General features: G+C 45.6%; 4 protein-coding genes and 1 pseudogene across 11 annotated transcripts; 1 reads left to right on the top strand and 4 right to left on the bottom strand.

Moving 5' to 3' along the window:
* Positions 1-7334: 7334 nt before the first annotated feature.
* LOC129351030 (transmembrane protein 116-like) lies at positions 7335-15316 on the bottom strand. Its single transcript, XM_055019803.1, is given in 14 exon segments — positions 7335-7490; positions 8270-8349; positions 8430-8574; positions 9266-9357; positions 9360-9400; positions 9470-9512; positions 9515-9552; positions 9628-9649; positions 9652-9676; positions 11072-11176; positions 12851-12982; positions 13067-13127; positions 13659-13705; positions 14733-15316. Coding segments are annotated over 14 exon segments (1062 nt in total). The 5' UTR covers positions 14808-15316.
* A 704-nt stretch (positions 15317-16020) lies between these two features.
* LOC129351029 (zinc finger protein ZFP2-like) lies at positions 16021-23668 on the bottom strand. Of its 8 annotated transcripts, none has more exons than XM_055019802.1 (10): positions 23428-23668; positions 22903-22966; positions 22737-22816; positions 21531-22171; positions 20612-20920; positions 20103-20184; positions 19763-20001; positions 19252-19338; positions 19003-19168; positions 16021-16780 (listed from the first exon to the last, which is right to left on the bottom strand). In XM_055019802.1, exons 3-10 carry the CDS (start codon positions 22768-22770, stop codon positions 16179-16181), a joined length of 2160 nt encoding a protein of 719 aa, XP_054875777.1. In that variant the 5' UTR covers positions 22771-22816; positions 22903-22966; positions 23428-23668; the 3' UTR covers positions 16021-16178. The 8 variants fall into 8 exon arrangements, with proteins under 8 accessions (XP_054875777.1, XP_054875776.1, XP_054875771.1 ...); XM_055019801.1 differs by having other exon boundaries at positions 21531-22216; positions 22460-22816; XM_055019796.1 differs by lacking the exon at positions 22737-22816 and having other exon boundaries at positions 21531-22216; positions 22903-22986; positions 23449-23668.
* A 1203-nt stretch (positions 23669-24871) lies between these two features.
* On the bottom strand, positions 24872-26096 carry LOC129351026 (28S ribosomal protein S12, mitochondrial-like). Its single transcript, XM_055019789.1, has 3 exons — positions 25952-26096; positions 25448-25498; positions 24872-25321 (listed from the first exon to the last, which is right to left on the bottom strand). Exons 2-3 carry the CDS (start codon positions 25494-25496, stop codon positions 24939-24941), a joined length of 432 nt encoding a protein of 143 aa, XP_054875764.1. The 5' UTR covers positions 25497-25498; positions 25952-26096; the 3' UTR covers positions 24872-24938.
* A 510-nt stretch (positions 26097-26606) lies between these two features.
* LOC129351025 (ectonucleotide pyrophosphatase/phosphodiesterase family member 7-like) lies at positions 26607-31406 on the top strand (annotated as a pseudogene).
* Positions 31407-33603: 2197 nt separating this feature from the next.
* Positions 33604-56943, bottom strand: LOC129380021 (sodium bicarbonate cotransporter 3-like). Its single transcript, XM_055060982.1, is given in 29 exon segments — positions 33604-34351; positions 34471-34578; positions 34662-34741; positions 34822-34871; positions 34874-34949; positions 35030-35203; positions 35500-35568; positions 35693-35944; positions 36021-36182; positions 36718-36831; positions 36911-37072; positions 37231-37336; positions 37696-37750; positions 37753-37940; positions 38238-38371; positions 38783-38957; positions 39084-39187; positions 40691-40708; positions 40710-40838; positions 40926-41013; positions 41130-41287; positions 45813-45919; positions 50001-50066; positions 50069-50185; positions 52208-52368; positions 54128-54266; positions 54340-54480; positions 55261-55342; positions 56125-56943. Coding segments are annotated over 29 exon segments (3351 nt in total). The 5' UTR covers positions 56179-56943; the 3' UTR covers positions 33604-34269.
* Between the last annotated feature and the right edge of the window lie 15146 nt (positions 56944-72089).

Raw genomic sequence — 72089 nt, forward strand, 5'->3', positions numbered from 1 at the left:
CCAGAGCAGAACCAGAACAGAACCAGAACAGAACCAGAACAGAACCGGAGCAGAACCAGAACAGAACCGGAACAGAACCAGAACAGAACCGGAGCAGAACCAGAACAGAACCGGAACAGAACCAGAACAGAACCGGAGCAGAACCAGAACAGAACCGGAGCAGAACCAGAACAGAACCGGAACAGAACCAGAACAGAAGCGAAGCAGAACCAGAACAGAACCGGAACAGAACCAGAACAGAACCAGAGCAGAACCAGAACAGAACCAGAACAGAACCAGAACAGAACCGGAGCAGAACCAGAACAGAACCGGAACAGAACCAGAACAGAACCGGAGCAGAACCAGAACAGAACCGGAGCAGAACCAGAACAGAACCGGAACAGAACCAGAACAGAACCGGAGCAGAACCAGAACAGAACCGGAACAGAACCAGAACAGAACCGGAGCAGAACCAGAATACAACCAGAACAGAACCGGAGCAAAACCAGAACAGAACCAGAACAGAACCGGAGCAGAACCAGAATAGAACCGGAACAGAACCAGAACAGAACCGGAGCAGAACCAGAACAGAACCGGAGCAAAACCAGAACAGAACCGGAACAGAACCAGAACAGAACCGGAGCAGAAGCGAAGCAGAACCAGAACAGAACCGGAACAGAACCAGAACAGAACCGGAGCAGAACCAGAACAGAACCGGAGCAGAACCAGAACAGAACCGAAGCAGAACCAGAACAGAACCGGAATACAACCAGAACAGAACCAGAACAGAACCGGAGCAAAACCAGAACAGAACCAGAATACAACCAGAACAGAACCAGAACAGAACCGGAGCAGAACCAGAACAGAACCGGAGCAAAACCAGAACAGAACCGGAACAGAACCAGAACAGAACCGGAGCAGAACCAGAACAGAACCGGAACAGAACCAGAACAGAACCGGAGCAGAACCAGAATACAACCAGAACAGAACCGGAGCAAAACCAGAACAGAACCAGAACAGAACCGGAGCAGAACCAGAATAGAACCGGAACAGAACCAGAACAGAACCGGAGCAGAACCAGAACAGAACCGGAGCAAAACCAGAACAGAACCGGTGCAGAACCAGAACAGAACCAGAACAGAACCGGAACAGAACCAGAACAGAACCGGAGCAAAACCAGAACAGAACCAGAACAGAACCGGAGCAGAACCAGAACAGAACCAGAACAGAACCGGAACAGAACCAGAACAGAACCAGAACAGAACCGGAGCAAAACCAGAACAGAACCGGTGCAGAACCAGAACAGAACCAGAACAGAACCGGAACAGAACCAGAACAGAACCGGAGCAGAACCAGAACAGAACCGGAGCAGAACCAGAACAGAACCAGAACAGAACCGGAGCAGAACCGAAGCAGAACCAGAACAGAACCAGAATACAACCAGAACAGAACCGGAGCAAAACCAGAACAGAACCGGAACAGAACCAGAACAGAACCGGAACAGAACCAGAACAGAACCGGAGCAGAACCAGAACAGAACCGGTGCAGAACCAGAACAGAACCAGAACAGAAACAGAATACAACCGGAACAGAACCAGAACAGAACCGGAACAGAACCAGAACAGAACCGGAACAGAACCGGAGCAGAACCAGAATACAACCGGAACAGAACCAGAACAGAACCAGAACAAAACCGGAGCAGAACCAGAACCAGAACAGGTATCAGATATCATCGCTCAGCTGAGGAGTATAAACACATTTTACGTTTCTTTAACAGCAGAGAGGAGAAATCATCAAAAGACAAAATGAAGGTAAATTATGTGAGTGAGTCCCTCTAGCGGACAGGAGTGGAACTGCAACCCAAATTTATAGCAGATTTATGCTAAGCTAGTTGAAAATGAATAGAAATAATCTGGGTTATTCAGCCTGATATGACAGAAAGACAGAGAGGTTCATGTAATTCATTCATTTATAAATATGAATTTAAAACTAAATAAGTGTTTCATATACAAATCAAATTTTGCTAAAATATTGGCTAAATATTTCACTCCATACTAAATGTTTAGTTTGCTAACTAAGTAGTTAGCTAGTAAGAAGCTCAATATTTAGCCAAAAGCTAAAGTTAAGAAGCTAGATCTTGTAGCTAATAACTTAGCTCCTAACCAAATATTTAGTTTGTAAATAAAATGTAGTTAAGATGCTGCATATTTAGCTTAACTGAATTCTTAGTTAGCATGCTAAATATTTATTTTCCAATCAAATATTCAATTCACAAGATAAATATTTTAGCTAATCAGTTAGCTCTAAATATTTAATGTAAAGAGAAAAACGTTGTTTGGAAAATAAAATTATATTTAGCTTGTAGCTAAAAACAGTTTTAGACACAAACTAGTTTTCAAACTAAAAAATTATTTTGAACCCGACATTAATAAATGACTGAATAACATGAACCTGAAAGATCCAACAAGCTGCAGTTTGTTCCTTAGAGGTGGTTCTGCAGAACCAGCTCGTGTTTTTCTGCCTGTTGGACTTTCAGCCTCTGCTGCTGTTATGAAATCTGCAGTAGAAAAGCCCAGTGAGCGCCGAGTGGGAGGAGGTTCTGGACTCTTTATTAGCTGGGCCGGACCTCCGGCCACAGACCTGTCCACCATGATGTTCTGCAGAGTTCTGCTGTGTTCAGCCGCTCTGGTTCTGCTGGTCGGTTCTGTGGAGTCGTCGTCTGGAGGTGAGGCGCCTTCAGAACCGCTCCGCGGTTTGCAGCCCGACTGACTGTTTTCCAACAGGATCCACCGGCCCCCTCAGCTACGACCTGTCCGGTTCCGACCTGACCGACCTCTACAACAAGCGGGTTCACCTGGCGGAGGCGATGCGGCGGCCGCTGGGAAACCTTCCTTTTACATGTGGAGTCATCAGCCACTGCAGCGTTCGGTCAGTGAAACTGAAACCTCCTGATAAATGTAAAGTTTAGCAAAGATCCTGGAGAACCGATGGAGCTGGAGCTCAACTCAGCAGCCAGGAAACATCCAGTCATCAACTACGGAACCAGAACTTATCAAAGTGCCATCAAAATCAACATGTTGCTCAACGCTCCACTGATCATGGTTCTGTTGCTCCAACCAGACGGTTCGAGCCTTAAGGGAACTCAGTGTTTCGGCTGCTCTGCAGTTTTCTGGAAGTTTGTTCCAGATCTGTGGAGCATAGAAGCTGAATGCTTCTATGCAGAACCAGAACCAGGAGACCTGGAAGGTTGATCCAGCAGTAGCAGATCTTTAAAATGTTCTTCAGCTGATGGAAGACCGACTTTGGAACCTTCTTTATGTGGCTTTGAAGGTCAGAGGTCAGCCTAAGTTCTAGTTTCCAGCCGGACGAGCTGAATATGACTCCAGATTTATAACTCTAGATTCATAACTCTAGATCTATGACTCTAGATTGTTCCTCTTTAGGTCCAAAGACTGGACCTTCAGTTTTGTTTCTTTCCATCCACACATTTCTGTCCTCAGGTGGGTTCGAAGGTCAGCTGGTGACGTTGTAATTTAGGGATGAGTATCATCTGTGTTGTCATGGTAACTGATCCTGAGAGCTCCTGGTTCCTTTCTCAGATCTATAATTTAAACCCGGTTTGAGTTGTTGGATCCGGTTCTGATCTGTTTGGGTCAGAACTGATCAGCTGTGATCAGAACAGCTTCAAATCCGGTTTTCTCTCTGGAGTCTTTTTTCAGGAGTTAAAGGGCCAGTATTGAGTAAGTATCGCCATCTTGTGGTGAGGTTAGTTATAGCAATCAGAGGTAAATTTCACATCACTTCAAGATGGCGGCTCTGTGACCTTCAAGATGGCGGCTCTGAAACCTTCAAGATGGGGGCTCTGTAACCCTCAAGATGGCGGCTCTGAAACCTTCAAGATGGCGGCTCTGTAACCTTCAAGATGGCGGCTCTGTAACCTTGTGGTTTCTCTGCAGAGTGACTCTGGCTGACCAATCTCAGTGGTTGATCCATAAAGGAGGCGGATACGGGATTTTCTCTCAGACGGTGGTGACCGATGCTTGACACATGAGCTCCAGGTGGGAGGTGAGCAGCAAACATACCAAACATCTGAGGTACAACAGCGCCACCAAGTGTTAGTGGTCAGGACTGGTTGATGTTGTTTTGACTGGTTGGGTTTCTGGGATCCAACTGTTAGCTGACATTGAGAAAATTCGAGAAGCCGGACTTTCCCCAGTCCAGAACCAGTTTGGACTGGTTTTTGAGACCAGTGACTGTGGGAAAGCTGCATGTTTGTTCTGACTATAAGACATTTATGGGACATCACGAGAATACTTAAATTATACAACTTTCTCCTCCATATGTTTTTACCATCTCATTTGATCTTACTAAACACCAGTTTGTTTCTGTGAAAAAGTCGCCCATTTTTCCACATTAGTTTGTTTCCAGCGTTCCTTTTTCTCCACCTGCTCTTTTGTTTCAAACGCCGCTGATCAACAGGGTGAGTTTCTGGAGAAAAGTCTCTGTTTCCAGATGCTTGTAGCATCTGGAAAGGCTGCTGTAGCAGGCTACAAAACAAGGCTGAGACGAAGCAGACGGAGCAGCATCACCTCCAACCTGCTTATTCCTCTGAGGTTCCTGATGGAAACGTCCAGGTCCGTTAAATAAAAATGTGATTTTTGCAGATTTATACTGATTGCAAGTCGTCAAGCTGCTGAATTTGGAACAGCGCATGGCAGCCACTTTAGTTTTGGACAAATGAACCCATCAACTGGCTTAACAACAGTCCAACGTTACGGACTGAAGATTTTTACTAAAAGTTGTCAAAAGTCCACATCAGCAACATATGATATGATGAAAACAAGAAATTAATACATGTTTCAAAGACAATAAATGTAATTTACATGCAAAACGGTGTTGGAAGGTTGAACTTGATGATCTATGGATTGAAATAATCAAATATAGGTAAGACATTTAAATCCTAACATTTAAATCTTCACAGTGGGAGCAGGAAGAGCCTGCAGTGATGTCACTTCCGGGTTGTTCAGGAAATTGGACTGAACCATTATTTATAAAAAAAGAGGGATTGGTTTGTTGTTACTGGGTTAAACAAAACTGGAGGGACGTGATTAAAAAGTTCTGTTTTATAAATAATTCATGTGTTTTATCCTAATTCTTTTTTTGTGTTAAAGTATAATAAAAATGTTTATGTTATTATAAATAACTTTCAGTTTCTGGCTATTTGTATTTGTTTTATATTCAGTGAAGAGTTAACAGTGGGAACATGGCTGACCTCCACAACACATAAAAACTATCAAAACATCATTTTTAAAATATGTTTGCATGTTGCATTACCAGGACACATGGATATCACCAGTGCTTGATTTTCTCAAATAATGTTTTTTGCATTACATGGAAATCTATGAGATAAAGACACAAAAAGCACCAAATTCAGTAAAGGACCCGGATGTCATTCATCTTCTTCTGAACTGATACTAAACTAGAAAAACCAACAATGAATCGATATATTTACCAATACTGAGGCGATGTCCGAGGCAAGCGGGACCAGGCGACCCAGTTAGCATTAGCATTAGCGTTAGCATTAGCTAGGAAGGAAAATGCTTCTCTGGACCAACGTGGCCTTCAACCATCGTGAAGTTTGTCCTCACTGAGCTTCTGTACCTGAGAATCTTGAACCGAAGCTCCAGAGACGTCATTACGCTCCAACATTACGCTATTCAGATGTCGCCATTCTGTCGGCGCTGTTTGTCCGAACATCCGGGAAACCGTGACGTCATGTGCGAGCAGCGCCACAGAAGCTCTTTGGCAGCTTCCCAAAAAAAATAAATAAATAAATAAAAAATCTTTGGCAACTTCCTTCCGGAAATTGTTTCATGATGGACCCACTTCCTGTCTGCAGGTCTACAAGTTCAAGGACTTCCGGGGAACCAAGACGGTCTCGGACCTTGTTGGAGCCGGAGGCCCGACTACCGGCTGATCGGGGACAACTGCCACAATGCCTGTGACAACATCATGAATCACTGAATTTTCCATCATTTCTGATAATAAACATGAAGCCTGAACGTGTTGTGTCATTTTTATTCCACTAGAGGGCGCAAAGCAACAGAAATTGATCACCTGCCGGTTAAGAACCAAAACATGTTCCGGTTCTGAACACCTTATATTCTGGAGACTACTTAGTACCTGGTCCGAGAGGGGACCACCGGGGCCAACTGGGACCAGCAGGGATGAACTGGGACCAACAAGGGGAGGAACTCTGGTTCCGGTCGGCCGGGTCCAGACGGACAGAACCAACAGAGATCAGTTAGTTTGAGAAGCTGCGGGTCTCTGAAGTTCCGGTTTCATGATTTTGGTCAAACTGTGCAAGTTTTGCTCCCAGGAGGAGAGCAGAGGAAGAGCTGCTGCTCTGATGGAAACAGGCTGGGGAGGGGCAGCAAAACACCGTACAGAAATTAAAAACTGAAAGAAACTCATCAAAAATTTCAGTTTTCCAAAACTTAAGCATCTGAACTCTGCTTGTCATCTTTAACAAACGACCAGTTTGACTTTTTACTGTTCATTTTATTTTTTTTATGTTTTCCATCAATAATCTTTGACACTTTTATTAGTTCTGAAACATAAAAATGCTGAGATGCAAAGAAAAGGTGAAAAATAAATGCAACAATTAAGTTCAAACTTTTCTTCAAATTACAAAAATAAAGTAATATTATTATAAACAGTCAGAATGAGAAAATAAAGTTAAAAAAAATAACACGAGAAAGTCGGAACAGTAAAATAAAATAAGTTGTAAAAACAAGAATAAAATTGTAACAAGTTGAAAGAGTTGAAAAATAAAAATGTGAATAAATTTTACATTCAGTTGATTGTTGGGATTTTAAAATTTCGAATAATTCAATGTTTTCCAGTTCACATTTCTTTTCTCGTGTTAATTTTTAAAAACTTAATAGTCAGTTTTATTTATTCTGCCAACTTTCAGAAAGAAAATCCACAAAATAAATGAAACAACTAAAAATCTAAATTAAACCAGTTTGTAAAAACCTTTCAGGTAATTTCTGGTCACTGAAGCAATTTTATAAGCTGAAAAACTTCAAAATAAAAGCATGTCAGTCCAAACTGATGATTTCACTTCCTGAGGTCAGAGGTCGCTGACAGCGCTCCGACTGAGCGACCTTTCTCAACCCCCTTCTCTCTTCCTCTTTTCTCGCCTCGGTGGTTCAGGACCAGAGGTGGAAGATGCAGCCGCGGAGTTTTTCCTCCGGTGGAAAGCGAAAGTTAACGCCTCGAGTCTTTGTGGCAGAAAGCAGCAGAAAAGCCCCCACCCCCACCCGCTGCTGAGCCGCTCACCCCTGACCCCCTCAGGTGAGATAGTTCCTGGTCTGCTGGGAGCGCAGCAGCGGCGTCTGCGTGTCCAGGTCTCTGGAGAAGAAGGACAGGCCAGCGCGGCGGAGGTGTAGGCGCGTCCAGCCGTACACCAGGCAGTTGAGGAAACCCTGAGAGGCCGAAGTGAAGGCCTAGAAAATACACACTGTCACTTTAAGAACAGAAACAGGAACAAAAACAACACAAAGTGACCTGAAAGAGGCAGCATCAGGTGTTTTCACTTTCTGACTATGTTACCTTCAGGTGCTATAAAAATTACTTCTTGAAACTGGATCTCTGTCCCTTTAAGAAGGTCCAGCTGAAAACTTTCAGTTTTCTGTTCCAATCATTATTTACAGTGTAGGTGTTTCTTGTTGTTGTTTTTTTAAACTTCTCTCACAAAATAAAACTTCCTCAACCAAACATCTGGATTTTACCAACAATTCATTTACACTTTGCAGTTGTAAAAGAAATTCTATTAAATATGACTTTAAGGAAAATTTACTTCCTGACTTAGCACCTTGAAATTGTGCCTCTGTCTCTTTAAGAAGCTCCGCCTCCAGGAAGTCGTCCCAATATGGCTCTCTTTAACCCTTTAATGTTTTTACCAGCACTGCTTTGAGCAGCAGCTCCTATAACAAGCTCAGCAGTTGTTTGCTAATTGTTGCTGGCTAGTCTGAAGGAGCAGAGTGGGGAGGCGGGGCTAGGTCTACCCAGGTGTTTCAACAGCTGAATGGTCGCCATGGAGATCAGAGAACTAACGGTACATTTCTGTTATATTTATGAACAATAAATGTGACATGATGGAAAATCTGACACTGGCCCTTTAAAAATCACCAAAACATCTCTTGATTAAAACGTGAAGCCTGATCAGTTGGAGCTCCAGGTATCGGCCCGGAGCAACCCGATCGGCGCCGAGTGCAGCGCTGACCTCAGATATGTAGAGGCAGACGCCCGCCACACCGTGACCCGTCGACGGCTTCGCCACCCGCAGGAACGCCAACGCCACGGCTGAAACAGAACGCACAGGGTAAACGAGACACCGTCGCCCCGCTGAGCGGCGGGTGTCACGGATCAGAACCGGAACACACCTGGACCCCAGCAGAACACGAACACTAGTGGGTACAGCAGCATCCGCACGTCCATCACCCGGAACAAGGCTCGCTGCTCATTGCCGAGGTAACCGCTGGACGTCACCGCCCGCCGGTAAACGCACCGCGCCTTGACCACCAGAACCTGGAACCAGAACCACAGAACCTCATCGTACAGAACCACAACGAAACTGCATCATAAGACCTGAGTGGACGGGTCAGGAACCGGGTCAGAGGTCAGGGTAAATGAAGCCTTGACACCCAGGGCTTTACCCCTCTACCTACACACAGGGCTTTACCCCTCTACATACACCCGGGGTTTTACCCCTCTACATACACCCGGGGTTTTACCCCTCTACATACACCCGGGGTTTTACCCCTCTACATACACCCGGGGTTTTACCCCTCTACATACACCCGGGGTTTTACCCCTCTACATACACCCGGGGTTTTACCCCTCTACATACACCCAGGGCTTTACCCCTCTACATACACCCAGGGCTTTACCCCTCTACATACACCCAGGGCTTTACCCCTCTACATACACCCAGGGCTTTACCCCTCTACATACACCCAGGGCTTTACCCTTCTACATACACCCAGGGCTTTACCCCTCTACATACACCCAGGGCTTTACCCCTCTACAAACACCCAGGGTTTTACCCCTCTACATACACCGGGGTTTTACCCCTCTACATACACCCGGGGTTTTACCCCTCTACATACCCGGGGTTTTACCCCTCTACATACACCCAGGGCTTTACCCCTCTACCTACACCCAGGGCTTTACCCCTCTACATACAGCCAGGGCTTTACCCCTCTACCCCTCAGCTCACCGTGATGCCCAGCAGGGTGAGGAGGAAGCTGCTGAGGAAGACTCCGATCTGGTAGGTGTGCAGGAAGCTGCAGCTGCGGCTGAGCTGCTGCCGCCCGGCTGCAGGAACAGCGCTCCGGTGTGCATCAGCAGACACCTGCAACACAGACACAGCATCAGCTCCGGACAGCGCCGCCGCGCTAACCTGTCTCAGACGAGTCCTCACCTGTACGGCTCACTAAAGTTGACCTGGCAGTGGCTGACGTTCCTTGTACGAAGACCGGGACCATGAGCAGCGCCGGAACCAGACTGAAACGGGAGAAACGGGTCAGCGGGGGGAGAACGGTCCAGGTTCACCTGCTGCTGGTTGCAGCCTGCACTCACCTTGACAACACGGCAATCATTTCGCTTTCAGCGACATGGTGTTGGAAAACTGAGGAAAGAAAAGATGCCAAGAATCAGAACCTCATCCAGGAACCAACAGATGTTTAACGCTCACCTGGTTTTATGGCAAAATATGGACATAAACATTTTAAAGACTGTTTGCTTCTTTAATAATAATAATACTTTTATGAACATTTTAGCTTTAGATTTCCTCTTCCTAAAGGCTAAACCAAGCTAACATTTACAACCTTTCAATATTATTTAAGAAATAGAAAGACAACTTTACATAAAGCTACTCTATGTCAACATGAATGAGTTGACAGAGCAAAGCTAACATAATGTTTAGATAAAGCATGTTAAACTGTTATGAGATTATCCAGTGTCTCATAGTTACAACTTTAAAACTTCAAATTATGACTTCCTGTTTGGCTCTTATTTTTGTCTTTTGGCAGAAATGGCCTTCCATAGAAAGCAGATAGCTTTAATGTCACTTCAAACAGAAGAAGACAAAAACGATAAAATAAAAGTTATGTTGAATCTGATTAAAGCTTCTGCTGCTTAATGGATCTTTAATATGGCTCTGTGGAGCTATATTCAACATGGCTACCGTTCAACATGGCTACTATTCAACATGGCTACCGTTCAAACATGGCTACTATTCAACATGGCTACCGTTCAACATGGCTACCGTTCAACATGGCTACTGTTCAACATGGCTACCGTTCAACATGGCTACTATTCAACATGGCTACTGTTCAACATGGCTACTGTTCAACATGGCTACCGTTCAAACATGGCTACTATTCAACATGGCTACTGTTCAACATGGCTACTGTTCAACATGGCTACTGTTCAACATGGCTACTATTCAACATGGCTACCGTTCAACATGGCTACTATTCAACATGGCTACCGTTCAACATGGCTACTATTCAACATGGCTACTGTTCAACATGGCTACTGTTCAACATGGCTACCGTTCAAACATGGCTACTATTCAACATGGCTACTGTTCAACATGGCTACTGTTCAACATGGCTACTGTTCAACATGGCTACCGTTCAACATGGCTACCGTTCAACATGGCTACTATTCAACATGGCTACTGTTCAACATGGCTACTGTTCAACATGGCTACTGTTCAACATGGCTACCGTTCAACATGGCTACCGTTCAAACATGGCTACTATTCAACATGGCTACTGTTCAACATGGCTACTGTTCAACATGGCTACTGTTCAACATGGCTACCGTTCAACATGGCTACCGTTCAACATGGCTACTGTTCACATGGCTACCGTTCAAACATGGCTACTATTCAACATGGCTACTGTTCAACATGGCTACCGTTCAAACATGGCTACTATTCAACATGGCTACTATTCAACATGGCTACTATTCAACATGGCTACTATTCAACATGGCTACCATTCAATATGGCTACCTGTATGGAGTAGCCGCTGAAGCAGCTGTTGAACTTCTCTCTGGTCAGCGTGTAAAGGTTCCACACGTAGTTCAGCGTGAAGAAGAAGGAGGCCATGTACAGAATCTGAAACAGAACAAAACGGTCCGTCTGGTTCCGACAGTAACGAGTTAAACCAGCAGCGGCGGACAATAGATGTAGGTCAGGCGTGTTTCTGCGTCCTGGTCCTGCTGCTCCATTTCCTCCTCAGTGACCAGTTCAGGACAGGTTCTGGTTGTTTGAGCCAAACGGGCCGGAACCTGCTGATCCCGCCTGCTTCCCGTCCTCGAGGTCCAGTTTAGGTTCTGTTGTCCTGCTTACTTTCTAACTTGGAATGCGTCACGTAAAGTGAAAATGACGTCATGGCTTTGAAAGAGCTCTGGGTTTCACATCCAAACCCAAACCGCCAAATACCGGAGCGAAAGAGGAACCGCCGGGCCCGGACTGGAATCCGACCCGGTTTCACCACCGAGCAACGACTCAGGACAAAATGGAGGAACAAGCCAACAAATAAAATGGACTCAACTGTATTTATATATTAAAAATCATCCACTTTTGTCTTCTTCCGGCTGCAGTATTTACTTTTATTCACGTTTTAAGTTTAAGGGTTAGAAATGGGAGAAAACTCCTTATCGAGCTAGCTTTGCGGCACTTAGCGCCTGTTTACGCATGCGCAGTGACCTAAGAATTTTTCGTTGTAATGCAAGTGAAGGAACATTACCGCCCCCAACTGGTGAGGCCAGCCTCTGCATCAACCAAGTGACGACACTTTATTTTGATATGAGGGGTTGATGTGTTTTTTATGGCATGTGATCTATATCATATTTCATGTTATGTGATTGACCTCTGTGGCTGACTGTTGACCCCACAGGATTTATCTGCCAAATGTAAAACTCAAAGCTGCTGGGGGAAAACCCCAGACAGCAGCTTCCAGTTCAGCTCCTGGTGTCAAAAATAAACCTGAAAACAGAAAACACTAAACTCTACTTTCAGAGGAACTTTCTAAAGCTAAAAACAAAATGTTTATGCTTTAATCTCAGAAAAACAAAATGTTCTCCAGCCTCTAAATTCTCACAAACTTAACCTGAATCAATTTTATTCACTTTAAACTTTATTTTTACACCTGGCTGAACTGATCTTTTCTCATTCTGCTACTTTCTCCTACTACTCTCCGATTTGCATCATTTGCTGTTGTTCAACTTAGGGATGAGAATCTGTCGTACCATTTATAACATATTTTGTTATAAATGATCAGTTTTGATCTACTGTAGGATAATTTTCAGTTACTGATGATAAATAATAAATCTGTGTTATTTTTACAGTTTGAACAAATTTAGTTTGTTCAATAAATTTCATCTTAGTTCAGTGAAAAAAAATCACACTTTTTATTTTTATCTTCAGGATCCTGTTTCATATGGAAATGTTTTTCAATATTCATGTTTGTGGTTCAGTTACCTAAAAAATAAGTAATATCGTTTGTTTTTTTTATCTTAATCATTATCATAATAGTCATCTTTCATTGAAACCAAACAGGATTTTTGAGTTGAATCCACTGAAATGTTTCAGTGGGAACCAGCAGCTCAGCCTGCAGCTGCTTCTGACGGGTCCAGGCTGCGGTTTCTGTTTGAGGAAGCTGAGATTTTCTAACAGTGAAGGCTTTGAGGAGGAAAAAGGAGCCACTTCCCGATAAAACTCATAGAAATCCCTCAAAGTTCCCCAGAAATCCCGCCAGACTCCCCGGAGCGGCGGCGCGGCCGTTACCTGCTCCACGGTGTGCAGGTTGTAGCAGAGCAGGCTCAGGCGGTCGCAGCGCTGAGAGTAGAGGACGGCGCCGACCAGCCAGCAGGCGGCGAGCAGCAGGTCGGCCACGCTCAGCTGGAACAGAGGCTGCAGCTGCAAACAGGACAGCGGCAGTCAGACACCGGACCTCTGACCCCTCAGGTCAAAGGTCAGCCGGACGACCTCGAAGGCACTGACCTCGGGCGTCTGGCTGAGTCTGGGAATAATCAGGGAGATGATGGAGCCAGAGCCAACAATGCTGCAAATATTCAGAGAAAATGTTTAAAAGTGATATTAAAACACATTGAATGTTTCTGAACCAGGATGAAACACAAATCAAGGAGAAACTACTGCAAGCGAAGCTGAAATGAAAGAAATGAGCAAAAATCTCAACATCCTTTCAAATATTTTCTCAGGTAAATTACAAACTAACATAAGTTTAGCTAAATTAAATGAAACTATCGTAGCTCTGCACAAACAGGAACTTTGTCTGTCTGTCTGTCATTTACACATTTTGTCCTTTTTAAAGAAATTTACTATAAACTTTCAATAAAATATATGAAATATAAAAACAAATGTAACTTTTATTTCAAAATCTTTTAAAGACCTTTGCTTCTCATCTACCTCTGCATCGCCATGGAAACGTCACCTTGACGTCCAGAACCAGAACCGGCAGAACCAGAACCGGACCAAGACGTCCAGAACAGCTAAAATTAGCCTAAAATCTGTTCCTTCCTGAAATGTTTTCACTGCAGAAACAAATAAATGTCATTTAATCCGAGGAACCGACCTGAACGACGCCATGATGAGCTGGATCCACCGGACCGCTTCGTACACCTGCAGGGGAAAACAGCACGTTCAGAACCCTGCAGAACCGACCAGAACCCAGCAGAACCGACCAGAACCCAGCAGAACCGACCAGAACCCAGCAGAACCGACCAGAACCCAGCAGAACCCTGCAGAACCGACCAGAACCCAGCAGAACCGACCAGAACCCATCAGAACCGACCAGAACCCAGCAGAACCGACCAGAACCCTGCAGAACCGACCAGAACCCAGCAGAACCGACCAGAACCCAGCAGAACCGACCAGAACCCATCAGAACCGATGCTGATACGGATCTTCTCTTTACCTCCCAAAGCGTTCGTCTCACTCAAATATTAAGTTGAACATAAAGGAAAATTTATCAATCAAAATATTTAAATCGAGCTAAAAAACTTTATTAAGATAAACTTTAGTTACATATTTAATTCGATAATTAAACTATATTTATCTTAATAACTAAAGTGAAATATTTACAAAGCATGGTGTTCACTTTTACACTAAATATGCAGTTAGCAAATGAAATACATAAACCTGCTATTAAATTTAGTCTTTGCTCATTTTAGGATTTTTGTTTTTGGGTAAAATATTCCAGAACATTTCTAAATGAAGGAATAACTTGGTGAAAATCTGAGGTTTAATAATCCAGATTACTGCTGTTAATCCCAATTACTGGATCCAACAGGAAAGTGAACTATTGAGGGATCAATGAGGAGAATCTGCTGCGGCGGAACCGGTTCGGCTCCCTGGACCCAGAGCCTGTCAGTCTGTGCGGAGGGAATAATGACCCACAGCGTTAAAACTAAAATAAACGGAAAGAAATAAAGAACCAGAAACACTTCATTACATGTTTATAGTTTCTATACCAATGAAAGAAGTCCACTTTTTTTTTTTTTACTGAAGTTTCAAAAGTTTAAATTTGATGTTCCAATAATTAAATGGAAAAACTTCCTTTCTCCAGATGAAATAATGAGGGTTTTGCTGCTTTTCCAGATAATTTGGCAGCTTTTAGAGCAGAATCAGAGACATGTCCCGAACTCACCTGGGTCCAGTCCAAGGCCGCCGTGGTGTTGGCCTCCGGGCTGCGGGGCAGGCTGAGCATCAGCGGGGGAAACATGCTGGGGCAGGAGAGCTCTCTGGAGGAGCAGAACCAGGAACTGGCTTTTATCCTGCGGGGGGCGGGGCTTACCGCGTTAACCCCGCCCACCTGGCGGAGCTGCGGGTTTGTCTCTCAGGAGGTAGATTCTGGTTTCCTTATCGACTCTCTGATTGGATCAGAGCCGAGCTTCAGCTCCCATCCGGAGGTTCTGACCTCTTCTGGAACCCGAACCACAGAGTTACTGAGAATGTCTGCTGGCGCCCCCTGCTGGAGGAGATCCCGACCAGCTTCTGCCCCCATCAGTTCCTGTCAGTGGATCTGAGTTCAGCCTGGTTTCCATTGCAGTCCTTCCTTCCTCATATTCATCACATTAGGACTTAAAATGAGTTTCCAGTCTGGAAAGAACAGAAACTAGTGAAGCTTGGAGAGAAACTAAACGTTTCAGAGACTTTAGCTGCTTTTCTGCCAGGAGGTTAAATATGGAGAATAATGAGATCCAAGCAAACGTGACCAGATCTGAAATCAGCCACCATCTGACATCATTTTGAGACAATTAATAATAATTTAGGACATCTTCCCCTCCTGTTGGTCCAGTTCTATTGGAATCAGAACTACAACCTGTTCCCCTCCTGGCCTATGGGGGCGCTGCATAAAGAACCACTGAAGGAAACGACACAAAAACCTCTGTAGACACTGAGAGCAACTTCCTGCTTCACCCGATGGAAACAAGATGGAGGCGTCAAGATTTCTCTTTAGTCTTTGACTGAAGACCAGAAGCGCTAGGCTAGCATGTTAGCTTTGGCTGTACTTACCCAGAATGCCCTGTGCTGTAGTCCACTTCCTGCTTTTGGAGCGCTCTCTGATCCGCTTGGCGTTCAGATTCAAACCGAATCAGAGTTCACTTCAACCGAACCCAGACCGAGGTTTGGAGGACCAGAGGTCAGAGGTCGGTTAGTGTTCACACCTCACAACCCAATCAAAGCAAATCAGACTGGAAACCAGATTTGGGTTGAACTGGGAGAGAAGTTCCCACCTTCAGGAAACTGGAAATGGTAATAATAAGAGAATCTAGCACGGCGCCACCTGGTGGACGCCTCAGTACAACAGAACCAGCCTGGTGGAACCAGCAGGGAAGAACTTTTACACCCCAATCTGGAAGTTATTGGTAATTAAATGACCTCTGACCTCTGGATCAATGAGATTCAAACTCTTCATCAGAAACTTTCATTTGGATCAAATTTTTATTGTGGAGAATCTGACTATTTCGTCTTGGCCGGTCTCTCACCGTGCCCTTGAGCAAGGCATCGACCCATCAGACCGGAGTCTCTGCTTTGTTTGGCCCTTCTGAGCTCCTGTAGGAAGTTTAGCAGTGAATCTGTCGAGGTGACCTCATTGGGTTTTGGTGGACTGTGCCGCCGCCGGGTCGAGCTTTGGCTTGTCGGATTCGTGCTTCCTCATGTGCTTCCTGAAGATGCGGGCGCCGCTCAGGTTCTTCTTGCAGACGCTGCAGTAGTAGGGTTGCGCGTCAGAGTGCACGTCGATGTGGTAGGTGAGCTCCAGCGCGCGGCTGAAGCTCTTGCTGCACAGCGGGCATTGGTAGCGGACGCCCGAGTGCGTCAGCTGGTGGTTCTTCAGAACGCACAGCTGCTTGAAGGTCTTGGGGCAGAGGGCGCAGCGGAAGGGCCGGGCGTCGGTGTGGACGCGCTGGTGGCGGCGCAGGGCGCTGGAGAAGGTGAAGCTCTTGCTGCAGACGGCGCAGGTGAAGGGCTTCTCGCCGGTGTGGATGCGCTGGTGCTCCGTCATGTGGACGTGCTGCACGAAACTCTTCCTGCAGGTGGGGCACTGGAAGGGCCGCTCGCCGGAGTGTATGCGCAGGTGCTTCTGCAGCGCAGAGGCCTTGAAGCAGTCGCGGCCGCACACCGGGCAGCAGCTCTTGGATTTTCCCGTGGAGCGGCCGTCTGCTGCCGGGTCGGAGCTGATCTTTGGACCTGCTGGAAACACAAAGGGTCGGTTAGGAGCTGCCGGGTTTGACACGCTGCCATATGGAAGCTCTGTTGACGCATTTCAGAAAGACTTCAGTGACCTCTGACCTCTGATAATGTTCTGATCCGGTCCTGAGTCAATTCATTCCTAAACAATAGCATCTCAGTACTAAAATTATCCTATAGAAGGCTAACAGTAGCTTACCCACAGCTAATGCTAGGCTATCACGGCTAACAGCCATCAGATGAAGTAGCCATGCTAGTCACTAGCTCCTCCTAAGCTAATGCTAACTGATTTCCTCCTCAGCTATCAGTGCTGCTCCATCAATCGAACTGGCAGCTTCAGATGAGTAGCCTCCTGCTACGAGGAAGTAGCCTCCTGCTACAAGGAAGTAGCCTCTTTCTACGAGGAAGTAGCCTCCTGCTACGAGGAAGTAGCCTCTTTCTACGAGGAAGTAGCCTCCTGCTACGAGGAAGTAGCCTCTTGCTATGAGGAAGTAGCCTCCTGCTACAAGGAAGTAGCCTCCTGCTACGAGGAAGTAGCCTCCTGCTACGAGGAAGTAGCCTCTTGCTATGAGGAAGTAGACTCCTGCTACAAGGAAGTAGCCTCCTGCTACGAGGAAGTAGCCTCTTGCTATGAGGAAGTAGCCTCCTGCTACGAGGAAGTAGCCTCTTGCTATGAGGAAGTAGTCTCCTGCTACAAGGAAATAGTTTCCTACTACAAGGAAGTAGCCTCTTGCTACGAGGAAGTAGTCTCCTGCTACAAGGAAGTAGCCTCCTGCTACGAGGAAGTAGCTTTTTGCTATGAGGAAGTAGTCTCCTGCTACAAGGAAGTAGCCTCCTGCTACGAGGAAGTAGCCTCTTTCTACGAGGAAGTAGCCTCCTGTTACGAGGAAGTAGCCTCCTGCTACGAAGAAGTAGCCTCTTTCTACGAGGAAGTAGCCTCCTGCTACGAGGAAGTAGCCTCTTGCTATGAGGAAGTAGACTCCTGCTACAAGGAAGTAGCCTCCTGCTACGAGGAAGTAGCCTCTTGCTACGAGGAAGTAGCCTCCTGCTACGAGGAAGTAGCCTCTTGCTATGAGGAAGTACTCTCCTGCTACGAGGAAGTAGCCTCTTGCTACAAGGAAGTAGCCTCCTGCTACGAGGAAGTAGCCTCGTGCTATGAGGAAGTAGTCTCCTGCTACAAGGAAGTAGCCTCCTGCTACAAGGAAGTAGCCTTTTGGTACGAGGAAGTAGTCTCCTGCTACAAGGAAGTAGCCTCCTGCTACGAGGAAGTAGCCTCTTGCTATGAGGAAGTAGACTCCTGCTACAAGGAAGTAGCCTCCTGCTACAAGGAAGTAGCCTCCTGCTACGAGGAAGTAGCCTCTTGCTATGAGGAAGTACTCTCCTGCTACAAGGAAGTAGCCTCCTGCTACAAGGAAGTAGCCTCTTGCTACAAGGAAGTAGCCTCCTGCTACGAGGAAGTAGCCTCCTGCTACAAGGAAGTAGCCCCCTGCTACAAGGAAGCTGCTACGAGGAAGTAGCCTCTTGCTATGAGGAAGTAGACTCCTGCTACAAGGAAGTAGCCTCCTGCTACAAGGAAGTAGCCTCCTGCTACAAGGAAGTAGCCTCCTGCTACAAGGAAGTAGCCCCCTGCTACAAGGAAGTAGCCTCCTGCTACGAGGAAGTAGCCTCTTGCTATGAGGAAGTAGACTCCTGCTACAAGGAAGTAGCCTCCTGCTACAAGGAAGTAGCCTCTTGCTACGAGGAAGTAGCCTCCTGCTACGAGGAAGTAGCCTCTTGCTATGAGGAAGTACTCTCCTGCTACAAGGAAGTAGCCTCCTGCTACAAGGAAGTAGCCTCTTGCTACAAGGAAGTAGCCTCCTGCTACGAGGAAGTAGCCTCGTGCTATGAGGAAGTAGTCTCCTGCTACAAGGAAGTAGCCTCCTGCTACAAGGAAGTAGCCTTTTGCTACGAGGAAGTAGTCTCCTGCTACAAGGAAGTAGCCTCCTGCTACAAGGAAGTAGCCTCCTGCTACAAGGAAGTAGCCTCCTGCTACGAGGAAGTAGCCTCTTGCTACGAGGAAGTAGCCTCTTGCTACGAGGAAGTAACCTCAGAACTAATGAACAAACGGACCGGATCAGAACCGACCCAGCCTGCTTTACCAGTCTACTGGGAAATCTGGACCTCAGGAAGAACCATGTGAACCGGGTCGGAACCGGGTTGGAACCGGGTCAGAACCGTGGTCGTACCGCGGCGCTCCGGTTCCCAGCGCTCTTCCTCTCCATCAGAGTTGATCAAACCGCTGACATCCTCTTCCTCCCGCTGGTTCCCACCCTGGTCGCCATGGTTACCGGCAGGCTGCCCGGCGCCAGGCACGAGGACGGGGTCAGAGGTAGAGAGGTCACCGGGTCGGCACTGGAGGGAAACATGAGGAGAAGTTTCAGGCTCAACCAGAACCTTAAACCAGTTGGAGACTGGTGAGTTAACTGGTTCCTCACCTCTTCCTCCACACCTTCATCCTCCTTCCTCATCATCATCACAGTTTTCTTCTTCTGGCCGCCGGTCCGCATGTGGAGCCAGAACACCTGGAACAGAACCCGGGTCGGTCAGCAACATGGAACCCAAAGCAGCTGCTGTCCAGATCAGTACGGAGAGAAATCTGGTCCAATACTAAACATCACATTTACGCAGTTTGTAGTTTTTCTGATTGTTTTAGACACTGGCTTTGCTCCACACTGACCAATGGGAACGCAGCTCCCAAGGTTGACAAATAGGAATGTGCCTTTCTGCCCCCCACCGACCCCCCCCCAAACAAAATATGTAAAACGTGATTTGAAAACAATAGAATTTGTAAAACTTGAAAAATTTTAATCTGAAAAATGTAGGTTAAACTATTGATGTTTTGGCTCATTGTTCTTCCATCAAACCATCTGGAGGTCAAAGCTGAACCACTGAAACGTGGATCAGACAGAAACTGTGAACCCGTACAGTTCTGATGGTTCTGGTCACCTTGTCGGCCGGGTCCGGCAGCCGGCCCTCCCTGATATGGACCCTCATGTGTTCCCGTAGCAGGCAGGGCTTCAGGAAGCTCTTGGAGCAGATGCAGCAGCTGTGGTTTCTCTTCTTCCTCACCGCCAGACTCCTGCAGGTGGTCGGGGTCTCTGGGCCCGGCGGTTCCGGTCGCTGGTTTTCTGAGACTTCCTGGGCCTCCAGGTTCTTCTCTGGCTCTGTCCTGGCAGGGATCGGTTCTGTAGAACCAAAAACACAAGTAAAAGAGTCACAAACCCAACACAACCGACAGACTTCTGGACCCAAACGCTCCCTGAAGCCAAAGTTGTGATTTTCTCACCAGTCAGTGAAGGCAGTGACTCGTTGCTGCGGCTCTCCACCTGCAGGGCGGCGCTGGTTCTGTCCAGAGGCTTGTCTGGGATCTGGAACCAACAGAAGGTAACAGGTTTGAACCAGAACCAGCAGGGAGTTCAGATCCAAACCCATAGGAACTGTTCTGGTCCATGCGCCTCCAAGGCTTAGCTCCTCCCCACTCAGTTCCTTCAGACTAGCCAGCAGCAATTAGCAAGCAGCTGCTGCTCAGAGCAACTTTGTGTTAATAGAGGAACCATGTTGGGATGACTTCCTGGAGGCGGAGCCTAAGGAAAAGCAGGAGTTTAAAGAGACAGAGGACCAATTTCAAGGTGGTAAATCAGGAATAACTTTTTTTGTCATATTTAATAAAGTCAACATTTTCATAACAACTGAAGGTAACAGACCTGATTGTGCTATAAAATAGAAAACACATAATATTGCCCTTTAAATCAGCTGGAGTTTAACGTTCAAACCCTGCAGTTTCTCCCTCCTCACCGGTTCTGGCGGATCCGGACCGCCAGACGGTACGGTGTCGGGCCGGTGGTTCGGCCGGCTGTGGATCTCCTGGTGCTTCCTCAGCGCTCTCAGCACAGTGAAGCGCGTCTTGCAGACGTCGCACTGGAACGGCCGCTCCCCCGTGTGGGAGCGCAGGTGGTCTTTCAGCCGGGACGAGCGAGTGAACGAGCGGCTGCAGACGTCGCAGGAGAACCGGGTCGCGGCGTGGTACCGCCGCTCGTGATCCTTCGCCTCTTTGACGGAGGAGAAATGCTCCTGACAGAGGAAGCAATGGAGGGCAGCTTCTTCCTGCAGGATCAGAGAAGTTTTAGCTTAGCGCTTTAGCACGCTTGCTAACTTTAGCACATTTAGCTTCTCTCACTCAGTTTTCCTAGATAAATTTGAAGGAGCTGATTTCCTGGGCTATGAGGAAAACTTTCATTTCAATAAAGTTTGACATCTGTGTCAGGTCTTGGTTAGTAGCACTTAGGAATTCAGAGCAGTAGTTTATATTCACGCATGCTCTTATTTTGAAGTATGATTACAGATGAACTCTAGTTCCTCTTCCCAAATTCTTCACTGATAAAGTGAATGATGTCATTCTCTACCCAGAATGCATTGCAGTACGTCCACAGTGAACAGTCTAAACTCTCCTCATGCTTTCTGACTGAAGCGCTACGGTGGCTAGTTAGCAGCAGAGTTAGCAAAACTCAGCAGGTCGGTGCAATGACAGATTTGACGTTGCACATAATTTAGATACACTAAACAGCATGTTGATAAAATGCATAGAAAATTAATATTTATGTTAGCCGTACAGCATTGGTTTTCAATAGCTACATATTGGTATGATGCATTAGCAGAATGGTTCACACTTTACCATTAGCTTCCACTAATTCATTTCCACTAATTGACCTCTGACCTTCTCCAGGGTTCCATCCGCATGTTTCTGCAGGTGTTTCTGCAGGTGTTTCTTCAGGAGACTCGGCCGGTTGAAGCTCCTCCCACACAGTGAGCAGGGGTGGAGTTTGCGTCCCGTGTGGTTCCTCACATGATCCCGGAACGACGACGCGGAGGAGAAGCTTTTCCCGCAGAGCGAGCAGGAATGCTGCTTCTGCTCCTGGTGGGTCTTCAGGTGGTCGGACAGGCCGCTGCGGGAGGCGAAGCGTTTGGGGCACAGCGAGCAGGAGAACGGTTTCTCCCCCGTGTGGGTGCGCTCATGCTGGACCAGGTAGCGGCGCTGGACGAAGCCACGCCCACACAAGGAGCAGCTGAAGGGTTTCTCCGGGGAGTGGATGAGGAGGTGGCGGCGCAGGCAGCCGCGCTGGGCGTAGCTGACGCCGCAGTCGGGGCAGGAGTACGGTTTCTCCCCAGTGTGGACGCGCTGGTGCACCAACACGTTCACCTTCTTGGTGAAGCGCTTCCCGCAGACAGAGCAGCTGTGCGGCTTGTAGCCGTAGTGGGTGGCAACGTGGTCGGCCAAACGGGCCGGGCCGGCGAACTCCCGGCCGCACAGCGAGCAGCAGTGGCGCCGTTTGGGTTTGGGTTGGTCCGAGGCCGGTTCTGGAGTAGAGCAGAAACTTTGATGGTCAGGAGGCATCTGCGGGCCTGAAGGAACCAGAACCCAATTGGAACACCATCAGAATGCGATCAGGACCAAAACCCGATCAGAACTTTCACGCTCCAGATCAGAAGTTCTGATCATATCTAAACAGAACCGGACCAGATTCTGATCTGGTTCTTTGCAGACTTTCCCATTTCTATCATTCATCTTTCTAAAACGTTCTGATCGAACAAATTGTAAAACTAACATCTCAGCTCCTTATTCTTGAAAGAAAATGTTGTTTTCACCTTTAATCTGTTTCACTGATGGTTTCAGTTGTTTGGTTTTTATTTCTGTTTTATTTCCGGTTTCTGCCTTTTATTTTGTATGTTTAAAATGTCTTCCAGTTTAATGTTTCTGTTTAATTAAAGGTTATTGTCTTGAACTTTCACTTTATGCCGTTATCAATGTATTAGTTGAAAATGGCCGCCTTCTTTTCTTCCTGCAGCTCTACTCTTCCTCTCTCTCTCAGGCTGGAACCTGAGCAGCTCCACCAATCAGGAGCCACGTCAGAGCAGATCCCACCTGTCTCTCCTCCTATCAGATCCTCCTGTTCCATCCACCTGCAGTTATTCCAGTTCAGCTCTTTTCTCCTGACTTAGTGTCTACAAAATATAATAAGGGTAGAAACTACTAAGAATGCCCCAGATGTGCTGCTGTTAGTGATGTTTGGGGTGAATGCAGCTCTGACCTTCGTCTCCTCCTTCCTCCTCTTCCACCTTCACTTCATTCATCATCTTCTCTCATCTAGGCCTCTGGAAAAACACACATTTCTCTGAAGGATAAAGAAACAGAAATCACAGCTTGATCTCAAACATGTGATTTTAAAGCACTCAAATGAAAAGGTGCTTTACAGCAACAACATCTAATAAATAAACAATACTAATCATCACAATATAAAATATTCCAGCTGTTAAAGGCAACATACTGACTCTACTTTGTGGTTTATTGAGATTTTTATTGAGATAAATGAACCACATTAACCATTATTTAAACCATCTGGCAACAAACAGAGCTTCAGCCAATCAGAGAACACAATGGAGATCATTTCAGCCAATCAGAGAGCATTAACAGCTATCACTATTACGCCGCCAGCTAATTAGCTAATAAAAGCTGATTTATCTTCATTAAGCCTCAGCGCAAAATCAGAAGCAAACCACAGCAGCAGAATGTAAAGTAACTGTAGCCGAAAAATATCCACAACTGCCTCTTTTACCGTCAGAAATCCGGTGCTCACCGGCCCGAGCAGCTAGCATGGAGCTAACAGGAACAGTTCGAGAGGCTCCGACAGTTGAAGGTCCAGTTTGTTTCGTTTAAAGACGTAAACCGTCAGTTAACGAGTTTCAGAGATCCGGGGCTTCATGTTGGAGGTTTTCTATAAACGACAGCAGACAAGAATGAAACCAGAACCGAAACAACTGCAAGTAAAAACGTAGAAACTGGAGCTCACGGGCTCAATGCTGCCACCACCGGCAGGAGGGCGGTACTACAACAACAAACGAAGCGGTATTAACAGTAAAATTAATTTCCTTTTAGAAGTTAATGTAAATTTTATTTTTTATTCCAAATAACAAAGTAAGAACATTTTTACTTATGTTTTGTATGGTAGTGTGATGATTTACCTAAGAGGAGATATATATTTGTTTTTGAGACAAATATTTAAATGAATGAAACACTTTAAAGACACATTTAGTCTGTCATTGCCTGCAGACTCAGGAACTGTTTCATACTGTTAATACTGAAGAAAGTTATTTTTTCAAGGAATTTCCTTTATTTAACCAGATAAACCCCACTAACATCTGGATCTCATTTTCAACAGTGACCTTGGCAGAAATCTGCAATACAGAGCAACCAGGTTACAGAATAAAACTAATGGCGTTAAAAGAAGTTAAAAAGCAGGAGTTGTGTGTTTGTTGTTCTCCTCTTTCCTCTTCATGTCAGATCTGCTCAGAATATGGATCAGTTTCAGAAATTCACTAGCTTTTGCTTGAGGTGAGTTTTATGCTATGACTTCAACATTATTTTTATTTTATTTGCATTTTGGAGCATTTCTGTTATAAAGTTCAATATGAATAAAAGTGACATTGAATATTGTTGCTGTGGTATTTCTGAAATATAAGTCAGTTCTGACCTCTGTCTAGTCAAAGTAAATTCTGTTTGTCTTTGATGTGTTTGCAGATACAGATGTTTACACCTCTAAACAAATCAACACTGGCAGTAAAATGAACTCATGCCGATCATATTTAGACTGTATTCAGCCTGTTGGATGAACTGGCTGCTCTTCACATTCACATCCATAAATAATTACTTCAATAATTATGAACCAATTATTGAAATAATTGTCAGCTAGTTTAGTAATCAGTTAATTAACTGGAGTGTAAAGTCTCAAAGATCCTTTTCTGAAAGAATACTCAGAACATTAATCAAACCAAATCAGTACAAATGAATCTATACATTTCACATGTAATATGAAAAACATTGTGATACATACAAACATATATATATATATACATATGTTTATATATATGTGTGTGTTTCTATGTAGTCAAATCCATAAAGGTGAGAGCTAATTAAGTCTGAAACCTTCTAGCTGACAAACTTCTTTCATTATTAATAGCAGATTGAGTCTTGTTCAGTTTCAGGCAAAATCAACTCAAGTGTGGAACCAAACAGTTTTTATTGATCATTGATTATCAAACATGAATCCGGCAGCATTGTGGGCCTCATCTACTGCTTCTTCTTCACCACGTGAGCACAGTCATATTTTCCTCGAACCACAGTGAGTTTGACTCCGGGCAGGTCCTGTTTTCTGCCCCCCTGCACCAGAACCACGTTGTGCTCCTGCAGGTTGTGTCCCTCCCCGGGGATGAACACCACCGCCTCCTTCCCGTTGGACAGCCGCACGCGGGCGCACTTCCTGTTGGCTGAGTTGGGCTTCTTGGGCTTCCGGATCATCGTCTTCAGGACGACGGCTTTGAGCTGTGGCCGGCCGAATGTGGCGCCCAGAGTTTTAGGGGGAACCTTGGGCTTCCCCTGGCGGTGCATCTGGTTGAGAGTAGCCATGGTTCTGGAGAGGAGCGGCCCGGTCCAGGAAGAGGAGACCCGGGTCGCTGCAGACACAGAGAGCTGCTCATGTTTTACCCAGAAGAATTCCAGCATTTCTCTGTAGATATTGTTTCAGTTTCTGTCCAAAGCAGAAAAACATTTTCATCTTCAGCCTGCAGGAGGAAACTCACCGTGAACCAGCAGCTCCAGCGCCGGTCTGAGGCTCCAGAGGGAAGACATTCCTGGAACCAAAACCATCAAACTCAGAACCGGATCAGATCCAAACCACACAGGATTAAATCATCTCCGCTCCTGAAATGATCCTTTATTCATAATGTCCTGACAATCCCTAAGTCTCCCTCCAGAAATATTTAGAATAGAATAAATCTGACCCATATTATCATTTCAGATTTCCCCAAAGCTCATTTCAAGGCCGGTCCAGAACCAGTCATCAGATTATTCCTGCTTGGATTCACTGCCTCATGTCTCAATAGTTCAAAATCTGTTCAAACATCCCGAATTATGAAGAAACACCTACAGAATGTAAGTTATTTTCTAAAGTCTCCTCTGGAGCATTTTATCAGGTAAAACACATTTCTCTTCATGGAGTCTGGTTAAGCTAACGGCTGTTAGCTAACAGGTTAGCTAACCTGTTAGCTTTTACTCCGACTCTTCCGTCGTCTAAAGCTACAAACCTGCTCAGATGACCCAGAACAACCAGTCCGAACCGAACACTACTGTGAATCCAGAACCCGATAAAAACATTTCATTTCACACTGAAATGAAGGACATCACGCCGCAGCGAATGACAGGAAGTCCTTTAGAGCGTAAAGAAGCGCTTCCGGTACTTTTAACGACAAAATAAAAGATGTAATTTCAAAATAAAGGATTAATTTTCTTTGAAGGCTCGTGAGATCAACTCAAGTTAATAGTAAAGCTGTTAAAGTTTATATAAATCTCTTTTGAGCATAAACAGAGCAAATTAAGAGCTACAGGTGTGATAATTGAGATTAAATCGATGAAATATTGTCTTATAAAAACTTGTTGTGGAAAATTTACTGCCAGAAATTTTAATTCTCTCTGTTCTTCCTCGTCTGCCTGGAGACAGGTCAGTCCATCACAGGACAGAACTTCAGATTCTCTGGTCTTATTATTGATCAAAATATCAGCTTTAAGAATCTGATTGGTCCAGATGTATAAACACCAATGAGCAGCTTTCAAAGTTCATCTAATCATTAAAGTCGGTTCGGATAAGACCCGTTAGTTCACAGTCAAAGGTCTGATCCCCCATCAGCAGATCTGTATCAGGAACTCTTACTACTCATTAACCAGGGTCACCTGCACAGGTGAGCGCCGGCCGAGCGCCAGGCAGTTGCAGTGAGGCTGAAGATGAGGCTGGAGATCTTCCTCGTGCTCGTGGCGGCGAGCGGCATCGGCGGGAAGCCGCTGAGCAGCCAGGAGGAGAAGACCAAGCTGCTGCTGGTGTCATTCGACGGGTTCAGGTGGGACTACGACCAGGACGTGGACACGCCGCACCTGGACCGCATGGCCATGGACGGGGTCAAGGCCAAATACATCACCCCCCCCATGATGACCATGACATCGCCGTCACACTTCACCACCATCACAGGTCTGGAGCGCCGCCGGACGGCCTTAAGCCAAACGTAATTACAGCAACAATTAGTTATGAAGAAGAAGAAGAGCTTTGTCAGTCCTCCAGGGGGAAACTGACATTTCAGGACAGAGCAACAGAAACCAAACGTGAAGTCCCAGAACGGCTCGGAGGAAATCAGGTTCAGGAACCAGGTTTCGGTTCTTCTGTCAGCCAAACGGTTTCATTAAACCACTGGAAACAAAGCGCTTTGGTCTCAATCCTCCGGAGGCTGTCTGCGCTCCACCTTCTACTAATCTACAAAAATTGGCGTCAAGCGTTTTGGTTTGTGCAGCAAAAATTTTAAAGATATTAATACAAATGTTTCCAGAGGTCAGGAAAGGTCAACCACCCTCAAACTTCTTCAAATCAGACAAAACTGATGTCAAACAACCCGACTGTTTGAGCAGAAAAGGTTGTGTTTGTGCTGCTTTGATGTTTTTTATTAGCATGTTTAAAATGTTAATAAAAAATGAAAATTTTTGCTGCACAAACGTTTGACGTTGAATTTGTTAGATATAAAGAAGGAGCTGGACTCCAGTCTGAAAATGATCCGGTCCTGAAGCGCTGCAGACCAGAAACAGCTTATAGGAAAAGAAATGTAATCTAATCCTGTATTCTTAGATTATTTCTGGATTATTGATCACTGCTTATCAGCGTTATCAGCTGGTTGAGTTCATCTTCCTTCACTAAGTGGAGATTTATGGCTGCATTAGATACAATCAGATGTTTGCTGATCAAAACAGGAAGTGAAGGTTTTCATTTAAATGCGACTCTTTGTTGAATCACTGGATTTTCACCTCAGCAGGCCTGAAAATGTTTAAATGGAGAAACTTTCCGGCTCTATAAGAGTCATACAATTCAGATTCTTGAAAAATATATATTTTTGTGCAGAACAATTTGCTGAAGTATTTGTTTTTGTTTAATGTTGCCACTTATTTAATAAAAAAGGCTATAAAAAGAAGATCAATATGAAATCCATCTTTCTGCAAACGGATTTGATTTAGTTTACAAATCGTTTTATTGACGTCGTCCGTCAGAGACAGAATAAGTTTAGTTGTGAAGAACTTTAAACTCACTGCTTCAGATACAATATTGTGAACATGAGTCAACTGAACTCCAGCAGGGGGCACCATTTGTTGGCTGAAAACTAAAACCTGTGTTACTGGGACTGAACTGGTGTGTTTGGTACCCATGTTGTTTAGTTGCACACAAGTTAAATTTTACATGATCATCATGATGATGAGTCCTTCAGGGGCAGTAAAGAAGCATAATGTTTCAATCCCGGACGAGCCCCCTGTTAGAGATTATGCTGAGTCACAGTGAAAAATGGAGACTGAATACTGATGCAAGTAAATATTTAGTAAGCAAAAAATATTTAAACTAAGCATAAAAATGTGACGCTAAGTAAATCTTTAAATGGCCCAATTTACCTGAATTCAATCTGATCACCACTGCTTCACTGAACAGCCAAATCTGACCACCAGATGGCAGCATTACAGTGGAGCACAGAGTCATTTCAGAATCACAGAGCTAAATGTCTCGTCTCAGGTAGATGGATTGAAGACCACGAAGTTGTCCACAACTTAATGTTCAACGAAACAACAAACCTGAAAGTTCCCTTCAAAGAGACCCTGAAGAGGTCGGAGTGGTGGGACAACGGAGTGCTGCCGCTGTGGATCACGGCTCAGAACCAGGCAAGTCCACGAGCAGCTGGAAACTCAGACCCTGTAGCCCTAAACTCTCACATATTCATGAGAAAACGAACTGAAATGTGACCGAAGAGGAAACTTTGAAAGATATTAGTAACGTTATCACATTTCTTAACCATGTAACTCCTAAAACGGAGGATTTATTTCACAGATTAGTTGAAATAAATACGGTTTTACACCTTTAAGGAGACTTATGAGTCGAAGGTTTTCCAGTCAGTGTCTGATGAAAATGTTCTCCGTAGATGGATTAAAATTTCCCAATTTAATATCTTCAAGCTTTGCAAAACAGAAAACGTTCGAACATTTTACATCATCCTTGACTGTCTAGTCCAGGGTGTCAACATCCAGTCCTGCAGGCCTGCTGTCCTGCAACCTTTAGATGAGTCTCTGCTGCACCTGAATAGAATAATGAGGTCATTAAGGCTCTGGAGAACCAGGAGGAGGGAATGAAGCCGTTTCATTCCTGTTTGGATCTGTGGCTCATCTAAAAGCTGCAGGACAGCTGGAGGACTGGAGTTTGACATCCTGGTCTGGTCTATTAATGTAAGGACTAGACCAGGGTCCTTACGTTGCTTTTTAACTAGCCAGTATTTGCATCCCCTGCCACATGGTTGAGAAACATGATAATGTTACGAATATCTTGTAAAGTTTTCTCATCAATATGAGAGTTTACAGCCAGAGGTCAGGAGTTTCTCAGCATCGGCTCCAAACGACATTAACCAGTGAATCAAACTGATCTCCTTCCTTCAGGGTCTGAAAACCGCTTCGTTCTTCTTCCCGGGAGGGGGCGCCGCCTACGGGGGTCAAAGGGTCAACAGAGTTCGGATGGCGGAGCCCGGCCACCCTTACACCAATGAGACAGAATGGCGTGAGAACATCGACACGGTTCTGAGCTGGTTCTCAGAGGAGGACTTTGACCTGGTGACCCTGTACTACGGCGAGCCGGACTTCGTGGGCCACAACAAGGGGCCGGACCACCCGGACAGGAAGACCGTCATCCAGCAGATCGACCGCACCGTCGGCTACCTGCGCCACGCCATCAGCAGGCACGGCCTGGACGACAGCCTGGACGTCGTCATCACCTCTGATCACGGCATGACCGCCGTCAAGAAGCGGCCGCTGGTGGACGAGATCGTCCTCAACAAGTACCTGAACCTGCTGGAGCTCACCTCCTTCGAGATCCTGGACTACGGCGGCTTCGGCATCGTGACGCCGCGGCCGGGGAAGGACCAGGAGGTTTACGACGCCCTGACCAATGCTCCCAATCTGACCGTCTACAAGAAACAGGACATCCCAGAGAGTTTCCATCTGGGAGAAGCAAGCGGCTGCCGCCCATCGTGGTGGTGGCGGACCTGGGCTTCAACCTGAACTCGGTAAGGCCCAGAGGTTCTGTAAGGCCCAGAGGTTCTGTAAGGCCCAGAGGTTCTGTAAGGACTAGAGGTTCTGTAAGGACTAGAGGTTCTGTAAGGACTAGAGGTTCTGTAAGGCCCAGAGGTTCTGTAAGGCCCAGAGGTTCTGTAAGGATTAGAGGTTCTGTAAGGTCCAGAGGTTCTGTAAGGCCCAGAGGTTCTGTTCTCCTCGGCTTCAGAAAGACTCGTTATCGTCTCTGTTCCCTGAACGATTTCCGATTCATTCATTTTGCTAGTGATGACATTAATGGTCCCTACAAGACGATTCGTTTAGCTGAAGTCCAAACTCCAGCATTTCATCATCGATCTTGAGATTCATCTTTAAATCTGAAGCAGTGGGAAAACCTGCTAATCTGCTAAAAGTAGCAGAATTCGGATTATTTTACAGCAGATTGTAAAGAAATAGTGTAAATTTAGCACCATGACAGTAATGTACAAAAATGGATATTTGTATTTAATTACAAGTAAAATATGCAATTTCGCCGTAACGACCACGATGCCAAAGCTTTAATCCCAGATTGAACGTCAAACAGCTGGAGGTGATGGAGACGCCATCTTCCTGCAGTTCATCATTAAATACGCAGAAACAAACCAACGCCAGCTGGCGAGCTAGCAAGGCTTCATTAGCAGGTAGTTAGCGGTAGCCTCAACGGCAGAATGCAATGAAATGCAGGTTCTGGTTGCAGAGCAGCTGAGGTCAAAGGTCACGCTGCCTCTCTGTTTCTCAGAGGTTCATCGTCTACGTGAACAAAGGCGACCACGGCTTCCACAACGGGGAGATGGACATGAAGACCATCTTCCGGGCCGTCGGACCGAGCTTCAAGCAGAACTTTGTGTCCGACCCGTTCGACAGCATCCACATCTACCCGCTGCTCTGCAGGCTGCTGCGCATCCAGCCGGCGCCGCACAACGGGTCGTGGGGGTCACCGAGGTCATGCTGCGGGCTGCAGGTGAGTCTGCTCCGGCCCACTAGAACCACAACCAGAACCAGAACCACAGATTAACCCGGGTTTGTCTGCAGGGGAATCCCAGAGGTCCGGTCTGTCTGCCACTCTGCTGCTGAGCGTCCTGCTGGCCAGAGTCCTCTAACCAGGCCAGAACCGGGCCAGAACCGCTACCTCCACATCCAGCTGCAGAACCACTGACGACATCAAAACGGACCAGTGGTTCTGGTACCAGGACGATACGCCAGGATTCTGCATGAAGCTTCTCCATTTTTCTTTAAAATCTTTTGTTTGTGAAACGAAGCGTTTGGACCAGAACCAAACCAAACAGAACCGAACCGAGCAGAACCGGCCTGTCGGCTCACCTGGATTCAATAATTTAATTTTTACACTAAAACATGAAACTAAACAGATGAATAAATAAATGAAGAAGTTCTGGTTCTGCTGGTTTCTTCCTTTCTACTGTCGCCCTCTGCTGGTCCAGAAGTGAACAACTCAGAAATATTTATGATCAACACAAGAGATTATTTTTCATAAATTCTGATTTTAATAACAACCAGCTTTAAAAGGAACTTCAAACTATATTTCTTCATTTTCCATATTTATACAAGAGTCGCTTCATCCTACAAAATGTATTTTCTCTTGTAATTAATTTTGTTCTAAAATATGAACATTAAAATAAACTTAAACTGTCAGCTTTCATAATAAAACATTTTATGTTAAATTTAGAAAATTGTTTTGTGTTTCTAGGGCTTTTATTTTGGAAAACATGTCAGCCATGTTTTATTAGGAGAAATGATGAACTAGAAGCAGAAATTGGTTTTTAAAGTGCATCACGATAAACTGGACTCATTTTTAAAAGATGTTTAGGTGGGAACAGCAGCTCATCTGCAGCCGCTGCATCTGGACGCAACCGGGTCGGGCGGAACCAGAACCGGGTCGGATCCAGAGCGTTACCTGCTGGTTGTTTCTGAACACAGAAATAAAATGATCTCAATCATCAGAAACAAGAAATAAAACCTGATACCTGAAATCCTGCAGCCGGACGCTCAACGCAGTGACGTTGGTCTGAACCACTGTGGGTCCCTCCACTGTGGGTCCCTCCACTGTGGGTCCTGGAGGGCCCGCATCCTGCATGTGTTTGTCTCTCCCTGGTGGGACCAACAACCAGTGCTCCTGTAGAGCCTCATTGGATCCAGGTGCATCAAACCAGAGAGAGCAAAGACATGCAGGACAGAACCGGCCCTCAGGGGCCCAGAGTGGCCCAGAGTGGCCCTCAGGGGCCCAGAGTGGCCCAGAGTGGCCTTCAGGGCCCAGAGTGGCCTTCAGGGGCCCACTCTGGTCTGGACCTTCTTCAAATCAGACAAAATCAATAAACCCAACTGTTTGTGTCGCTATTGTTTTGAAGACATTAATGAAAATGTTTCCAGAGGTCAAAGGTCAATGGACATCATTCATGCTGGATTTTATTGGAAATGGTTCGGTGCTGACCTATGACCATGAATCATTGACTTCAAGCTGGATGAATTTCTCCTGGTCTTAAGGTCAACATGAACCTGTTTCTGATCACCAGAGGGCGCTATGCACCGTTTCCACCTCAACTTCATGATCGACAAAATCAACACTTATTTTCTCAACTTCAAAACATAAACTGTTTACAAAAGAAGGCGGGCTGGTTGACCTTTTGACTCCTAAACTTGAGTTAATATCGCCAAAGCAGCACAAATAAAAAACAATTCAATAAATAACTTTAAATGTGAGCAGGCCAGGGGAGTGGTTGACCTCTGATGACCCCTAGAGAACATTTTTCTTAATATCTTTAGAAGGAGCACAAGGAAGGACACAAACTATATTTTTGCTGCACAAACGGAGCACAAAAGTTTGACACCAATTTTGGGTGATTTGAAGAAGGTGGGGGGCTTCCTGTCTTCGTCTTCTTCATGGTTTCCTCCAGGAGTCACTTCCTGTTGGTCATGTGACTCATGATGTGGACAATGTTTCCTCCCAACTGATTTATTAAAAAATTTCAAAGAAACTACAAAACATCTGCTGAGGTTTAACCTACAGGCAACATGGTGACACACACACACACACACACACACACACACACACACACAGACACACACACACACACACACACACAGACACACACACACACACACACACACACACAGACACACACACACACACATACACACACACACACACACACAGACACACACACACACACATACACACATACACACACACACACAGACACACACACACACACATACACACACACAGACCTACACACACACACACATACACACACACAGACCTACACACACACACACACACACACACACACACACAGACCTACACACACACACACATACACACACACACACAGACACACACACACACACATACACACACACAGACCTACACACACACACACATACACACACACATATACACACACACACACACATATACACACACACACACACACATACACACACACACACAGACACATACACACACATACACACACACAGACCACACACACACACACACATATACACACACACACACACACATCCACACCTACACACACACCTACACACACACACACACACACACCTACACACACACCTACACACACATATACACACACACACACACACACACACACACACACACATACACACAGACCTACACACACACACACACACATATACACACACACACACCCACACATATACACACACACAGACCTACACACACACACACATACACACACACCTACACACATACACACACACACACAGACCTACACACACACACACACAGACCTACACACATATACACACACACAGACCTACACACACACACATACACACACACACAGACCTACACACACACACACACACCTACACACACACACACACACACCTACACACACACACACCTACACACACACACACACACACTGAAGTGAAATCAGCATGATAGATTAAATAAAAAGTCCGTTCTGTGTCGGATCATGGAGGAGAAGCAGGAACTGAAGGAGAAATAAATATTCGTCCTGTGAGTTCGCTGGCTGTCGGCCAATCAGAGCGTAGCCCCAGACAGTTGGCCAATCAGAGCGCAGCGGTGGTCTGGCAGTGAAACCAAAGTAACCTGAGGATCGTCAGTGTAAAACGACGAGGAAATGAAAGTCGTGCCATCAGAGAAATGCAGCACAGCCAGATGGAAGCTGATTGGTCCTCCGCCTCATTCAGGCCCCGCCCACCTCGCCGTCCCAATGGAGGATCATAACGCCGTCTCAGCGTCCACAAACCTCCGTCCGTCCTCGTTCTCCACGCTGATCTGGATGCTGGGAAGTTTCTCCTGACTGGACAGCAGAACAATTTCAGATCAGTTAGATCTGAGTTTATCAATAACTGATCAGGAATTGATCCCAGACCCTCCTGGACCAATAGGGGCAGCCGCAGGCGGTGATGTCATCATCACCTCTTGCAGCGTTTCAGAGCCTTTCCTCCCTCAGAGTTTTTGGAAACGGATTTCCAGATTCCACTTTTGGCCATTTCATCAGAGATGTTGACTTCAGACGGGTCAGACCTGCAGGACCAACAGAACCAGAACCATGTCAGCGCCTGCAGCAGAGCACACTCAGAGGGGGGGGGCCACCGTGTTCCACTCACCTGTCCTTCAGAGACTTGATGGGGAACTTCAGGATGCTCTGAGGCTCGTCCTCCGTTTCCTCCATCATCCGCTGGGCGTCCTGCAGACAGCCAATCAGAACGCAGAGCCAATCAGAATGCAGAGCCAATCAGAGCCAAACGACCAATCAGAGCACCTCACCTCCTCCTTCTTCTTCTTGTCGTCGTCTTTCTTCTTCTTGCTCTCGGGATCAGGTCGTCCAGCCAGCTCAGCTCTCTCTTGGTGAAGCAAAAGTCCAGAAGCTTCCGGATGAAGACGAGCGCCAGAACCTGCAGAGAGGCGGGACGGCGGTGAGCCGCGCCGTGCGGTCGAGGAGACGGCGGGGTGGGACGGGGGGACGCGGCCTCACCATCATGGGGAAGATGACGGCGGCTCCAGACGCCTTAATGGCCCAGAGGATGATGAGGCAGGACAGCTGGACGGCGGTGAAGACGTGGACCTTCCAGAGCGGGACGTAGCGCAGGTAGATGAGGTCCGGCTGGTGCTTGGCCGGCATGCCGAACAGCTTGATCCGGTCGAAGAGCTGCAGGACCAGGAAATGCAGGATTCACTCAACTTTACTTTATAAATGTGACACAGCAAATACTTCTGACTTCAATAATATTATTATTATTTACATTTCTCTGCACGACTCCCTGAGTAACTTCAGTATGAAAATATTTGTTTTTCAAATTTATATATCGCCGACAATGATATGAAAATATTCAACCAGTTATTGATTACCAAGGACTTTAACATTTCCACCAAATAGCGCTTCACTTTGACCGACAGCAAAAATATGATTTAGATTCCCAGCAGACGACAAATCTGGAAACAAACCTGGATGCCTTTGAGTGACGACACTCCCATGTAGAGGAAGACTCCATAGAGGACGGGCATCGGGATCAGCTGGGGACAAAAAGACACGTTCGTTACCGCGTCCGGCCAAACGTCGAACGTCCGGCCAAACGTCGAACGTCCGGCCAAACGTCGAACGTCCGGCCAAACGTCCCGTGTCCAACCAGATGTCCACCTTGAGCGCGGACGTCATGAAGACGGAGCAGCCCATCAGGATGAATATCATGAATCCCGTCACTCGTTGCTCCCGGATGCCCAGGAACTTGGGTTGCTCTCCAGGCGCGGCGCAGCCCGACTCCACCTTCAGGCTGTTGACGTGGGAGATGGAGAGGACGGTGGCCGCCACGAACCAGGGCAGGCCCAGGATGGAGCAGACGCCCAGCATGACCGCCACCACCAGCAGGTCCAGGTGGTACCCACAGCCCTTCTGCAAGGGCACGCCGGGTCAGAACCACGGACACCCAACCCGAGACCAGACCACGGCCCCGAGCCGCCCCGCCCACCTTCAGCTTGTTCTCCTTCCTGTTGATGATGATGGCGGTGATCTGCTGGTCCATGAAGATCAGGATGGTGCAGAGCAGAGCGGGGATGGCGGCCGCCAGCAGCGTCCACCAAGGGTTGGCGCCGAGTGGCGAAACCAGCCAGGACCGGTCGCTGGTGGTGGGCTGCAGATAATCCAGCAGACGCCATTACAACCCAGTGGACCAATTAGAGCAAGGAGGCAGACGCCAGCGCAGGGCGACCAAAGCCAATAGAACCGTATTAAAGTACCTAGAACCTGATCCTGAATATCCAGGAGGGAAGAAAACGCTAAAATGTAGAAATAAAATCCACAGCTTATTGCTCATCATCCTTGAAATGGCTGTTTACAGTCTTGATTCCCTCAGAGGCTAGCATATTAGCACAGAATGCATGTAGCATCGCAACAGCCAACTGGACATACATTTGCACTTAATCTATGATAGATGTACAACTGTTAAATAGCTAGCTAGCATACTGCCACGAGTCACTGAGTCATTTATCAAAGGCCACTGTACATTTTTCCAATGACTTTAAAACTTTTTAAAGCCAGCTGCAGCCAGCTTTTTAAGGAAGCGAGGACAAGCCTAACCTTAACCCCTAGCCTAACCCCAACCCTAATCCTGACCCTAACCCCAACCCCTACCTGAACCTGAGAACGTCAACCTGAAGGTGGATCACCTCGAATCGCTCCGGGACTTCCAGCTTGGGAGAAGGAATTCCCACCAAGTGATCCAGCAGCACCATGACCATGATGGTCAGGAAGACGGCAAAGTCACTGATGGTCGACCGCACCTGTATACAGAACCGCCGGGTCAGTGAAGCAGAACCAGCAGGTCCGTGAAGCAAACCAGCAGAACGCACAGGGACTGACCTTGGTGGGGAAGTATCTCTTGGTCTTGAACTTTTTGAGGAATGAGGAGAGGAAGAAGGTGGCGAAGAAGAGGATGACGGACCAGAAGAGGACGTCTGGGACAAAGGGTCCTTTTTCACTGCAGGCCGACCCGATAAACTGTCCCTTCAAGATTCGACAAGCCTGCAGACACAGACAGGAGGGTCACAGGCTGCAGTCCCCAGGGCTGCAGTCCCCAGGGCTGCAGTCCCCAGGGCCGCGGTCCCCGGGGCCGCAGTCCCCAGGGCCGTGGTCCCCGGGGACGCCACCGGGGGCGCTGCTTGTGGACCAGAGAGCCGTACCGTCACGTTCAGCTGCTCCCACTCGATGCTTCCTGCCGTCAGGTTCCTGCTGCTCCAGATCTGCTGGACGTCCGCCGAGGCGTTGGAGGGAGCAGAACACCGACATCTGGAAGAGATGCAGACCGGATCAGAACCACCGGGCCGCTCCAGTACCATCACACAGAAGACATAAACCGTTTGAATAAATACATTTAAACATATTTTAGTAAAGAACACAGAAAAGAAAAAAAATTAATCAAGAAAAATCTATAAAAACTTTTTAAAAATTAAAGAAATATTTTTAACTTTTTAAATTTTATTTTAACTCAAGAAATTAAGAAAAAAGAGAAAATGAATAAAGTAAAAACTAAATTCAGTTAAAAAAAGATAAAAATACAATAAGAAATTAAGGGGGAAATATTCATTAACTTTATTTAAATTCATTTAAACATGTAGGAAAAAATGAAAAGCATGTGAGCCCCTCACGTGTAGAAGCTGAGGTTGTTGAGCTGGTTGTGCAGGTTGACGGGAAACTTCTTCCCATGGTGACCAGCTTGGCCAGAGCCTCGTAGATGAAGATGATGCAGATGAGGGCGGCGAAGGCTTCCTCCGTGAAGCGGGTGATGTAGCAGACCAGAGAGCTGGCGTCTGTGGCGACCAGCAGGACGCACAGGAAGGCCGTCCACAGCCCGATGCTCGTCCGCAGGGACAGGTAGGACAGACCGTGGTTCCTGGGGACAGACAATGAGACATCACACCTCACCGGGACGCCATCTTGGTTCTTCTGGGTTCAGAACCAGGGCAGCTTTATGTAAGACTTATGAAACACATTTAATCCTCAAACAAAAGAATTTAAAGTCTAAAAGCTCCAGAAAATCAACAACAAAAGAATTAAATCCTGAAAGTTCTGATAATCTGTGACCCGTTTGGCTCTGCGCCTCTTATCTAACGGCCTGAAGGCTCAGACACGAAGCGGCCAGCAGGGGGCGCTGATGTTCAGCTCAGAAACGGCTGCGGTTTGTACTCACTCGCAGAAATGGAAGAGGATCTTCTCGAACACCAGAACCGGGCCGGTGCTGCCCAGGATGGTGAGCGGCTGGCCGGCGAACAGGGAGTAGGCCACGCCCGTCATGGACGCCCCGAACAGAGACTCCATGGTGCCCTGCAGAACCGAGACGTTACTGCTGAGAACAGCGCGGGAAAAACACCAGCAGGTCCCACAGAGCTGCTGCTGGGACCTGCTAACATTTTACAGCTTATGTTTTTCATTTGATTTTCTTTTTACTTTATTATTATTATTATCACTACCATTACTTGCTGTCCATTTCTTAGCTCAGTGTTTTCCAAAGTGGGCGCCACCGGAGGGCGCTGTGGGAACCTCAGAAAGCCAGAATATTTTATCTAATAAACATTTCTACCTCATGGCCATCTAAAGCCAGAAGGTTAGCATTTATGCTAAATGGATGTAAAAATAATGGATAAATGAATATAAAACACTATGACGTTTACATATGTTGTAGCATTGACTGTGTGTTTGCTGTGGGGGTCACAGGTCAGCGTTTGGGAACCTTACTATGCTGCCCTGGGTGGCCTCCCCCAGCAGGCCACCGAAGGTGACAACGGGCGACATGCAGGCGCAGTACAGGAAGAGGACGGACGCCAGACACTGCAGACTCAGCGCGTCTTTGATGTCACTCCAGTAGAACGGCGCTTTCCTCCGAACGTCGTTCACCAGGCCTCCAAAGATCCTGTGGAATTAGATCAGCATCACCTGAGCATGAGACACACACGCACGCACGCACGCACGCACGCACACACACACACACACACACACACACACACACACACACACACACGCACGCACACACACACACCTGCCCGTCCGCTGCAGTTCTGGCCCCGTGTGATGCTCCGCCTCCTTCACAGCCTCTGAGCAGTGGGCGGAGCCATTAGGCTGCGCCGCCATCTTCCTCTTCTCCTGCAGACACAGATGGGACGGTTACTGTTGCTGCTCTTAAACTGAAATTTGCTCGATCAGAAGCGATAACCTTTCTAGCTTAGCGTCCATTTTAGCATACCGTAATTTTCGCACTATAAGCCGCTACTTTTTTCATAGGTTTTGAACCATGCGGCTAATAAAAAGGAGCGGCTATTCTGTGGATTTTTTTCCATCGCTAGGGGCGCTCTAACCGGAACTAGAATCAAAACTAAGATAAAATAAATGCAAAGAAGAATACGCTACTTCCTCTTTAGCAGATATAACTGGTAGAAGCAGATAGAAGGACGACAAATTTCCAATCCTATTATCTTCATCTTCTTCACCCCTTCATCATGGAACCCACACGAAGAAATTGAGTGGGAGACTTGGATGACAAGTGGTGAGAAGTCTTCACTAAAACCAGCCGCATGCGCAAAGCATCCTTCACTGATGTCTGCCAGCGGATCCTGACAGCGTGGAGTGCAGTTAAAGAATCCACCATCACCAAAGCGTTCAGAAAGGCTGGACTGCTACGCCAAGACAGCGACGCACCTCTAGAGCCAGCCTCACCGAAGGAGGACCTGGAGAGCGAGACTGATGGAGACAGATGTGAGGAAGCGCTGCTGAGCTTGTTCATCTCTGACACTGAAGAGGAGGACTTCGTGGGTTTCACTGAAGATGATGAAGATGATTAAGGTGACGTGATTTCACACACGAGAGAAATGAAGATAAATAAATACCGGTTATTTTCTCTTGGTTCTGTCTCGGTTTAATCAAAGTTGCTGTCGTGTTAAAAGACAGGTTAGGAAAGGATCTATTTAGGTACATACATGTTCATTTACAATTCAAAATCGTTTTGCACCTGTAGTAAATATCTAATCTAAAAACTAAATATCTGTGGCTCACAAAACTTTTTTAATGAAGTGGATGCGGCTTGTATGTCTTTGTTTAATTTTTTTTTTTTTTAAATAAGAGCAGATGCGGCTTATATGCAGGTGCGCTTTATAGTCCAGAAAATACGGTAAATGGACGCTAAGCCATTTATGCTACAAAAATGTAATTTATTCCAAAATGGACGTTTTGCGAAAACAGTGCTAGCATTCCGTTTTAGCATATTTTAGTTTAATGCGAAAACATAAATTTAGGATGAACTTGCTAGCTTAATTTCCATTTAATCCAACTTCCAATGTGTTGAAGCTGCAGAATGAAACTTTATAAATTCTGTGATTTTATGTATGAGTTTAATCTGTGACCAAGTCGTTAGTTTGTTATGAGTGTAATCTATGAAACGATCGATCTTCACGTACACAGACTCAACAAACATCATGAATAGTTTTATTTTGCTGCAGCTTTAAGTGGAAGTTATGTTAGCAAGTTTATGGTTTCTTAATTTTGATGTAGCATAATTTCACATATTGCTAAAAAAGGATCACTGCTGGCTATCAGAACTTGACAGGACGAGTTTCTGCTGAGCCTCCTGGGCTTCGGTAGGCGGGTTCTCACCTGAGACGGGACGTTTTTTCGGAGGTTCGATCCGGATGCTGGGGTCCCACTCGCCCGGCGGCAGAACCGTGACCTGGTCCAGGAACTCATCGATGCCGGACAGCAGGTCGTTCCGGTCCTTGGCCTTGTACGCCACGTCATGGAAGACCTGCGGCAGAACCGGGGAGGTCAGAGAAGGTTCTCTGTTTGGGTCGCACCTGGACCAGACCAGAACCTCCTGCAACGCGCGGCTCACCTCATCGGTCATCAGCGTGGCGATGGAGCGTCCGATCTCGTGGTACTGCAGACCTTTCCCGAACGGACCGAGCAGCAGGAACAGAAACCTGAAGCAGAACCGGAGAGACGCTTCAGAACTCCTCGTTGGGTTCTGGTTTCACTGCGTGGGTTTGAAATGGACCAGAGTTGTCATGGGAACCAAGCCAGCAGGTTATGAGTTCACCTGGTCGGTACCGGAACCTCGGTGAGGCCCGTCAGCAGCACGGCCGGCGCCAGGCGGACGAAGGCGATGATGGGCCGCTCCAGGAAGTCCACCTCTCCCACCAGGACGTTGGAGGCTTCGGCGCCAGGCGGGATCTTCTTCATAAAGTTCATGTCCACCTGGAACAGAACCAGAACTCAGACTCCTGGACCGGATCCCGGTACTGCTGCCACGTCACTCCTGATCCAGTCAGGACCATGAGCCGTTCAGAACCAGCTCACGTCCAGACAAACAGAGGAACTCGGCTGGACTTCATGTCCCTGAAATCATTTCAACTAATTTCAGAAAAGCATCTGAAACAGGAGGAACTTGTCAGGATCTACTTTCACAGGCGGACTGATACGGCTTCAGATGCAGCTCTGTTGGGTTCAATCCGCCCCAACACCTCAGACGGAAAAACACGTTTGATTGGTGACATCAAAATCACAGCCTACAACAATCACTGAAACGACAGCGAGCATCGACCAATCACAGAGCACCAACCACGACACAGGCCTCTGATTGGGCGACGGCTGACTTACTGCGGGCTTCCTGTCGGCCGCCGGCAGCAAACACACACAGTGACAGTCCTGCAGAGAGACGAGCCGTCACCCTCTGACGTTCTGATTGGACCGTCCTGGAAGGTCCCGCCCCCCAGAACCACCGTTCAGACTTTAAATACAGGAAGTTGGACTTTGTCCGGCCCAGATATCGTTCTGATTCCAACTCCAGTTTTTCCACCATCCCAGTTTAACTGAGGATTTTTTCAGCTGATGGTTCTGAGCCGGTGGAATAACCAGAACCTTTTGTATTTAACCAGTCTCTCCATCCAATCGTAGGTTTTCAGTCTCCCCTGATGGAGGACTTCCTGTTTTCTGTCCAATGAGAGCCAAGAGATCAGAGAGACACACCCACTCTCTTTCCCTCCTGTCAGGTTTCAGCTCTGATTGGTTCTGGAGAACCCGGACCAGAAGGCGTGTTAATCCGCCCCTGTCTGGACCCGGAAGGTTCTGATGATTGAGCTTAAGGATTTGGTTCCATTTGGGTTTCTGGTTCTGACTCCAGAAAAAGCGGAATCACCATGGCAAACAGCGACTCAGCAACATTTTATTTCTTACTTTAAAATGTTTCAATGACATCAAGAATGAAGCGTAACAATGGCGACAAATGCAGGACTCTGGGTGAAAGAGTAAAAAAAAACAAAACTAACACAAAACTAACTAACACAAAAAACTAACACAAAACTAACACAAAACTAACTAACACAAAACAAACTAACACAAAACTAACACAAAACTAACTAACACAAAACAAACTAACACAAAACTAACTAACACAAAACTAACTAACACAAAACTAACTAACACAAAACTAACTAACACAAAACAAACTAACACAAAACTAACTAACACAAAACTAACTAACACAAAACAAACTAACACAAAACTAACTAACACAAAACAAACTAACACAAAACTAACTAACACAAACAAACTAACACAAAACTAACTAACAAAAAACTACTAACACAAAACTAACTAACACAAAACTAACTAACACAAAACAAACTAACACAAAACTAACACAAAACTAACACAAAACTAACACAAAACTAACACAAAACTAACTAACACAAAACTAACACAAAACAAACACAAAACTAACAAAAAACTAACTAACACAAAACTAACTAACACAAAACAAACTAACACAAAACTAACTAACACAAAACAAACTAACACAAAACTAACTAACACAAAAAAACTAACACAAACTAACTAACACAAAAAAAACTAACACAAAACTAACTAACACAAAACTAACTAACACAAAACAAACTAACACAAAACTAACACAAAACTAACACAAAACTAACACAAAACAAACTAACACAAAACTAACACAAAACTAACTAACACAAAACTAACTAACACAAACAAACTAACACAAAACTAACTAACAAAACTAACTAACACAAAACAAACTAACACAAACTAACACAAAACTACTAACACAAAAAAAAACTAACACAAAACTAACTAACACAAAACAAACTAACACAAAACTAACACAAAACAAACACAAAACTAACACAAAAACTAACTAACACAAAACAAACTAACACAAAACAACACAAAAATAACTAACACAAAACTAACACAAAACTAACTAACACAAACTAACACAAAAACTAACACAAAACAAAACTAACACAAACTAACACAAAACAAACTAACACAAAACTAACTAACACAAAACAAACTAACACAAACTAACTAACACAAAACAAACTAACACAAAACTAACTAACACAAAACAAACACAAAACTAACACAAAACTAACTAACACAAAACTAACACAAAACTAACACAAAACAAACTAACACAAAACTAACTAACACAAAACAAACTAACACAAAACTAACACAAAACAAACTAACACAAAACTAACTAACACAAAACTAACACAAAACAAACTAACACAAAACTAACACAAAACTAACACACAAAACTAACTAACACAAACTAACACAAAACAAACTAACACAAAACTAACTAACACAAAACTAACACAAAACAAACTAACACAAAACTAACACAAAACTAACACAAAACAAACTAACACAAAACAAACTAACACAAAACAAACTAACACAAAACAAACTAACACAAAACTAACTAACACAAAACTAACTAACAAAACAAACTAATACAAAACAAACTAACACAAAACTAACACAAAACAAACTAACACAAAACTAACTAACACAAAACTAACTAACACAAAACAAACTAACACAAAACTAACACAAAACTAACTAACACAAAACAAACTAACACAAAAAACTAACTAACACAAAACAAACTAACACAAAACTAACACAAAACAAACTAACACAAAACAAACTAATACAAACTAACTAACACAAAACTAACTAACACAAAACTAACACAAACTAACTAACACAAAAACAAACTAACACAAAACTAACACAAAACTACTAACACAAAACAAACTAACACAAAACTAACACAAAACTAAACTAACACAAAACAAACTAACACAAACTAACACAAAACAAACTAACACAAAACTAACTAACACAAAACTAACACAAAACAAACTAACACAAAACTAACACAAAACTAACTAACACAAAACTAACTAACACAAAACTAACACAAAACAAACTAACACAAAACTAACTAACACAAAACTAACACAAAACAAACTAACACAAAACTAACACACAAAACTAACACAAACAAACTAACACAAAACAACTAACACAAAACAAACTAACACAAAACAAACTAACACAAAACTAACTAACACAAAACTAACACAAAACAAACTAACACAAAACAAACTAACACAAACTAACACAAACAAACTAACACAAAACTAACTAACACAAAAACTAACTAACACAAACAAACTAACACAAAACTAACACAAAACTAACTAACACAAAACAAACTAACACAAAACTACTAACACAAAACAAACTAACACAAACTAACACAAAACAAACTAACACAAAACTAACTAACACAAAACAAACTAACACAAAACTAACACAAAACTAACTAACACAAAACTAACTAACACAAAACTAACACAAAACAAACTAACACAAAACTAACTAACACAAAACTAACACAAAACAAAACTAACACAAAACTAACACAAAACTAACACAAAACAAACTAACACAAAACAAAACTAACACAAAACAAACTAACACAAAACAAACTAACACAAAACTAACTAACACAAAACTAACTAACAAAACAAACTAATACAAAACAAACTAACACAAAACTAACACAAAACAAACTAACACAAAACTAACTAACACAAAACTAACTAACAAAACAAAACTAACACAAAAACTAACACAAAACTAACTAACACAAAAAAAACTAACACAAAACTAACTAACACAAAACAAACTAACACAAAACTAACACAAAACAAACTAACACAAAACAAACTAACACAAAACAAACTAACACAACTAACACAAAACAAACTAACACAAAACTAACTAACACAAAACAAACTAAGCTAATATCGGGTCTGTCCTGAGAAATAAAACTAAATGGAGAACAGATTCTCCTTCAGAATTAGTACAAAATGTCATAAAATGCTTTCATAAGAACCAATCCGCCGCCAGGCGGCCACCATTTGTGACGACAGAACCTTCTGGCATCGACATGGAGACGGGACGAGCAGAGCGCGGCGAAACAGGAAGCCACGAAAATCAAGGATTGATTTGGGATTTAGCAACAAAATATCAATAATTATGTTACTAAGGAAAAATGACATAAAACAATTTTCTAACAAATTTTCCCCAAAACTCAGATTTGAATCAAAGATTCCCACCTACTAACTACTGGTAATAGGGCCTCCAGAACTGGGCCTATAGAACCGGGCCTCCAGAACCGGGCCTATAGAACCGGGCCTATAGAACCGGGCCTATAGAACCGGGCCTCCAGAAACCGGGCCTAGAACTGGGCCTATAGATCCAGAACCGGGCCTCCAGAACTGGGCCTAAGAAACCGGGCCTCCAAACGGGCCTATAGAACCGGGCCTCCAGAAGGGGCCTCCAGAACCGGGCCTACAGACCGGGCCTCCAGAACCGGGCCGGTGCTGCTCACCTTGCTGAAGTCCACGGTGCTGTTCTCTCGGCTGCCGGCGCTGATCCGGCTCTCGGTGATCTTGTTGTCCAGGTTTCCTGGAGCCGACTGCGGCGACGCCAGCAGCCCTGCAGACACTCAGAGTCAGTTTCACTGGGCCGGAACCAGAACCAGAACCACAAGGTTCTCCTACAGTCCACTCTGGAGACACTTCAGTATTTATTCATTAAATCTACTCCACATGTCCAGATGATTTATCATTTCATTTTTCACCACAACCAGTTCTGAGGGTTTGGCTCTCAGAGAATGACCTTTGACCTGATCAGGAGAACTTTAATGGTAGCTGCTCAGTTTACACACAAGTTCAGACTTTTTACTTTTATTCTTTAAACATAAAGATTAAATTATCCTTCAAAGATTTCAACTCAACAGCTGATCTGAACATGAAGCTCACAGAGCACACACACACACACACACACACACACCCCGTCACACACACACAGTCACACCCCGTCACACACACACAGTCACACCCCGTCACACACACACAGTCACACCCCGTCACACACACACACACACACACAGTCACACACACACACACACACCCCGTCTCACACACACACACACACACCACGTCACACACACACACACACAGTCACACACACACACACACACACACACACCCCGTCACACACACACACACACACACACACACACACACACACCGTCACACACACACACTCACACAGTCACACACACAGTCACACACACACACACACACCGTCACACACACACACACTCACAGTCACACACACACAGTCACACACACACAGTCACACAGTCACACACACACACACACACACAGAGTCACACACACACACACACACACAGTCACACACACACAGTCACACACACACACAGTCACACACACACACACACACACACACAGTCACACACACACAGTCACACACACACACACACACAGTCACACACACAGTCACACACACACACACACAGTCACACACACACAGTCACACACACACCGTCACACACACACAGTCACACACACACACACACACACAGTCACACACACACACACTCACACACACAGTCACACACACACACACAGTCACACACACACACACACACACACAGTCACACACACACACACACACAAACACACTAACACACACACAGTCACACACACACACACACACACAGTCACACACAGTCACACACACACACACACGCAAACACTAACACACACACAGTCACACACACAACACACACACACACACACACACACACACACACACACACACACACACACACACCACACACACACACACACACACAGTCCGGGCCCAGAGTCCGGTTACAGCTCAGTAGGTTCCACGTCGGCTGCTGAACGCTCGCTCCACCTGACTCCTGAACTTTAAACCAGAGCAGAGGGTCCGGTCCGGTCCGTTCCCTCCAGGTTGGGCTGAGTAAGGGAACCGGACCAGGAAGCTGCTGACTCTGCTGGCCGTCACGCTCTGACTACTTCCTGTCGCTTTAGAGCGACCTCAGTGAAGACGAGTCAGCGCTCCGACGGGTTAACGGACCGGTTCTGGTCGGTTCTGAGCGACTCCAGTGGCTCATGGATGGACAGTTGCAGCTCTGAAGTTTAATTTGGCGGGTCTGACAGTAGAACCGTCTCTTTAAAGCTGCAGAGCCCTGCGTTCTGCGAGGGGAAACCCTGTCAGCCACTGCGGTGTTCCTCAGGCTCGGTTGTTGGACCCGTTTGTTCCACCTTCAGAACCGACACTCACACTTTCTACACCAACTTTTACACGCAGACAGTCATTAGAAACAACCAGAGGTCAGTTTGCCCCGATGAAGAGTCAGCCTGGTTTCTGGTCTTCATCAGTCCCACAATCGGAACCACAGAACCGTTTTCCACCAGAACCTCTATCCACTGGAGCTGAATCAGAACCGGGTTGGGTTTAGCAGAACCAGGCTGCTTTTCCAGACCAGATCTTTAAATTTTAAAGAGGGCTGAAAAACTGAGTGACGCAGGTTGTTGCTAGGTAACCAGAGAGCTAGCGAGCTGATGCTATCGAGCTAGCGAGCTGATGCTATCGAGCTAGCGTGCTGATGCTATCGAGCTAGCGAGCTGATGCTATCGAGCTAGCGAGCTGATGCTATCGAGCTAGCTCAACTCGACGTGAGAGGCTAAAGCCTTACCTCTGCCTACATCTCCCAGAATGCCGTGCGGTTCTGGAGTTCAGTGAATGTGCTGATCTTGTTATTGATTTATTGTCCAGCCTGCTCTGATCCCAATCACTGGTGGAGGTTCGTTAGTCCCCAGATGACCTCTGACCCCAGGCCTGGTTTTAGTAGCAGCAGCTTCATGCCTCTTATTGCCTGTTCGGCTCTCTGGAGCGCCATCATTCATGTGAAGGTGCTGCTCCTCCTCCGGAGGGAAAACCGGAGGAGGAAAACTGGATCCCGGCTCCGCCCACTGGCGTCTCCGGTGCCAAGTGGCAGCGTGGCGCTCCTCCAGAGGGGGCGGGGCCCGTCAGGGCGGGCGGGGCTCCGACAGGTGGCGGTCCTGGAGGTACAGGGTGGGCGTGTCGGGAGACAAGGAGGCGGGCCAGAAAAGAGGCAACCAAACAGGAAGTACGCCCGTGGGGAGGGGCGAGGGGTGGCACCGTCGAAGGAGAACTGGGAGGCGCGGCGGAGGAGGGAGAGGAGGACACGCCCTCCCCTGGACAGAGGAGGGACAGGAAGAGACGCTGACATCAACAGTCATGCTAACATGGAAACCAGCAGGAGGCCCTGGGTTTCCTGGGTTTGGACGTCAGTCAGAGACGGAAACGATCCCACCTCAGAAACACCGGCAAATAAATTAATCTGGATTCAATGCAACCAATTATTTTCCATCCTTGGTCTGATTGGATTAGCAGAGAATAGCTGGACCCAGCTGCAGGCCGGGCCAGATTAACAGCAACTCGACACGTTTCCGCGCATCGGCATAATCAGGAAGTACGACTTTATCCCAAGATTATCACAACTAACTTTCTTGTACTTTATGACTATTCTCCTGTTACGATTGTTCTCATAAACGACTTGATTCTGGTATTGTAGGAACGATATTATTACTGTGATATTGGTTATTCTCATAGTACAACTTCTCACATAACTTTATTCCAATGTTATTGAGTTACATAACTTTATTCTTGAGATGAAATAATTTTTTTTAGGAAAACTTTTTTTTTGCCAATATTTCTAAAGCAAAAACTGATTAAAATCCAAAATCAATGGTCACGTCCTGGCGGGTCGCTGCAGGATGACAATTTTTGCTTTTAGTTATATTTCCAAAAAAACGTTTAATGCTAAAAAAATTCATATAAACAGAAAAACTGAAATTACTTGATTGTTTGCATGTAAAAATGGAGGTTCTGATCGAGTCCAAACCCATGAAGCTCCAACATGGTGGCTCAGCTCCGTCAGCAGCTGATTATCAACCCGACCAATCAGCACGCTGGTTAGTGCCAACCAATCAGAAAGCAGCTTCTCTGATCATTAAACACTGGGTTAGTGAATAAGACCAACATGCGTGTTCATGCAACACGCCACACCAGAGGCCCGACGCCGCGCCACCCCGTTACCTCGACCAATCAGATCGCACAGAGTGAACCGAACTCTGCCCGGCGACTCGCAGATCTCAGGGAGAAAACAGAACGTCAGAACCAAAGGTTTGGGTCAGAACCATAACAGAAACTGCTGGACGATAAACTGCCCCAGAATTATCGTGATAAACGATAATATTGAGACCATTTTCAAATAATTTAATGGGAATAGGATTATAATGCTAGAACACATTCTAAAACTTTAAATTCAAATGATAATTTAACCCGGAAAAGTTTTTAAATATAACAAATGATTAAACAATCAACAAATTGAAGCCCAAAAATGTTTAGTTGACACCAGATTAACACCAGATTAACAACTTCTGTCATCCAGCTAAAGTAAGAAAATGTTTTAATTTACAATCCCCTTAATTGATTTATTGCAACAGGCCTAGTGGATGAATAAAGACGGTGGAGTGTGAAGACTTTTGGGCTTAAATGGGACCAGAATCGGACGGTGGTTCTGAACCTGACTGGGTCCTATTGGTGGACCTGGAGGTTGAGCAGACGTTCAGGGATGACAGCAGCGCCTCACCGTTGCGCTCCAGCAGCGTTGAGTCTGAATGCTTCTTGCCTATGTCTGCGAAGGAGCGGACCAGATGCGGTTGCTCAGCTTCTTCTCGTTCTGATGATGGTGGCGCTTCAGCAGAGCCTCCCTGACCTTCTCCTGCTGCTCCGCCTCCAGCTGGCCGGTCGCCAGCATGCTGTCGATCACCATGTCTGGGAGCAGGTAGCCGCAGGGCGTTAGCATGTCGTTAGCACATCGTCAGAACGTTGCCAACACATTTTTATTATGTTGTTAGCATGCTCGGATGCTGTTAGCATGTCGTAAGCATACAGTTAGCATATCATGTATTTAGCAGGTGGTTAACACATCATCAGCACAATGTTAGCATGTCATTAGCAGGGCATTGCTAGCCTGTTACAACGTTGTTAGAGCTTGCTTAGCATGTTAGATTGTCGTTAGCATGTTGTCAACATGTTATGTTATTAGGGCATCATTAGCATATTGTCAACATGTTATGTTATTAACGCATCATTAGCATATTCAACATGTTATGTTATTAACGCATCATTAGCATATTGTCAACATGTTAAGTTATTAACGCATAATTAGCATGTTGTCAACATGTTATGTTATTAGTGCATCCTTAGCATGTTGTCAACATGTTATGTTATTAGCGCATCATTAGCATATTGTCAACATGTTAAGTTATTAACGCATCATTAGCATGTTGTCAACATGTTATGTTATTAGCGCATCGTTAGCATGTTGTCAACATGTTATATTATTAATGCATCATTAGCATGTTGTCAACATGTTGTTATTAACGCATCGTTAGCATGTTGTCAACATGTTATTAGCGCATCGTTAGCATGTTGTCAACATGTTATGTTATTAGTGCATCGTTAGCATGTTGTCAACATGTTGTTATTAGCGCATCATTAGCATATTGTCAACATGTTATGTTATTAACGCATCATTAGCATGTTGTCAACATGTTGTGTTATTAGCGCATCATTAGCATATTGTCAACATGTTATGTTATTAACGCATCATTAGCATGTTGTCAACATGTTATGTTATTAGCGCATCATTAGCATATTGTCAACATGTTATGTTATTAGCGCATCATTAGCATATTGTCAACATGTTATGTTATTAACGCATCATTAGCATGTTGTCAACATGTTATGTTATTAGCGCATCATTAGCATGTTGTCAACATGTTATGTTATTAGTGCATCGTTAGCATGTTGTCAACATGTTATGTTATTAGCGCATCATTAGCATATTGTCAACATGTTAAGTTATTAACGCATCATTAGCATGTTGTCAACATGTTATGTTATTAGCGCATCGTTAGCATGTTGTCAGCATGTTATATTATTAATGCATCATTAGCATGTTGTCAACATGTTATTAACACATCGTTAGCATGTTGTCAACATGTTATTAGCGCATCGTTAGCATGTTGTCAACATGTTATGTTTTAGTGCATCGTTAGCATGTTGTCAACATGTTGTTATTAGCGCATCATTAGTATATTGTCAATATGTTATGTTAACGCATCATTAGCATATTGTCAACATGTTATGTTATTAACGCATCATTAGCATGTTGTCAACATGTTGTGTTATTAGCGCATCATTAGCATATTGTCAACATGTTATGTTATTAACGCATCATTAGCATGTTGTCAACATGTTATGTTATTAACGCATCATTAGCATGTTGTCAACATGTTGTTATTAGCGCATCATTAGCATATTGTCAACATGTTATGTTATTAACGCATCATTAGCATGTTGTCAACATGTTATGTTATTAACGCATCATTAGCATGTTGTCAACATGTTGTGTTATTAGCGCATCATTAGCATATTGTCAACATGTTTTATTAACGCATCATTAGCATGTTGTCAACATGTTATGTTATTAGCGCATCATTAGCATGTTGTCAACATGTTATGTTATTAACGCATCATTAGCATGTTGTCAACATGTTGTTATTAGCGCATCATTAGCATATTGTCAACATGTTATGTTATTAACGCATCATTAGCATATTGTCAACATGTTATGTTATTAACGCATCATTAGCATGTTGTCAACATGTTATGTTATTAACGCATCATTAGCATGTTGTCAACATGTTATGTTATTAGCGCATCATTAGCATGTTGTTGGTGTGTCCCCAGCCTGTAGTCAGCGTGGTTTGCATGTGGTTAGCGTCTGACCTGCGATCTCGTCGATGGAGCCGGCCCTCATGTCCAGCAGCACGGTGCCGTTCATTATGCAGGAGCGAAGCTCAAACAGGCTGTGCAGCGACAGCGTGGCCACGTACGGTTTGCTCCAGCGATCGCCGCCGTCCTCCACGTCCTCCTCAAACTTCAGCCACCTGGACGTAAACATGACATCATCACCAACTTCCTGTCTGGTAGGGGAACCCGACCCGTTCTGCAGGTTCTAACCCTAACCCAACGCCTCGTGAATCTGATCGTCATGTGACCCGGCGGCCTGAAGCGAGACTAAAACCAGACGCCAGAAGACTTTAACCATAGCTGGAAAATAAATTGAGGAGCAGCAGCTCGTGATGATGAGCAGCAAAACAAGAACATTTTGTCGTTGAAATGAGTTTAACGTCGTTTTAAATCTCATTTGACGAGGAATTCATGTGTACAAGTTCAGCGTCTCTTAACCTGAAACTCATTTTGCATCTCATTTTAACAGGTTTAGAATCTGGTTTTAATGACGTCAGCATCTGACTTTGACAAGCTTCTCTTTTTAACAAGTTGTCATTTTAACCAGCTTTGCATCTTTTCAGTAGAATCTGGTTTTGCTGCTGGTTTTAGAGCTGTGGCATTTTAACGTTTCTGTAAGTTTGAACCAGAAACCAGCAGCCCTCTTTCATTTTCTTCTTCTTCTTCTTTCCAGAATGTCGTCTGACCCGGTCAGCATCAGGAGATGACCCCTGCTGCCGCACACCTCACCGCCGACCCTCTCCTTCCTGTCCTGCTCGTGATCATCAAAGTTCTCTGGACCAGTGGTCCCCAACCTGTTCACCACCACAAACCGGTCAAGTCTTGGGCAGCTCCACTAAAACCTCCCCTCCCCCTGATTGTCGCAGATTGTTGCTCGTGATAATCGTAACCGATCCTCCTGTTCTGTGAAGTGTGTCACGACGATGATCTGGTCCAGTTGGTAGAACGTTGGGACCGCTCCGATCTAAAATCGGGCTTTTTCAACAGGGTCTCGGCCCGATTATCGCAGCCTGTTGAATGTGACAGGGAGCCAATCAGAACGCGCGGTGACGTAAGAACGGAGGGGATCCCAAACCGCTGACATGGCCCGAGCCCGGCGTTCTGCTAGATCATCATAGTGGAACCGGGACGTTCAGTGGGACGTTCAGTGGAACCGGGACGTTCAGTGGGACGTTCAGTGGAACCGGGACGTTCAGTGGAACCGGGACGTTCAGTGGAACCGGGACGTTCAGTGGAACCGGGATGTTCAGTGGAACCGGGGCGTTCAGTGGAACCGGGATGTTCAGTGGAACCGGGGCGTTCAGTGGAACCGGGACGTTCAGTGGAACCGGGGCGTTCAGTGGAACCGGGGCATTCAGTGGAACTGGTTCTGGTTCCGTGTTGCTCCTGGACTCTCAAACCGACCGAACCTGTTGGACTTTTATCGGCTCTGAGGTCACAGAGGTTTGGGAAAATCGGCCAACGATCCTTAAACCAACCAGACCTAAAATCCAAGTCTCCTGTCCTCTCGACCCTGACCTCACACTGTCCGACTCTGGTCACTATGGTGAACGCTCTGCATTCAAAATAAGATGCAGAGCGGCTTGGACTGTGGGAATCAACCACCGGGATAAATCCATCCTCCTGTCTCTCTGAGCCTTTAACCTCCAGAGAAACTTTCCAAAGAATCTGATCTGGTTCTGTTCACTTTGCTGCTTGTGACTCAATGTTGGCGGAAAAAAGCTGAATCCGTGAAAGGATTTTCAAAAAAAAAGATCCTCCAGATTCAAATGATACAGAAAACAAAAATATTTCATTATTTCTTGCGGCCCGGTACCATTGGTCCACGGACCGGTACCACTGCTCTGAACCCTCAGCTCAGTCTGATCGGACCAATTACCGGCTCAGAACCCTCACCTGGCCGTCTCCTTCCACACCTGGACCTGTCCGTCCCTGAAGGCCAGCTCGTCCAGCTCGGTGAACAGGTCATGGGGGATGTGCTCCTCGTCGTCGTCTTCGGTGCCGAGGAGGAATTGGACCCTCTGGGACGGCGTGTCTGCGGCAGGAAGTCAGACTCTTCGTCATCATCATCAGACGTGTCCTGGCGCAGGAGTCGGATCGGAACTGACCGTACGCCGGAGACTCCCGGCCGTCCTCGCGGTCGTCCCGGTCTCGCCGCCTGCGGTGATGGCGGTGTCCGCGGTGCCGGTGCCGCCTGCGAGTCTGCCGGCCCAGCGGGACGTGAACACCGACGTACACGGCTCTGTGGCCTGGCAGCAGCACACACACACACACACACACGCACACACACACACACGCACACACACAAATACTAAGGACATGAGACCCAGCAGAACCAGAGTTCTATTATAGTTAGAAGGAATTACTGGACTGTAAATCTAACAATTTGTGTTAATGGGAGAATAAAAAGGACGCATTTAATGGATGGAAAAACTGCATTTTAATGACAAACTGGCCTTTATTTACACAAATTAAAGAATATTAAAGCAACATGTATGAGGAGAAATATGCAAATAATATTTATTAAGCTTTGCTGATTTATTTCTATGGCAAAACAGGATTTTTAGGTTCCAGTCGCCAAACTTCAAAACAGAAAGCTTTAAAATATAAATGAAATTAATTTTAATTAAACTCATTGTAGAGTCATAGAATCTAGTAAAAACTGAAGGAATAAAATCAGCTGATAAAATCCAGAAAAGTTGGATAGAACTGATGATTTATGACTTAAATAATAAAATAAACCATAAAACTGTGACGTTTGGTGAAAGTGGAGCACAAAATGAAGCTACAGGAAACAGTGAGGTTCCTCATTAAAATAAATTGAATTAAAGTTTCCAGAAGAAAAAATAAGAGTTAAAAGTTTTTCCAGGTATTCAATGCAACGACCCAAACAGAAACATTTTGTTTAAACCCAGACAGTGGAAATACGGGCAGAACGATTCGCTACTTTCTGTTTTGGCTGCAAATAAAGGCTGCTGGTGTGTGTGTGTGTGTGTGTGTGTGTGTGTGTGTGTGTGTGTGTCACTCACTCTCCAGTTCCTCTTTCTCAAAGTTTGTGTGCAGGGTGCTGCTGGTCTTGCCCTGGTCCAGAACAGCCTCCTCATCGTTTCCCTGCAGAGAAACAAAAATGTTGAAACAGTTTTCACTGGAGAACGAAGGATGTCTCCTTTTTCCTTCAGCCTCTTCTCTCCGACTCACCGAGACAAACTAAACCAAACGGAGAAAACGGGGCAGAGTTAATGGAAACACATCCCAACATAAACACAGTGGAGGCAGCATCATGCTGTGGGTCTGTCCAGCAGCCTCCAGTTCTTTGGCTCAGAAACCTGGACCAATCGCAGCCCTCCGTTCGCTGCTGAGCCACAGGAAGGCCGGCCAGGAGGCGGGCTCATGGGGCTCAGCAGCCAATCAGAACGTAATATTTCATAATAAATATGAAAACCAGCAGAAATAAACTTTTAAATATGATCCAAATAAAAACAGAGTTAATAAAAATCCTGAGTTCACCACTTTAAATTCAAACCTTCGGGTCGTTTCCTTCGTTCTGAACGTTTCTCTTGAACACGTTTTTGTTTAACCCATCTGTTCTGATATTCCTCAGTTTCTACCTGGAACCAACAGAAAACCGGATCAGAACCACAACCGGTTTGATCTAAGATACGATCCAGCCTAGAGGAACTGTGGTTCTCTGCAGGCCTGACCTCTGACCCCGCCGTGCTGAACACATGGATGTTTTTCTCGGCAGCAGCTGACGTTTTGCTCCGACTGGCAGGACGTTCAGCGCTGCTGGCAGATCTAGACGTTTCGTTTCTACGCTCAGCAGGATGTTTGCTCCTCTCTGCTCTCACTTCCTCAATGCTGAATGAAACTGGAGACGCGGCTCAGAAACGTACCGGGAATCCTCGGGCCACCCGCTGAGAGGCCACGTCTGCCCAGAAGTCTCCCATATCGGACCGGAACCAGAACCAGAACCTCGCAGGACCGGATCCAGAACAGAACAGAACTGTCTGCTGCAGTTGCGGTTCAGGTATTTATAGCAGAGCGAGTTTCCTCGTCAGCAGCAGAGGCTGACGCTCTGCAGACAGACAGCAGGGGGCGGGGCTTCAGGGCGCCGCCCCCTGGACTGGATGGGGGTAAACACAGCGGACCAGCTGAACTCCTGACCCGGTCCGGTTCACCTGCTGCAGCTCGACTTCCAAGCAGTTCACTGGGAAACCGAGGCAAAGAAGGACACAAGAAGCTGAGAAGCCAGGGTGACCTCTGACCTCTGAGAAGCCGACTCAGTCAAACTGACCCTGCCTCAAGATGACAAATCAGAACAACCAGAGGAGACGTCACACTGGGTGGAAGAGGAGTCTTTATTTAGCCCAAAGGGGAACTAAAACCGGCTAAGGCAGAACCGCTCGCTCTGAGATTCGGCGTCTGCTGACAGAGGAAACATTTGGGGACATCCTGCATTAGCCCCGCCCCCTGAGCCTTGGCCACGCCCCTCGGTGTCTCTGGGCTCCGTCCACGGTTGGGAGATTTATTTATTTTTACATTTGTCAGGCTGGACCTTCCCCACTAAATGGTGTCTTTGTTCCTTTAAGTCGGTCCAAATCTCTGCTGTAATTCAATCCAACGGAGCCCATTGTCTCCTGACCTCTGACCCCTGCAGAACCCTTTTAATCTGTCCCGACTCCCTGTGGGAAAAAACCTCCAAGAAATCCAATTAGTTGAAGTGGAGACGAAACCTCTTGGCTTTCTCTGCATCTTACTGGCTCCCGATTGGACGGCGCGCCGCCTCCCGATTGGACGGCGCGCCGCCTCCCGATTGGACGGCGCGCCGCCTCCCGATTGGACGATTACACTGCCCCCGGTGGGTCTGGCATGTAGAGCAGCGGATCAGATTCTGTGAACTGAAAAGGACAGACAGGAAGTCAGCTGCTCTTCATTTCCCATCTGATTCCTGTTCTTCACCTTTTCCTGATTATTTTAGGATTTTTCCAGACAGAACTGTCAGCTTACATTTATTATTTATTCAAAGTGTCCAAAGGGGCAAAACATCTAAAATATCTATATTTCATGTCATCTGGAATATTAATGCACTCAGAAAGAAATTAATGTGTTAAAAACAAACAAACGACTCGGTTGGAGATAAATCACAGCAGCTGGATTCCACAGAGACGCATCTCCAGCCTGAGCTGCTGCTTCCATATTAGGAAAACTCGACGGGAGGATAACGTCTGGCCTGCAGCAAAGTGCAGCAAGGAAGTGTGGGAAAGTTCATACCAGGCAGCAGCAAACCACAGCATGCATCAGAAAAACTAAAACATGCATCAGAAAAACTAAAACATGCATCAGAAAAACTAAAACATGCATCAGAAAAACTAAAACATACACTAAAACATGCGGCATCAGGCAGGCATGTTCAGACACACCACAGAGAAAAAAAAACAGATTCTTACCCACAAACAACTGCATGATCCACTGCTAGACACAGCAAATAACCAGAGCTGACAGAGATCGGGCCGGTACCACTGAGAGATCGGGCCGGTACCACTGACAGAGATCGGGCCGGTACCACTGAGAGATCGGGCCGGTACCACTGACAGAGATCGGGCCGGTACCACTGAGAGATCGGGCCGGTACCACTGAGAGATCGGGCCGGTACCACTGAGAGATCGGGCCGGTACCACTGACAGAGATCGGGCCGGTACCACTGACAGAGATCGGGCCGGTACCACTGAGAGATCGGGCCGGTACCACTGACAGAGATCGGGCCGTACCACTGACAGAGATCGGGCCGGTACCACTGAAAGATCGGGCCGGTACCACTGAGAGATCGGGCCGGTACCGCTGAGAGATCGGGCCGGTACCACTGACAGAGATCGGGCCGGTACCACTGAAAGATCGGGCCGGTACCACTGAGAGATCGGGCCGGTACCACTGAGAGATCGGGCCGGTACCACTGAGAGATCGGGCCGGTACCGCTGACAGAGATCCGGCCGGTACCACTGACAGAGATCGGGCCGGTACCTCTGACAGAGACCAGGCCGGTACCACTGACAGAGATCGGGCCGGTACCACTGACAGAAACCAGGCCGGTACCACGGAGAGATCGGGCCGGTACCACTGACAGAGATCGGGCCGGTACCGCTGACAGAGATCCGGCCGGTACCACTGACAGAGATCGGGCCGGTACCTCTGACAGAGACCAGGCCGGTACCACTGACAGAGATCGGGCCGGTACCACTGACAGAAACCAGGCCGGTACCACGGAGAGATCGGGCCGGTACCACGGAGAGATCGGGCCGGTACCACTGACAGAGATCGGGCCGGTACCACGGAGAGATCGGGCCGGTACCACTGACAGAGATCGAGCCGGTACCACGAGAGATCGGGCCGGTACCACTGAGAGATCAGGCCGGTACTACTGAGAGACCGGGCCGGTACCACTGAGAGACCGGGCCGGTACCGCTGAGAGATCAAGCCGGTACCGCTGAGAGATCAAGCCGGTACCGCTGAGAGATCGGGCCGGTACCACTGACAGAGACCACGCCGGTACCGCTGAGAGACCAGGCCGGTACCGCTGAGAAATCGGGCCGGTACCACTGACAGAGATCGGGCCGGTACCACGGAGAGATCGGGCCGGTACCACTGAGAGACCGGGCCGGTACCACTGAGAGACCGGGCCGGTACCGCTGAGAGATCGGGCCGGTACCACGGAGAGATCGGGCCGGTACCACTGACAGAGATAGGGCCGGTACCACGGAGAGATCGGGCCGGTACCACTGAGAGACCGGGCCGGTACCGCTGAGAGATCGGGCCGGTACCACGGAGAGATCGGGCCGGTACCACTGACAGAGATAGGGCCGGTACCACGGAGAGATCGGGCCGGTACCACTGACAGAGATCGGGCCGGTACCACTGACAGAGATCGGGCCGGTACCACTGACAGAGATCGGGCTGGTACCACTGACAGAGATCGGGCCGGTACCACTGACAGAGATCGGGCCGGTACCACTGAGAGACCGGGCCGGTACCGCTGAGAGATCGGGCCGGTACCACGGAGAGATCGGGCCGGTACCACTGACAGAGATAGGGCCGGTACCACGGAGAGATCGGGCCGGTACCACTGACAGAGATCGGGCCGGTACCACTGACAGAGATCGGGCCGGTACCACTGACAGAGATCGGGCCGGTACCACTGACAGAGATCGGGCCGGTACCACTGACAGAGATCGGGCCGGTACCACTGACAGAGATCGGGCCGGTACCACGGAGAGATCGGGCCGGTACCACTGACAGAGATAGGGCCGGTACCACGGAGAGATCGGGCCGGTACCACTGACAGAGATCGGGCCGGTACCACTGACAGAGATAGGGCCGGTACCACGGAGAGATCGGGCCGGTACCACTGACAGAGATCGGGCCGGTACCACTGACAGAGATCGGGCCGGTACCACGGAGAGATCGGGCCGGTACCACTGACAGAGATAGGGCCGGTACCACGGAGAGATCGGGCCGGTACCACTGACAGAGATCGGGCCGGTACCGCTGACAGAGATCGGGCCGGTACCACTGACAGAGATCGGGCCGGTACCGATGCATCCCAACGTGTAAGCATCTGGTTTTGAATAAACTCAAACCAAATAAGCTGAAGCTCCAGTATTTCTGGCGTTTCCATCGCCTCGTGATGTTTGGAGGAATGCTTCAGGTCATGAATTATTCTTTCAGATTTTCTCTGAATGATCCCCAGAATCAGAACCGGTACCGGCTCGTCACAGAGGTTCCACTGATACTTTCTTTGGGACCACTTTCTCAGTAATTCATTTATTTTGTTTCCAGAAGGGGACGCCTCATCCAATGTGAAGCTTTCTTCTCTCATGCAGCTGATCAGCTCTGACTCAGTGAGGTTTACAAATCTGTTTGCTACAGGAGGGCTTTTATTTTGGCAGGTCAGATGGGAGAAGTTGCGAGGAGTTTCCTCGTTAAAGGGCCCGTTGCCAGGGGAAACGGGTTCCTCAGTCAAACCCGTTCCTGTAATCAGACAGAAATCAACGCGTTGTTCTGGTTATCGTTTCCTCTCAACACCGTCCAATCAGAGCCCAGCTGGGCTGTGACATCACTGTGAGTCATCGGTCTGAACAGTTCAGGCTTTGTTCATGCCAGTCAGTCCAACAGTCATGAGGAAGGAGAGCTGACTCTGGTCACATTACGACCAATCAGATCAGAGCTGGATTTTTAACCTTTTCCTGCCCAGTCAGGAGGTTTCAACCAGTAACTGGAAGAAACTGGAAACTAACCTGGTGACTAATGATGCTAAAAGCACTCAAGCCTTTAATTAATTAGACCAGAGACTTGATTAAAATGTTTCATGGATTTCATATTAGAATCAGGATTTAAGCACAATTTATCCAAAACTGTGTATTGACAAAAAGCAACATTTTCAATTCAAACTATTGAATAAATAGATGAATTAAACAAATTTATTTTAGTTTTTAATAAGATTGGAGTAAAATATTATTCTGCTCATTCAGCTTTTCAGAGTTTAGGCCAGTCAGATCAATCAATCAATCAATCATTTAACATTTCCATTTAGATGATTTATATTTTTCTCTTCAGACCAGACTGATAAAAGTTTTCAGTCTAGTTTTGTTTGCAGAATCTTCATAATTCATTTTATTCTTGTTTCCGTTTTATTTTAGATGTTTAAAATGGCTTCAGAGTTAAACACTCATTTGAATTTAAAGTTTGAGAATCACCGATACATCACTGTAAAATGGATTCAAAACAACAATATTGTTACATAAAACCTATTTTTATTCAGTTTTCCATCATGTCATTATAATATTCCCTCACCACAAACATACCTGCAGCAGAGCGGGCCGGTACTGAATTTTATCATTACAGCCTATTGTTGGGTTAAAAACCAAATGAATGTTTCACATTAAACCAGAACCAGACGGCCCAAACGGACCGGCTGAGCAGTCGGACTATTTGGCTCCAGATTAGAATGTTGATGCTTCCTGTCATTCCCCTCGGAAACAAAGAGGATGGCCGACCAGACCCCAACTCCACCCTAACCCTAAGCCCGGCCCGACCCCTAACCCTAACCCTAAGCCCGGCCCGACCCCTAACCCTAAGCCCGGCCCGGCCCGGCGGCAGCGTTCATGGTGGGGTTGACCTCAGGGGTCGGAGCCGATCATTACAGAGCAACTGAAGCTGTGCATGAAGGGAAAGGATTCGCACTCCGTCCGTCTGATGCGTTAAACACCAAGAGAAAGACCTCAGAAAACCTCCAGGCCTGCAGGGGGCGCTGAAAGGCCAGAACAAACCATCTCACAATCACTGAACAATGAATCACGACATAACGGTTTCATATCAGCAATACATAATTATTGATCAGTTTTTGTTTTAAATATTTGAAATCCTGTCAAACTGAAACTTTTCCTGTTTTATCTTCATGTTTTCATTTTGAAGCAGTCAATAGACTGTTGCTAGGCAACCAAAGGGTGACCGAGTTAGCCGTAGCCACGCAGCTAGCTGGTTGGGCAATGAAACGTTTTACTCTGCCTACATCTCCCAGAATGCTGTGCGGTTCTGGACCAGAGTTCAGTGAAATTATGGAACATTGTATTGGATGTATTTTTTATTGCTCGCCTCTTGTGACAGACATCATATTTTTGTATTATGCCGTTATTGCCCCACCCATCGCTGTGCCCAAAATAAAAATCGTGATCGACATGAAGATCACAATTCCCATTCACTACAATTCAGAATTTATTTAAAACGTCCCAAAATCAATAAAAAAAAATCAATAAAAAGTTAAAAAACTATGGCAACCTGCCGTTGCCATGGCGACGGCATTGACTGGAGACGTAGCGGAGCGGCACCCCACAGAGGAAACCGTAAAGATCAAAGCCACATTGAAGCGGCCATCTTGGTGGAAGGAAAACATTTGTCCTGAATTCCCAGGAAGCAAACGTGGATCTGAGGCTCATGGAGTTCACGGTCCAGCAGGTGAAGGCTGAGAACGTCATGTTCACACTGCCTTTCCTCCTCCATCCAAAACACTTGGGTTCTGTTTGTGACCTAAAATGCTTCGTCATTTCGATCAGCAGTGCGTCTCTGATGCTGACATTTTTCCATTGTGTGGATCTACAAGCTGAGACCTGCCTTCGCTTTGCTGCTGGTGAACCTGAAACTCCCTGAGAAAAAAACTGGAACTCTTCTGCTGTGATGTTATTCTTAAAACCTTCTGTTTGTATTTTTTACTTTGACGCCGTTTCAACCTCTGAAAGAAACAGACACGTTGCAGCGTGACATCACGAGCTTCATCTCCCTCTGGAGTCGCACTTTGGAGTAGCATTAGTTTAGCTGTCAAGTTTTCAACAAAACAGCTAAATCTTAAATGTACGCCTGAAATGAAAGGAAAAGGGACGCAGAGCTTTGCTAGACTACGACAACTAGATAACAAGGTCCGGAAAAGGTTTTAATGATGAATAAACTTGCCAGAGAGAGGACGGTAGTTCAGTTATGCTAGCTTGACTATGACAAACGTAGCATGTAGACGTGCAGCGGGATTCTGTCTGTTACACTTCAGTTAGAAAACAAAAATACCGACTCTGGCAGATCATCAGTTTATATTAGCTAATCAACTACTGCTGTGTTAGCTTAGCTAATAGCAGCAGTCGCTAATCTACCACAGTGATCACTTACTAATAATCGAAAAATAAACTTGAAACTGTAACGGACTGAATGTTCTGGTCTCTGTGAGGGAAATGTTTGAGTGTTTCTGGTGTTGAATCCTGAAACATGCGTGGCGTTGTCGTCGGTTGCAATGGCGCAAAATGTCTGGATGTAAACAATGACCTGTATAAAAAAACCGACATTCTGTTTTCTGTTGCTTTATTGGCACCCTGCAGTGTAGAGATCATTACCTGCTGCATCTTCAGCGTAGGACAATCTATTCATTTTACCAATCAATCAACGATTCAACCATTTATTGCCTGAAAGAATTGGAACATTCTGCAGATTAAGGCTTTTTTACACATTATAAATACAGTAAAAGATCCAGAATAATAACTTGATTCATTTTTTTAAATAAGACAACATTTTACTGCTAAAAATGTAACAACTGGATCCGTTTACTAAACGTTTGATCATTGGTAACAAAGCTGCAGCTGAAAAACGTTCTTTCTTTTTCTATGCAGTTTTGGCTTCATAAACTGATATAAGTGTTTTGTTCTTTCAGCAAATGGCATTTTCAAAGTCTGATTATTTCAATAATCAATTCATCCGATAATAATTTTTCCCGTTTTATCTGAAATTATCTCAGTTTCTTGCTGCTTCAGCCTCATATTTGCATTTTATCGTCATTGCCTGGACACAGTCTGACGCTCAGCAGCTGGAAAGCACGGTGGTGGAGGCATGATGGTGCGGGCAGCCGCCATGGTTAGCTGGCTGCTAAAGCCTGACCAGAACCTCGGGGTTGAGACAGTGTGTGTGTGTGTGTGTGTGTGTGTGTGTGTGTGTGTGTGTGTGTGTGTCTCCGTTGGGCCCAATTAAAAAGCCCCAGTAGGATTGTTGTTCCCAGTTCTTTCTGTAACTAAAGCCAGTCTGAGCTGCATCACTGCAACAGACTCCAACCAGATCAGGAGAAACGTTTCATCTGTTCAGCCAAAAAATGCTTCAGTTTTACAGGAAACTGGGGATTTATCTGCTTTATCGTTCCTTCCAACCTTTCTCTTTCTGTTGATGACATTGAATGAAAAAAGGCTCAACTCCTGTGCTCTCCGGATGCATGTAGCTTTGAGTTGCTGCATGTAACTCAAAGCTACATATAATCACATATATTCCCAATAATCAATCAGCTGCATGAGTTAATTTACCAAAAACACCAAATTGACTCAACATGTCAGACTCAGTTCACACCAGAGTCAAACTATTTCACACCATCAGAGCAAATTAGACATCCAATCTGACAACCACTAAAAAATTAGAAACATTCGAGTTAAAATAAGAAAAATTAAACATTGACAAGAGCTCAATAAAAAATGTAGAAATCCACAGAAAAGTAAATGGATGATATCAGTAAAATGATAAAGTTCAGAAACTGCATATTTTCTGGTCTTTTCTTGAAAAAATTAATATAATCAATTATAAAATTTATTATATTACAATTATATAATTTATTATAATAACAATGTCATTATATTAGAATAAATTCTATTAATTAAGAAATATAAAATAAAGTTAATTAGAATTACTTAAATCCTAAAAATTAACCCAAAAAGAAAAGCAATCAATTTTAATAATGAAACTTAAATAATAATAATAATAATAAAATTCAAATAAATTAAATTAAATATTAAAATTCTGCCAAAACAAAAAAGAGACAATTGAGATGTTTAAAAGGGTTTTCTGTGAAAATATTTCAGAACTTCTGAATTGAATAGCCAGTACTGACCCTGACCAATTTTGACCAGCCAGGCTGAAACCCAGGCTGGAAACCAGGTTTAAACCAGGCTGGAAACCAGGTTTAAACCAAGCTGGAAACCAGGTTTAAACCAGGCTGGAAACCAGCCTGAAACCAGGTTGAAAACCAGGTTTAAACCAGGTTGAAAGGCTGAAAACCAGGTTTAAACCAGGCTGAAAACCAGACTGAAACCAGGCTGAAACCCGGTTTATACCAGGCTGAAACCTGTCAGGTTTCCACAAAACGAGGCTTCAGGTTCTGTGGAAAATCTCTTCCTCACCTGAAGGAAGAGTAGATATTGATCTGGGAATGACGGGCAAGCCGGTAGGAAACAGGAGCTGTTTCAGGACAATCAGTTTATCAAAATGGAGACATTATATGCCGATTATAAGTTTTGTGTAATGAGAGCCTGACTTGTTTTTCATTTAATTTTCACCCGCTCCCAGAGGAAGCAGAGCGCCTTTGACTCTAAAATCGGTCTTTTCTAAACCGGAGTCCGCTGAGCTCTCCACTTCCTGCCATCAACGTGCTCCTTTAAAAACAAAGCCCTCCGCTGCCAGCCTCTGCTTCCTGCCGGTCAGAACATCTTCTTCTTTTACCAACACACACCACCAAGTCCTCTGAACTATCCGGACTTTCCCGAACTGAAACTCTGTGCCGGGTCCGTCCTGTCGGTTCTGTTCGACTCTCCGGACCCCGGAGGGCTGAGGGGGCGCTAGCCTCCAGCTAACAGGTTCCCCAGGGAGGAGAGAGAGGGGGGACTTACAGATGTGAGGAGCGGTCTCATCTGCTCCATGTTGTCCTCCATCACCAGGAAAATCGGGAAAATCTACTCAGCTTCTCCGGGATCCTCCAAGTTCAGCTTCCAACCCCCCGCCGCTTCCTCAGCCGTTTCTCTCCGCCACGATTACAGGGCTGCCTGGAATATATTAACTCTGGTCGTAAGCCCCGCCCATTTCGAGCGGAAGCTCACTCAGCCAATGACGTTTCAGATAGTTTTTCAGTTCCACCAATGACGGAGTTGATGTGTAAAAGGGCGTGGCTTTACCGGTAACAAAGCACGGGAGCTTCTCATCAGTTGTTCCAGGCTGATGGTTTCAGTTGCCGGTTGGACGTGAGCTTTTCCAGGCTGCGAGAGACAAAACAATAACTCCTGTCATAAAGTTACCGAAACACTTTCACAGAGACATTTCTAATTAATGGCTGTCGTTACGTCTAAAAATAAATTAAATAGGTGCGATCTTTATGAAATGTTGGGCAACTTCCGGGGTCCAGGCAGAGCAGATGATACAGTCAGAAATGATCAGCAGTAATTTGGCTTTTTCATCCCGTTTTAGGAGAAAAACTGGGAGTTTATTTTCATAACATTTAGGTTACAAACTAAATATTTAGTTTTCCAATTCAGCTCCAACTGATTTAGTTTGAAACTGACCTTTCAGACAGAATGAATAACACTGTGAAAATATGACCAAGAGAAACCAGCAGCCATTTCTTTCACTGGAAAAAGAGAAAAAAACTTAAACAACTGGATTCATTTTATGAAGCTTCTCAAACGTTGTCAGTTTGTTTGACATAAACTGACTATATTTACTTAGATAAACTTAATTAGATCATTTCTAACAATTACATTCTAAGTTGCATCACATATTTTCTTTCTTAGCGTAAATAAATCAAAACACTGACTGTCACCTTACAAGCGGCCCTTTGAGCACAGAGCTGTCTGATGAGAAACTGATTGTTTGCTGCAAACTAAATATTTAGTTTACAATTAAAATATTTAGCTCCAAATTAAACTCCATTTATAATCTATTTAGTTCAGGATGAAATATTTATTTTGCAAACTGAACGTTTCTGAGTTTTCCTGAGATTCCTGACAATAAAATCTGGAGTCTCCACTATATTTGCTGCTCAAACATCTGTGGACATCAGCTTTCTTAAATAGGCTCAGATCTCGACTTTGACTAGACCACTTTAACACATGGATCCTCTCCATGATGCTGGTTGTTCTCTAAAGACCCAGAGCAGCTGCTCTTAGCTGACATTGCACTTATTTTGGGATTTCGGGGTAGAAAGGGTTTGAGAAACAAAGGCACACCACACTTTTCAGATTTTATTTGAAACGTTTGTCTTGTTCTTTCCCATCAAAACCAGAGAGGCTGAAGTTTTAGGTCACAACGAGACAAAAAGACGAAACAGTGGAGGTGTACAAACTTTTTCAATTCGCCTGGAGAAAAGAATCAGAAAGAAGGAAGTTTCTTCATCCAACCATCATCCAACCATCATCCATCCATCATCCATCCATCATCCATCCATCATCCAACCATCATCCAACCATCATCCAACCATCATCCAACCATCATCCATCCATCATCCATCCATCATCCATCCATCATCCAACCATCATCCAACCATCATCCAACCATCATCCATCCATCATCCAACCATCATCCAACCATCATCCAACCATCATCCAACCATCATCCATCCATCATCCAACCATCATCCAACCATCATCCAACCATCATCCAACCATCATCCATCCATCATCCATCCATCATCCATCCATCATCCAACCATCATCCATCCATCCATCATCCAACCATCATCCATCCATCATCCATCCATCATCCATCCATCATCCAACCATCATCCATCCATCATCCATCCATCATCCATCCATCATCCATCCATCATCCAACCATCATCCATCCATCATCCAATCATCATCCAACCATCATCCAACCATCATCCAATCATCATCCAACCATCATCCAACCATCATCCAACCATCATCCATCCATCATCCATTCATCATCCATCCATCATCCAACCATCATCCATCCATCATCCAACCATCATCCATCCATCATCCAACCATCATCCAACCATCATCCAACCATCATCCATCCATCATCCAACCATCATCCAATCATCATCCAACCATCATCCAACCATCATCCAACATTCATCCAATCATCATCCATCCATCATCCAACCATCATCCATCCATCATCCAACCATCATCCATCCATCATCCATCCATCATCCATCCATCATCCAACCATCATCCATTCATCATCCATCCATCATCCAACCATCATCCATCCATCATCCATCATCCAACCATCATCCATCATCCAACCATCATCCATCCATCATCCATCCATCATCCAACCATCATCCATCCATCATCCATCCATCATCCATCCATCATCCAACCATCATCCATCCATCATCCATCCATCATCCATCCATCATCCAACCATCATCCATCCATCATCCATCCATCATCCAACCATCATCCAACCATCATCCATCATCCAACCATCATCCAACCATCATCCAACCATCATCCATCCATCATCCATCCATCATCCAACCATCATCCATCATCCATCATCCCTCCATCATCCAACCATCATCCAACCATCATCCATCCATCATCCAACCATCATCCAACCATCATCCATCCATCATCCAACCATCATCCAACCATCATCCATCCATCATCCATCCATCATCCAACCATCATCCAACCATCATCCATCCATCATCCAACCATCATCCATCCATCATCCAACCATCATCCATCATCCATCCATCCATCATCCAACCATCATCCATCCATCATCCATCCATCATCCAACCATCATCCATCCATCATCATTCCATCATCCATCCATCATCCATCCATCATCCAACCATCATCCATCCATCATCATTCCATCATCCATCCATCATCCAAATATCATCCAACCATCATCCATCCATCATCCAACCATCATCCAACCATAATCCAACCATCATCCATCCATCATCCAACCATCATCCATCCATCATCCATCCATCATCCATCCATCATCCAACCATCATCCAACCATCATCCATCCATCATCCAACCATCATCCATCCATCATCCAACCATCATCCAACCATCATCCAACCATCATCCATCCATCATCCATCCATCATCCAACCATCATCCAACCATCATCCATCCATCATCCAACCATCATCCATCCATCATCCATCCATCATCCAACCATCATCCAACCATCCATCATCCAACATCATCCAACCATCATCCATCCATCATCCCACCATCATCCATCCATCATCCATCCATCATCCATCCATCATCCAACCATCATCCAACCATCATCCATCCATCATCCATCCATCATCCATCCATCATCCAACCATCATCCATCCATCATCCAACCATCATCCATCCATCATCCATCCATCATCCATCCATCATCCAACCATCATCCATCCATCATCCATCCATCATCCATCCATCATCCAACCATCATCCAACCATCATCCATCCATCATCCAACCATCATCCATCCATCATCCATCCATCATCCATCCATCATCCATCCATCATCCAACCATCATCCAACCATCATCCATCCATCATCCAACCATCATCCAACCATCCATCATCCAACATCATCCAACCATCATCCATCCATCATCCATCCATCATCCATCCATCATCCAACCATCATCCAACCATCATCCAACCATCATCCATCCATCATCCAACCATCATCCATCCATCATCCATCCATCATCCATCCATCATCCAACCATCATCCAACCATCATCCATCCATCATCCATCCATCATCCATCCATCATCCAACCATCATCCAACCATCATCCATCCATCATCCAACCATCATCCATCCATCATCCAACCATCATCCATCCATCATCCATCCATCATCCATCCATCATCCAACCATCATCCATCCATCATCCATCCATCATCCATCCATAAACCAACCATCATCCAACCATCATCCATCCATCATCCAACCATCATCCATCCATCATCCATCCATCATCCATCCATCATCCAACCATCATCCATCCATCATCCATCCATCATCCATCCATCATCCAACCATCATCCAACCATCATCCATCCATCATCCAACCATCATCCAACCATCCATCATCCAACATCATCCAAACATCATCCATCCATCATCCATCCATCATCCATCCATCATCCATCCCTTCCGGTTCCAGAGGTTCTGATGTGAGAGTCGGTGTCTCCATTCCATCACAGTTGTTTTGGTGTCCAGGAGCCATTTTTAATGATCCCAGCCTGGGATGTCACCACTCTCCAGGAACCCAGAGAACAAATGGGACCCAGAAGGCCCGGTTCTGTCTGAGGGAGGCCTCAGCGTTTTGCTTCCCTCCGCTCTAATCCCTCTGATCATTTCATGACCAAAGTCCTTGTTGTTCCCCTCTGGCCGACCTGCTGCTTTCTCCAGGTTTCCTTTCAGAAAAATCACGAGGAAAATGTTCTGACACACTTTGCTCTATCATCTGAGGGAAAACGACCAGAACCGGACTGCTCCAGGTGTGTCCAGCGAGTCCAAGTGAGTCTAAGTGAGTCCAGGTGTCCAGGTGAGTCCAGGTGTTTCTCTGGTCCGGTTCCTTCCATTAAAACCAGTAAATAGAAGCAGCCTTTATTGCCCCGCAAGGGGCAGAAATGGGCGGGGCCTAAATGTCATGTGACGCAAAATCACTGAAGGATTAAAGTGATATTCAGTTTTGGAGCTTGAGATTTATGACTTATTAGACAAAACCTGTCCTTCGCTACAGCGCCCCCTATGCAATGAATGTTTATATTTCAGAATTTATTTTTCCCAGACTGGGTTTTTAAAGCAGAAGAACAGATAATACAGAAGTAGAAGGAGAAGAGCGCTTAGCTCTCTCAGCGTTCCCTGGTCACATGTGGACAGAGTAATCAGAAGTTGGGCCGGTTCTCCTAGGTTCTGACCCGGTTTTGAAGTATCTTAAACATCTTGAAAAGAGAAAAGTGGTTAAAGAACAACAAAATCAATTTCATATCACAAAATAAAGTGTGTTACATCTGCATTCAACATTTCAGCACAGTGCATCCAGTGGAGGACCAGACTTTGACTAGGCCATTGACTCCTGCTGCGTATCATGTTTGGGTCACTGTACGGCTCCATGTTTCAGGAAACAGGAAACTTTCTCCTGTGGCTCCGGTTGGTTCTTGTCCTCCGAGTGATGACTCAGTGTTCAGCAACAATGGAACAATAAAGTTTCCACAACTCTTCTCACGATGAACCAGAGTCACCTCAGAGCAGAATCAACCCGGTCCGGTGTGGACTCCCATCAGAACCATCACAACCGGTCTAACTGGGTCACAGGAAGCTGAACTTACCCTGACCCAGTTATCTTTCTGAACTCTTTCCCAGTTTTTCCATAATCCCAGTTTAACTCTGAGGATTTTCCCAGGATTAGTTCGACGTGGTGATGGTTCTAACCCAGTTAAGCCTTCAGAACCTATTGGATCCAAACAGGTTCTCCATCCAGCATTGTCCCAGATGGCTGCCATTCATGCTGCCTGTTTTCATGACTCATGAACTTTAAGCCACATCATGTGTCCAAAGCTAGTGATCATTTCTGAACGTTAGCGAGTCTCAGAGCAGCAGAGGAAGAGAGATCAATGTCTAAACATTAGCGTTAGCTTCGGCTAACTGCTTAGCTGATTCTACTGCAAACATATATGCTTCATTACAACCATGGCGGCCATTTTAAAATGTCCTCCAGAAAAAGTCACACAAAGTCAGGAAAATATGTATCTGATTACTATGGTTCTCCAATCATGTAGGCTATGATGGTGATAAGACGATTTTAGTCCAAAATGATGCATTATGTTGAAAACATTTCCAGTAATGGTTCCTGTGGGTCCAGTAATGTACGATTCCACACCAGGATTATTAACTGAGTCGAAACTAAACTTTCCTTGATGACCATCTTGATTTGTTTTATTTTATTTCCAACAAATTTTATTGGTGCCTCGTTCGGTTCTGGATGTTTAAGGTTTCCCTGGACCAGCAGGCGGTTCCGCTCACCGGTCCGGTCGGTTTCAGGACGGGTGGTGCTGTGGGCAGCAGAACCTCCTGGCATCAGACGCTCGTCACGGATTCCAGGGAACCAGAAAGGAGAAGCATCAACATTTCCTCTGATTTATTCCTCTGTTGGAGACGTCAAAGTGCAGGAGAAGCTGCTCTGAATGATCGCCTCAGATGACCTTTGACCTGCGGGGAGCTTCATAACTCCATCTGCTCAGCTTTGGGTCATGGCAGCCAGCTGCACAATCCAGAGCAAAACACTGGATTGTTCCAGATCAGGTTTCTGGGTGGAGATTCAAACAGAAACATTCTGAAAATGTTGCAGAATATAAACATTTATTTTAATTAAAAACATGTTAAAGAATAATTTAAAACCGTTTCCTCATGAAAACGTGATTTCATGACTTTCTGAGTTCTGGATCTGATCACTGAAACAAAATTAAACAAAATGAAGAGCGGCAGAAATATTTATTCACGTTACATCA

This window comes from Poeciliopsis prolifica, unplaced genomic scaffold, assembly GCF_027474105.1.
Source record: "Poeciliopsis prolifica strain line A6 unplaced genomic scaffold, Auburn_PproV2 SCAFFOLD063, whole genome shotgun sequence".
In the NCBI taxonomy this organism is placed as follows: domain Eukaryota; kingdom Metazoa; phylum Chordata; class Actinopteri; order Cyprinodontiformes; family Poeciliidae; genus Poeciliopsis; species Poeciliopsis prolifica.

Coding starts and splice junctions, on each gene's coding strand:
- LOC129351029 (XM_055019796.1), bottom strand. CDS start 22,948: ATGATGAATGAAGTGAAGGTGGAAGAGGAGGAAGGAGGAGACGAAG. Junction 20,185..20,611: donor GTCCGGATCCGCCAGAACCG/GTGAGGAGGGAG, acceptor TGTTGGTTCCAG/ATCCCAGACAAGCCTCTGGA. Junction 19,169..19,251: donor ATGAAGGTGTGGAGGAAGAG/GTGAGGAACCAG, acceptor GTTTCCCTCCAG/TGCCGACCCGGTGACCTCTC.
- LOC129351026 (XM_055019789.1), bottom strand. CDS start 25,496: ATGTCTTCCCTCTGGAGCCTCAGACCGGCGCTGGAGCTGCTGGTTCAC. Junction 25,322..25,447: donor GCTGGAGCTGCTGGTTCACG/GTGAGTTTCCTC, acceptor CTGTGTCTGCAG/CGACCCGGGTCTCCTCTTCC.